Source organism: Hypanus sabinus (assembly GCF_030144855.1).
Source record: "Hypanus sabinus isolate sHypSab1 chromosome 31 unlocalized genomic scaffold, sHypSab1.hap1 SUPER_31_unloc_4, whole genome shotgun sequence".
NCBI classification, from domain to species: domain Eukaryota; kingdom Metazoa; phylum Chordata; class Chondrichthyes; order Myliobatiformes; family Dasyatidae; genus Hypanus; species Hypanus sabinus.
The window spans coordinates 110,823-181,871 of record NW_026778956.1 but is presented as its reverse complement, the minus strand read 5'-3'; the positions used below and the strand labels follow the sequence as shown (position 1 = coordinate 181,871).

The 71,049-nt window shown below is 58.3% G+C and overlaps 2 protein-coding genes across 2 annotated transcripts in view; one reads left to right on the top strand and one right to left on the bottom strand.

Moving 5' to 3' along the window:
* The window catches only part of LOC132385565 (trypsin inhibitor ClTI-1-like), a 23,598-nt gene extending 16,344 nt beyond the window's left edge, over window positions 1-7,254 (bottom strand). Inside the window, exon 1 of the mRNA XM_059957731.1 lies at window positions 7,040-7,254. Within this exon, the coding sequence (XP_059813714.1) occupies window positions 7,040-7,061 (22 nt within the window). The 5' untranslated portion in view covers window positions 7,062-7,254. The remainder of the gene's footprint in view (window positions 1-7,039) is intronic.
* An 18,421-nt stretch (window positions 7,255-25,675) lies between these two features.
* Window positions 25,676-52,178, top strand: LOC132385564 (uncharacterized). The gene is made up of 6 exons (XM_059957730.1): window positions 25,676-25,779; window positions 32,279-32,517; window positions 44,746-44,799; window positions 47,119-47,156; window positions 49,389-49,501; window positions 51,405-52,178. The coding sequence occupies exons 1-6, from the start codon at window positions 25,676-25,678 to the stop codon at window positions 51,496-51,498; spliced, it is 642 nt and encodes a 213-aa protein (XP_059813713.1). The 3' UTR covers window positions 51,499-52,178.
* Window positions 52,179-71,049: the final 18,871 nt, after the last annotated feature.

The window sequence follows — 71,049 nt, the reverse complement described above, 5'->3', positions numbered from 1 at the left end:
ACCAGGTGAGGGGGAAGGTGGGTGGGTGGGGGAGAGGGGGGGATGAAGTGAGTCACTGGGAGGTGATAGGTGAGACCAGGTGAGGGGGAAGGTGGGTGGGTGGGGGAGAGGGGGGGATGAAGTGAGACACTGGGAGGTGATGGGTGAGACCAGGTGAGGGGGAAGGTGGGTGGGTGGGGGAGAGGGGGGGATGAAGTGAGACACTGAGAGGTGAAAGGTGAGACCAGGTGAGGGGGAAGGTGGGTGGGTGGGGGAGAGGGGGGGATGAAGTGAGACACTGAGAGGTGAAGGTGAGACCAGGTGAGGGGGAAGGTGGGTGGGTGGGGGGAGAGGGGGGATGAAGTGAGACACTGGGACGTGATGGGTGAGACCAGGTGAGGGGGAAGGTGGGTGGGTGGGGGGAGAGTGGGAATGAAGTGAGACAGTGGGAGGTGATGGGTGAGACCGGGTGAGGGGGAAGGTGGGTGGGGGAGAGGGTGTAATGAAGTGAGACACTGGGAGGTGATGGGTGAGACCAGGTGAGGGGGAAGGTGGGTGGGTGGGGGAGGGAGGGATGAAGTGAGACAGTGGGAGGTGATGGGTGAGACCGGGTGAGGGGGAAGGTGGGTGGGGGAGAGGGTGTGATGAAGTGAGACACTGGGAGGTGATGGGTGAGACCAGGTGAGGGGGAAGGTGGGTGGGTGGGGGAGGGAGGGATGAAGTGAGACACTGGGAGGTGATGGGTGAGATCAGTTGAGAGGGAAGGTGGGTGGGTGGGGGAGAACAGTGCAGGCCTTTCAGCCCACAAAGTTTAAACCGACTCCAAGATCAATCTGACCCTTCACTCCCAAATACCCCTCCATTTCTCTATCATCCCTCTCCCTACTTAAGGATCTCGTAAGTGTCCCTAATGTATCTGCCTGCACCACCACTCCCGGTAGCATACTCCACACACCCACCACTCTCTTTGTTTAAACCATTATACTTGCCTCCAAGCACCTTAAAATCACGCCCCCTCATATTAGCGATTTCCACCCGGGGGAAAAGTCTCCGTCTGTCCAACTCGATCTATGCCTCTTATTATCTTGTACACCTCTATCAAGTCACCTCTCATCCTCCTTCACTCCAGAGAGAAAAGCCCCAGCTCACTCAACCTCCCCTCACACGACCTGCCCTCTAATTCTCCTCTGCACCATCTCTAAAGATTCCAATCAAATCAAAATCAAGTTTATTTATCATGTCGTACAGATGCAGCTGAATGAAACAGCGTTTCCTCCGGGGCCAAGGTGCAAAACACGTACGGCGCCGTTCAAAATAGCGAGAGAAAAATACATAGTCATGCCAAAAAATAGGCGAGTCTAGTCCCAGACCCTGAGCGGTACGCGCTGCAAATTGACAGGTGCAGTTCCCGACAATCCAGCCTGTAACTCCACCGATTGAACACCGGAGGGCGTCACTGACAGGAGCGGACAGCACCTGCCCCCCACCCCACAAACCGAGCACGGACACCACGCTACTCTGCCCTAGCGACTCCTCACCTCGGCTCGAGGCCAGTCCTTGCTACAACGGAGGCTACACAGCTCCCCCTCACCAAGCAAGGCGCCCTACATCGTCACTGTCCAACAGGGTGTCGCAATCGCAAGGCAGCCGTCCTAGAAAATTCCACGTCCCCTCCCGTAGCGGGGCGACCAGAGCTGACCCCGCGGGGTACTCCGCTGCGGCCTAATCTGCGGCCAGCGGCGCTCGAGTCCCACAAGGGAGCGAATACGGATCCGGGCTTGGCGACATGCAAATGGGAGATCACCGATTACTGGTTCGAAGCTGACGGTGGTTATGAGAATATTGTTATTCAGTGACTTATTGAGGCCGTCTTACAGGGACATTCAGGATCTCAAAGTCAGGCAGTATCCAGCAAAAGGATGTGATGTGGCAGACCCGTCTCAGAACTTCACTCATACACCTGATCCTTGCCATGAAGGCGGATGGACTCTTTCCACTTCTCGGCCTTCTTCTGCTTGGTGGAGTATCAATTCTCATTCCATAGTTGTGGAATAAATTAGCCTTGGAAGAGTTGGTGGAGTGTGGGGGGGGGGTGTGGAAGTCATTTTAGACCTGTGTGTTAAATCGGAGTTTAACGGTTAGCTTTATTTGCCAATGTTCGACGAGACACACAGTGAAATGCGTCGGGGATGTTGAAGGCTCGAGACCCCCTCTACTGGGGCCGGAGGGCTGTGCCAGCGACCGGCCGGTCAGGGCTTCATTTCCGACACTGCCCGTGACGAGTTGGTACATTTGTACAGAAGTTAGCCCAGTAAGGAGCTGGCAGCGGTTAGGGCTGATGCGTTACCGATCGGGGTTCGATTCCCACCGCTGTCTGTGAGGAGTTTGTACGGTCCCTCCCCATGACCGCGTGGGTTTCCTCCGGGTGCTCCGGTTTCCTCCCGCAGTCCAGGCTTGTACGGATTAGAGTTGCGGGCATGCTACGGGGCTGCGGGCCAAAGGAGTCCTGGAGTTGGAGGACTGTGTTTGTGTGGGTGGGAGGGAGGGAGGGACGGGGGGCTCGTTTTGCCCCCAAAGCACTCCGATGAGTGACTAGGACGGCTCAGCTCATCGTTGTGCGTGTTGCTTTGGATCTCCGACAGCTGCAGATTTTCTCGTGTTTGCAATAACGTTAGTGCGGCTAGTTAGGACGGACTTGCCTGTAGCTCTGGCTGTTCTGGGGTGGTTCAGTAGTTACTTGGGAATGGTATCTACATTGAGGCGTGATCTGCTCCATTAACTGACTTTCCACATTCCCCCCTTTCTCTCTCTGACTCTCCCTCTCTCTCTCTCTCTGCCTCTCTCTCTCTCTCCCCGCTCTCTCTCCCTCTCTCAGGTGGATTATTACCAGCAGCGAAGATGGCTCGTACTATGGTGAGGATTTTGGCCCCACTCTGCGCCTGTTCCTTCCCTCTCCTGCCCTCCCCTCTGACCGCATGAAACCCCCTCACAGCTTCTGGGCCGGCGTAGGGTGAGTGGGCTGGGGGCTTTTCTCTTCGGAGCGAAGGAGGGGCGAGGGGTGACCTGCTACAGAGAGAGGTGGGTGCCTGGGGTTCCGGTGTTCCACAACCCCTTCCTGTAATCCACACCCTCTCATCTCACTCTCCCGAATTATGAGTGAGTCCGAGCCTGGCCATCGGGATTTCGGAATGCTCGTAGAACATTGATCAGTATAGCACAGTCCAGGCCCTTCGGCCCACAATGTTGTGCCTGACCTTTTAACCCACTCTAACCAATCCTTCCACAAGGCCCCTCATTTTTCCTTCATCCACGTGCCTACCTAAGATTTTCTTGAACGTCCCTAATGTGTCTGCCTCTACCACCACCCCACTGTATATTAAAAAATATATTACCTCTGACATCCCCCCCACTACGTTCCTCCAATCACCTTAAGATTCTACTCCATCACAGGAGCCATTTTCACCCCGGGGAAAAAGTCTTTCGCAGTCCAATCGACCTATGTGGAATGGATGGCGAAGAAAGCTTTTGGTATGCTGGCCTTTATAAATCAGAGCACTGACGAGAGGAGTTGGGACGTAATGTTAAAATTGTACAAGGCATTGGTGAGGCCAAATTTGGAATATTGTGTACAGTTCTGGTCACCGAATTATAGGAAAGATGTCAACAAAATAGAGAGAGTTCAGAGGAGATTTACTAGAATGTTACCTGGGTTTCAGCACCTAAGTTACAGAGAAAGGTTGAACAAGTTAGGTCTTTATTCTTTGGAGCGTAGAAGGTTGAGGGGGGATTTGATAGAGGTATTTAAAATTATGAGGGGGATAGATAGAGTTGACGTGGATAGGGTTTTTCCATTGAGAGTAGGGGAATTCAAACAAGAGGACATGAGTTGAGAGTTAAGGGGCAAAAGTTTAAGGGTAAAACGAGGGGGAATTTCTTCACTCAGAGAGTGGTAGCTGTGTGGAATGAGCTTCCAGTAGAAGTGGTAGAGGCAGGTTTGATATTGTTATTTAAAGTAAAGTTGGATAGGTATATGGACAGGAACGGAATGGAGGGTTATGGGCTGAGTGCAGGTCGGTGGGACTAGGTGAGAGTAAGCGTTCGGCACGGACTAGAAGGGCCGAGATGGCCTGTTTCCGTGCTGTAATCGTTATATGGTTATATGGGCCAGTGGGACTAGGTGAGAGTAAGCGTTCGGCACGGACTAGAAGGGCCGAGTTGGCCTGTTTCCGTGCTGTAATTGTTATATGGGTATATGGGCCAGTGGGACTAGGTGAGAGTAAGCGTTCGGCACGGACTAGAAGGGCCGAGTTGGCCTGTTTCCGTGCTGTAATTGTTATATGGGCCAGTGGGACTAGGTGAGAGTAAGCGTTCAGCATGGACTAGAAGGGCCGAGATGGCCTGTTTCTGTTCTGTAATCGTGATATGGTTATATGGGTCAGTGGGACTAGGTGAGAGTAAGCGTTCGACACGGACTAGAAGGGCCGAGATGGCCTGTTTCCGTGCTGTAATCGTGATATGGTTATATGGGTCAGTGGGACTAGGTGAGAGTAAGCGTTCGGCACGGACTAGAAGGTCCGAGATGGCCTGTTTCCGTGCTGTAATCGTTATATGGTTATATGGGTCAGTGGGACTAGGTGAGAGTAAGCGTTCGGCACGGACTAGAAGGGCCGAGATGGCCTGTTTCCATTCTGTAATCGTTATATGGTTATATGGGTCAGTGGGACTAGGTGAGAGTAAGCGTTGGGCACGGACTAGAAGGGCCGAGATGGCCTGTTTCCGTTCTGTAATTGTTATATGGGTCAGTGGGACTAGGTGAGAGTAAGCGTTGGGCACGGACTAGAAGGGCTGAGATGGCCTGTTTCCGTTCTGTAATTGTTATATGGGTCAGTGGGACTAGGTGAGAGTAAGCGTTGGGCACGGACTAGAAGGGCCGAGATGGCCTGTTTCCGTTCTGTAATTGTTATATGGGTCAGTGGGACTAGGTGAGAGTAAGCGTTGGGCACGGACTAGAAGGGCCGAGATGGCCTGTTTCCGTTCTGTAATCGTGATATGGTTATATGGGTCGGTGGGACTAGGTGAGAGTAAGCGTTCGGCACGGACTAGAAGGGCTGAGATGGCCTGCTTCCGTGCTGTAATTGTTATATGGTTATATGATCCTTATCAGCATGTACGCCTCTGTCAAGCCACCTCTACGTCGTCTCGAGCCAGTTACGAGGTGATTAGTAACTGGTGCCAGAACATTCTGTATTTCAGAACCGCTGCGGTGACATCCTCAGCTTCCCCGTGTGCCCGCTGGAGATCCCGAAGCTCTGCACTCCGCAAGGCCCGAGTTACGGGTACCGCTGCGTTCTCTGTCTCCTGAGCTGGTGAGTGACAATGGCAGAGGCAGGTCCGCGGGCTGGGGAGCTCAGGCCGGGGGGGGGCAGAGAGGTGCATTTCCGCCAGGCGAGGAGTGAGAATCGCACAGCTGGGCAGGGTCGCAAAGAAAGATTTTGGCGCACTGGCCTTTACAAGTCAGTGTATTGAGCACAGGAGAGGGGATGTTGTGTTGAAGTTGTACTAGGTGAGGCCTCATTTGGAGTATTGTGGGCATTTTTGGTCACAGACCGACAGGAGAGATGTACACTGCAATGGCCTTAGAGTGCTCCTGCGCCTTATGGCAAGGTGAAAGGGAGGACTCCACATGCGACCAGGTGCAATGAAAAACAAGCTTGCAGAGGCGTCACAGGCGCAGAGCCGCGGATAACGGCCTTCAGATGAAGGGACTCGCGGGGTCCCACCGCAGTGCGAAGTGGTCACGGCGCGGCTGTACTGAGGGAGTGACGAGGACGGTGGGCGCCGTTTGGAGTCAAAGACAAGCGCAGTGCAGAAGCAGGACCTTTGGCCTGTCTAGTCCGTGCTGGGCCCACTTGAGCTGCCTGCTCCCGTTGACCCGCACCGGGTCCACAGCCCTCCGTGCCCCTCCCATCCACGTCGCTGTCCAAAACTTCTCTTCAATGCTGGAGTCGAGCCCACAGGCACCACTTGCGCGGGCAGCTCGATCCACACTCTCACCACCCTCCGAGTGAAGGAGTTTCCCCTCGTGTTCACCTTTCACCCTTAACCCATGACCCACCCAACCTCAGTGGAAAAAGCCTGCTTGCATTTACCCTCTCAATATTTTACATTCGAAGGAGTAGGTTCTGACCTATTCAATCTTTCCCTGTAACATCCTTTAAATGTTCTCCGTACTCTTTCAAACTTGTTTACATCTTTCCTGTGGGTGGGTGAACAAAACTGCACACAATACTCCAAACGAGGATTCAGCAACGTGTTGTACAACTTCGACGTAACATCCCAGCTCCTGCGCTCAGTACGTGGATGTACGAAGGTGCCCGAGGTTCTCGTTACGACCCTATCTAGCTGTGACGCACTTGAAACCCCGCTGGTTTCCTCGGCTGCGTGAGTCGAGGGCAGACACTCTCCGGTCCCGCCAAGCCCATGAGATTGAGGTGGCCCGTCCCACTCCAAAGCCCGGTTTGTGTGGGTGCCACCCTGTTCCAAATTAGTTCCACAAAACGACAGACAGCACTCTGCGTACGATTAAGGGACTTATCTTTATGAATCTAAGCTAAAGGGTAAGCAAGGACAAACAAATCAGAAAGCCCAGTTATAATTAAACAGCCCAATGCTGTTGGAGCTCACCACCCTCCGTCAATCTCGGCACCCGGCTCCATCGAATCACGGTCCCGCTCCGGGCCGGATCCTGGGACCGGTTCTCCCCAGAGCCTTCCCTCTGCATCTCCCCCCCGAACACACAAAAAAAACCCCAAGACCAGCCTTAGTGTCCGTCACAGAAGCTCTGCCCCCCCCCCCCCCAGCGTTCTCTCAAACCTTCTCCCAGTTGGATGGCACACATTCCTGCAGCACAGCATTAAAAATGTGAGCCAGGGAGTCACCCACTTTAAGGGATTGTGGACCTGTATTCCCAGATCCCCCTGTTCTACCACACTCCTCAGTGCCCGGCCGTTCACCGTGTAAGACCCACCCTGGCTGGGCCTGCCGACGTGCAAATACTCACACTTGTCTGTATTAAATTCCATCCGCCATTTTCCAGCCCGTTTTCCCAGCTGCTCCAGGGCCTGCTGTAAGGCAAAGTACTTATCCTCGCTCCCAGCTTCACCCTCCAGTCCACAAATTTACTGATCCAGTTAACCACGTTGTCATCCGGGTCTCTTTACGACCCCATCCACCTATAATGGCGGATGGACTCTTCGCAGTCTGCCCCTTTGTCGCCCTTGCGCCGTACTGCCCGCCCGCACGGCGCTTTCTCTGCAACCGCGCCGCTTCAATCTCCACCCCTTTTCTGTAGCACGACCTCGGAATGATCTGTCGGGGAGGGGCACGCAGCTCAAAGCTGCTCACTGTGTCTCGGAGCGGTCGACAGTAAAATGCACCAGGTTTGATCCTTCAACAGGTTGAAGCGGACCGACCCTTTACCGCTGCTCTCCCGGGCCTGCCGGCGACTCTAGACCTGGCGGCATGCCGTAAACGCCGCGTCCCTCGATGGAGCGTCATCGAAGAGATGAAAATGAAAGTCAAAGTTAAATTTATTATCAAAAATACCATGTTCTAGATTGAGAGTCGTGAGCCCTGCAGGCCGCCGAGGTTTGCTGTAGAGCGTCGGGCTTTTAGATCTCTCAAGCTCCCACAGTTACTCATTCTTGTCTTAACTAGAGTCATTAATCCCTTATACTTTCTGTTTAATCTTGTCAAGTTAATTGTGACTGTCACGGGTTTTCCTGTGTGCCTTGAATACTTAAAGTGGACTCCTGATTAGTGCTTATCGTGGGCTCCTTGCTTTGAGAATGATCGTCTCACAGCGTCGCTCGGTTGTGGCACCGACGTTCCGTTGGAATTGCTGTGTATAAACTCTCGTTTCTGCCCCCCCCCCATCGTTCCTCACACCTGGGTTCAGCCATCGCCAGCGCTCACCGTGACACTTGAGGGGTTAATTTTACCGCAGACCTTTACAAGAAAATAGAGAGATACAATAGAACTCACCAATAAACGACCAGCGTGCAAAAGAGACGAAGTGTGCAAATAAAAGAAAAACTGAGGACACGAGTTCTGAAAGGTTCTTGAGAAAGAGTCTATAGGTGTGCATAAAGTTTGAAGGGTCGGTTTTGTTGACCGTATACATTTGGCTGGGTTGAGTTGTCTCTGATCTTGGCAATTTACACGCAAACATTTTGTTCCCAAGCGAGGAGACATTGTCAGTGTGCGCGCTGAATGCTTGGCCCTTCAATACTTATCATTCAGCTGTTTGGGCGCCATTACAGAAACTCAGTTGCGATGTGAGGAGGAGGTGACATGGCTGATGTCTCTGAAGTGACGGGCCAGGCTGCTCCGAGTTCGGCTGGGCACAAGCCAACAGCCACGTTGAGGAGCTGACTCTGCAGAGCAAACAAACCAAGCTAATGGACCAGAGCAATCTGCTCCACGAAACCCAGCGTGGGGACTGTGGCAAATATTACGTCGGCCAAGCCAGGAGGAAACGTTTCACTAGGAGCCGTGAAGTGACGTGACCGACTCTCCCTGGTCTCGACCGAGAGGGGCACGGATTCGACTGGGTATCAGCGAAAACCATGGCACGAACCAACACCTGGCATGCAGGAGCGTGCCACAAAGCAGACGTGAAGACCTCGGCCCCGCTTATGAGCCGATGCGGGCACAGTTCCAGACCCGCAATGCGCAGCGCTCGCCCCGGCAACCAGTCAGCAAGGAGAGCCCCCACCTCCCCGCGTCACAACCGGGTTTCAGCGGGAGTATTCAGAGGACACGCCACGATCAACGGCGCACCCGTTGGCATCTCTCCACGCGGCAAAGAAACTTTTGCAAGCAGCTTGCCGAGCTCGGACAGCGGCTCGACCCTCCCCCCCAGGGACTCGACCCCCCACCAGTGACTCGACCCCGATCACCAGGGACTCGACCCCCCCACCAGCGACTCGACCCCCCACCAGCGACTCGACCACCCACCAGTGACTCGACCCCCCACCAGTGACTCGACCCCTCACCAGCGACTCGACCCCCCACCAGCGACTCGACCCCTCACCAGGGACTCGACCCCCCACCAGCGACTCGACCCCCCACCAGGGACTCGACCCCCCACCAGCGACTCGACCCCCCACCAGTGACTCGACCCCCCACCAATGACTCGACCCCTCACCAGCGACTCGACCCCCCACCAGCGACTCGACCCCCCACCAGGGACTCGACCCCCCACCAGGGACTCGACCCGATCACCAGGGACTCGACCCCCCACCAGCGACTCGACCCCCCACCAGGGACTCGACCCCCCACCAGCGACTCGACCCCCCACCAGTGACTCGACCCCCCACCAATGACTCGACCCCTCACCAGCGACTCGACCCCCCACCAGCGACTCGACCCCCCACCAGGGACTCGACCCCCCACCAGGGACTCGACCCGATCACCAGGGACTCGACCCCTCACCAGTGACTCAACACCAATCACCAGGGACTCGACCCCCCCACCAGCGACTCGACCCCCCACCAGCGACTCGACCCCCCACCAGTGACTCGACCCCGATCACCAGGGACGACCCCCCAACCAGCGACTCGACCCCCCACCAGTGACTCGACCCCCCACCAGTGACTCGACCCCCCACCAGTGACACGACCCCGATCACCAGGGACTCGACCCCCCACCAGTGACTCGACCCCCCACCAGTGACTCGACCCCGATCACCAGGGACGACCCCCCCACCAGCGACTCGACCCCCCACCAGTGACACGACCCCCCACCAGTGACTCGACCCCTCACCAGTGACTCGACCCCCCACCAGCGACTCGAACCCCCACCAGCGACTCGACCCCCCACCAGTGACTCGACCTCTCACCAGCGACTCGACCCCCCACCAGCGACTCGACCCCCCACCAGTGACTCGACCCCCCACCAGCGACTCGACCCCCCCCCAGGGACTCGACCCCCCACCAGTGACTCGACCCCGATCACCAGGGACTCGACCCCCCCACCAGCGACTCGACCCCCCACCAGCGACTCGACCACCCACCAGTGACTCGACCCCCCACCAGTGACTCGACCCCTCACCAGCGACTCGACCCCCCACCAGCGACTCGACCCCTCACCAGGGACTCGACCCCCCACCAGCGACTCGACCCCCCACCAGGGACTCGACCCCCCACCAGCGACTCGACCCCCCACCAGTGACTCGACCCCCCACCAATGACTCGACCCCTCACCAGCGACTCGACCCCCCACCAGCGACTCGACCCCCCACCAGGGACTCGACCCCCCACCAGGGACTCGACCCGATCACCAGGGACTCGACCCCCCACCAGGGACTCGACCCGATCACCAGGGACTCGACCCCTCACCAGTGACTCAACACCAATCACCAGGGACTCGACCCCCCCACCAGCGACTCGACCCCCCACCAGCGACTCGACCCCCCACCAGTGACTCGACCCCGATCACCAGGGACGACCCCCCAACCAGCGACTCGACCCCCCACCAGTGACTCGACCCCCCACCAGTGACTCGACCCCCCACCAGTGACACGACCCCGATCACCAGGGACTCGACCCCCCACCAGTGACTCGACCCCCCACCAGTGACTCGACCCCCCACCAGTGACTCGACCCCGATCACCAGGGACGACCCCCCCACCAGCGACTCGACCCCCCACCAGTGACACGACCCCCCACCAGTGACTCGACCCCTCACCAGTGACTCGACCCCCCACCAGCGACTCGAACCCCCACCAGCGACTCGACCCCCCACCAGTGACTCGACCTCTCACCAGCGACTCGACCCCCCACCAGCGACTCGACCCCCCACCAGTGACTCGACCCCCCACCAGCGACTCGACCCCCCACCAGTGACTCGACCCCTCACCAGCGACTTGACCCGATCACCAGCGACTCGACCCGATCACCAGGGACTCGACCCCCCACCAGTGACTCGACCCCCCACCAGCGACTCGACCCCCCACCAGGGACTCGACCCCCCACCAGTGACTCGACCCCCTACCAGCGACTCGACCCCCCACCAGTGACTCGACCCCTCACCAGCGACTCGACCCCCCACCAGGGACTCGACCCCCCACCAGGGACTCGACCCCTCACCAGTGACTCGACCCCCCACCAGGGACTCGACCCGATCACCGGGGACTCGACCCCCCACCAGGGACTCGACCCCCCACCAGCCACTCGACCCCCCACCAGCGACTCGACCCCCCACCAGGGACTCGACCCCCCACCAGCCACTCGACCCCCCACCAGCGACTCGACCACCCACCAGGGACTCGACCCCCCATCAGCGACTCGACCCCCCACCAGGGACTCGACCCCCCACCAGCCACTCGACCCCCCACCAGCGACTCGACCACCCACCAGGGACTCGACCCCCCATCAGCGACTCGACCCCCCACCAGTGACTCGACCCCCCACCAGGGACTTGACCCCCAATCAGCGACTCGAACCCCCACCAGTGACTCGACCTCTCACCAGTGACTCGACCCCCCACGAGGGACTCGACCCCCCATCAGCGACTCGACCACCCACCGGTGACTCGACCCCCCACCAGGGACTCGACCCCCCATCAGCGACTCGACCCCCCACCAGGGACTCGACCCCCCATCAGTGACTCGACCCCCCACCAGGGACTCGACCCCCCATCAGTGACTCGACCCCCCACCAGGGACTCGACCCCCCATCAGCGACTCGACCCCCCACCAGTGACTCGACCCCCCACCAGTGACTCGACCCCTCACCAGCGACTCGACCCCTCACCAGCGACTCGACCCCCCACCAGTGACTCGACCTCTCACCAGCGACTCGACCCCTCACCAGCGACTCGACCCCCCACCAGCGACTCGACCCCTCACCAGAGACTCGACCCCCCCACCAGCGACTCGACCCCCCTCCAGCGACTCGACCCCCCACCAGTGACTCGACCCCCCCACCAGCGACTCGACCCCCCACCAGCGACTCTACCCGATCACCAGCGACTCGACCCCCCACCAGGGACTCGACCCCTCACCAGCGACTCGACCCCCCACCAGCGACTCGACCCCTCACCAGCGACTCGACCCCCCACCAGTGACTCGACCCCTCACCAGTGACTCGACCCCCCACCAGCGACTCGACCCCTCACCAGGGACTCGACCCCCCACCAGGGACTCGACCCCTCACCAGTGACTCGACCCCTCACCAGTGATTCGACCCCCCACCACAGTTGACTCGACCCCTCACCAGGGACTCGACCCCCCACCAGGGACTCGACCCCTCACCAGCGACTCGACCCCCCACCAGGGACTCGACCCCCCACCAGGGACTCGACCCCTCACCAGGGACTCGACCCCTCACCAGCGACTCGACCCCTCACCAGTGACTAGACCCCCCACCAGGGACTCGACCCCCCACCAGGGACTCGACCCCTCACCAGGGACTCGACCCCTCACCAGCGACTCGACCCCCCACCAGGGACACGACCCCTCACCAGCGACTGGACCCCCCACCAGCGACTCGACCCCCCACCAGTGACTCGACCCCTCACCAGCGACTTGACCCGATCACCAGCGACTCGACCCGATCACCAGGGACTCGACCCCCCACCAGCGACTCGACCCCCCACCAGGGACTCGACCCGATCACCAGCGACTCGACCCGATCACCAGCGACTCGACCCCCCACCAGCGACTCGACCCCCCACCAGCGACTCGACCCCTCACCAGCGACTCGACCCCCCACCAGCGACTCGACCCCCCATCAGCGACTCGACACCTCACCAGCCACTCGACCCCCCACCAGCCACTCGACCCCCCACCAGCGACTCGACCCCCCACCAGTGACTCGACCCCCCACGAGGGACTCGACCCCCCACCAGTGACTCGACCCCCCACCAGGGACTCGACCCCCCATCAGTGACTCGACCCCCCACCAGGGACTCGACCCCCCATCAGCGACTCGACCCCCCACCAGTGACTCGACCCCCCACCAGGGACTCGACCCCCCATCAGCGACTCGACCACCCACCGGTGACTCGACCCCCCACCAGGGACTCGACCCCCCATCAGCGACTCGACCCCCCACCAGGGACTCGACCCCCCATCAGTGACTCGACCCCCCACCAGGGACTCGACCCCCCATCAGTGACTCGACCCCCCACCAGGGACTCGACCCCCCATCAGCGACTCGACCCCCCACCAGTGACTCGACCCCCCACCAGTGACTCGACCCCTCACCAGCGACTCGACCCCCCACCAGCGACTCGACCCCCCACCAGTGACTCGACCTCTCACCAGCGACTCGACCCCTCACCAGCGACTCGACCCCCCACCAGCGACTCGACCACTCACCAGAGACTCGACCCCCCCACCAGCGACTCGACCCCCCTCCAGCGACTCGACCCCCCACCAGTGACTCGACCCCCCCACCAGCGACTCGACCCCCCACCAGCGACTCTACCCGATCACCAGTGACTCGACCCCCCACCAGGGACTCGACCCCTCACCAGCGACTCGACCCCCCACCAGCGACTCGACCCCTCACCAGCGACTCGACCCCCCACCAGTGACTCGACCCCTCACCAGTGACTCGACCCCCCACCAGCGACTCGACCCCTCACCAGGGACTCGACCCCCCACCAGGGACTCGACCCCTCACCAGTGACTCGACCCCTCACCAGTGATTCGACCCCCCACCACAGTTGACTCGACCCCTCACCAGCGACTCGACCCCCCACCAGCGACTCGACCCCTCACCAGCGACTCGACCCCCCACCAGTGACTCGACCCCTCACCAGTGACTCGACCCCTCACCAGCGACTCGACCCCCCACCAGCGACTCGACCCGATCACCAGTGACTCGACTCCTCACCAGCGACTCGACCCCTCACCAGCGACTCGACCCCCCACCAGGGACTCGACCCCTCACCAGTGACTAGACCCCTCACCAGCGACTCGACCCCCCACCAGGGACTCGACCCCCCACCAGGGACTCGGCCCCTCACCAGGGACTCGACCCCTCACCAGCGACTCGACCCCTCACCAGTGACTCGACCCCCCACCAGGGACTCGACCCCCCACCAGGGACTCGACCCCTCACCAGGGACTCGACCCCTCACCAGCGACTCGACCCCTCACCAGTGACTCGACCCCCCACCAGGGACTCGACCCCTCACCAGGGACTAGACTCCTCACCAGCGACTCGACCCCCCACCAGGGACTCGACCCCCCACCAGGGACTCGACCCCTCACCAGCGACTCGACCCCCCACCAGCGACTCGACCCCCCACCAGTGACTCGACCCCTCACCAGCGACTCGACCCCCCACCAGGGACTCGACCCCCCACCAGCGACTCGACCCCTCACCAGCGACTCGACCCCCCACCAATGACTCGACCCCCCACCAGTGACTCGACCCGATCTCCAGCGACTCGACCCCTCACCAGTGACTCGACCCCCACCAGCGACTCGACCCCCACCAGCGACTCGACCCCTCACCAGCGACTCGACCCCTCACCAGGGACTCGACCCCTCACCAGTGACTCGACCCGATCACCAGCGACTCGACCCCTCACCAGCGACTCGACTCCACACCAGCGACTCGACCCCTCACCAGGGACTCGACCCCCCACCAGCGACTCGACCCCCCACCAGGGACTCGACCCCCCACCAGCGACTCGACCCCTCACCAGTGACTCGACCCCTCACCAGCGACTCGACCCCCCACCAGCGACTCGACCCCCCACCAGGGACTCGACCCCTCACCAGGGACTCGACCCCCCACCAGCGACTCGACCCCCCACCAGGGACTCGACCCCTCACCAGCGACTCGACCCCTCACCAGCGACTCGACCCCCCACCAGTGACTCGACCCCCCACCAGGGACTCGACCCCCAATCAGCGACTCGACCCCCCACCAGGGACTCGACCCCCCATCAGTGACTCGACCCCCCAACAGGGACTCGACCCCCCATCAGCGACTCGACCCCCCACCAGTGACTCGACCCCCCACCAGTGACTCGACCCCTCACCAGCGACTCGACCCCTCACCAGCGACTCGACCCCCCACCAGCGACTCGACCCCTCACCAGCGACTCTACCCCCCCACCAGCGACTCGACCCCTCACCAGCGACTCGACCCCCACCAGCGACTCGACCCCCCACCAATGACTCGACCCCCCACCAGTGACTGGACCCGATCACCAGCGACTCGACCCCCCACCAGCGACTCGACCACCCACCAGTGACTCGACCCCTCACCAGCGACTCGACCCCTCACCAGCGACTCGACCCCCACCAGCGACTCGACCCCCCTCCAGCGACTCGACCCCCACCAGCGACTCGACCCCCCACCAGCGACTCGACCCGATCACCAGCGACTCGACCCCTCACCAGCGACTCGACCCCCCACCAGCGACTCGACCCCTCACCAGCGACTCGACCCCCCACCAGCGACTCGACCCCCAATCAGCGACTCGACACCTCACCAGACACTCGACCCCCCACCAGCCACTCGACCCCCTACCAGCGACTCGACCCCCCACCAGCCACTCGACCCCCCACCAGCGACTCGACCCCCCACCAGTGACTCGACCCCCCACCAGGGACTCGACCCCCCCATCAGCGACTCGACCACCCACCGGTGACTCGACCCCCCACCAGGGACTCGACCCCCCATCAGCGACTCGACCCCCCACCAGGGACTCGACCCCCCATCAGTGACTCGACCCCCCACCAGGGACTCGACCCCCCATCAGCGACTCGACCCCCCACCAGTGACTCGACCCCCCACCAGTGACTCGACCCCTCACCAGCGACTCGACCCCCCACCAGCGACTCGACCCCCCACCAGTGACTCGACCCCTCACCAGCGACTCGACCCCCCACCAGGGACTCGACCCCCCACCAGCGACTCGACCCCTCACCAGCGACTCGACCCCCCACCAATGACTCGACCCCCCACCAGTGACTCGACCCGATCTCCAGCGACTCGACCCCTCACCAGTGACTCGACCCCCACCAGCGACTCGACCCCCACCAGCGACTCGACCCCTCACCAGCGACTCGACCCCTCACCAGGGACTCGACCCCTCACCAGTGACTCGACCCGATCACCAGCGACTCGACCCCTCACCAGCGACTCGACTCCCCACCAGCGACTCGACCCCTCACCAGGGACTCGACCCCCCACCAGCGACTCGACCCCCCACCAGGGACTCGACCCCCCACCAGCGACTCGACCCCTCACCAGTGACTCGACCCCTCACCAGCGACTCGACCCCCCACCAGCGACTCGACCCCCCACCAGGGACTCGACCCCTCACCAGGGACTCGACCCCCCACCAGCGACTCGACCCCCCACCAGGGACTCGACCCCTCACCAGCGACTCGACCCCTCACCAGCGACTCGACCCCCCACCAGTGACTCGACCCCCCACCAGGGACTCGACCCCCAATCAGCGACTCGACCCCCCACCAGGGACTCGACCCCCCATCAGTGACTCGACCCCCCAACAGGGACTCGACCCCCCATCAGCGACTCGACCCCCCACCAGTGACTCGACCCCCCACCAGTGACTCGACCCCTCACCAGCGACTCGACCCCTCACCAGCGACTCGACCCCCCACCAGCGACTCGACCCCTCACCAGCGACTCTACCCCCCCACCAGCGACTCGACCCCTCACCAGCGACTCGACCCCCACCAGCGACTCGACCCCCCACCAATGACTCGACCCCCCACCAGTGACTGGACCCGATCACCAGCGACTCGACCCCCCACCAGCGACTCGACCACCCACCAGTGACTCGACCCCTCACCAGCGACTCGACCCCTCACCAGCGACTCGACCCCCACCAGCGACTCGACCCCCCTCCAGCGACTCGACCCCCACCAGCGACTCGACCCCCCACCAGCGACTCGACCCGATCACCAGCGACTCGACCCCTCACCAGCGACTCGACCCCCCACCAGCGACTCGACCCCTCACCAGCGACTCGACCCCCCACCAGCGACTCGACCCCCAATCAGCGACTCGACACCTCACCAGACACTCGACCCCCCACCAGCCACTCGACCCCCTACCAGCGACTCGACCCCCCACCAGCCACTCGACCCCCCACCAGCGACTCGACCCCCCACCAGTGACTCGACCCCCCACCAGGGACTCGACCCCCCCATCAGCGACTCGACCACCCACCGGTGACTCGACCCCCCACCAGGGACTCGACCCCCCATCAGCGACTCGACCCCCCACCAGGGACTCGACCCCCCATCAGTGACTCGACCCCCCACCAGGGACTCGACCCCCCATCAGCGACTCGACCCCCCACCAGTGACTCGACCCCCCACCAGTGACTCGACCCCTCACCAGCGACTCGACCCCCCATCAGCGACTCGACCCCCCACCAGTGACTCGACCCCTCACCAGCGACTCGACCCCTCACCAGCGACTCTACCCGATCTCCAGCGACTCGACCCCCCACCAGTGACTCGACCTCTCACCAGAGACTCGACCCCCCACCAGTGACTCGACCTCTCACCAGAGACTCGACCCCCCACCAGTGACTCGACCTCTCACCAGAGACTCGACCCCCCACCAGTGACTCGACCCCTCACCAGCGACTCGACCCCCCACCAGTGACTCGACCTCTCACCAGCGACTCGACCCCTCACCAGCGACTCGACCCCCCACCAGCGACTCGACCCCCCACCAGTGACTCGACCTCTCACCAGCGACTCGACCCCTCACCAGCGACTCGACCCCCCACCAGCGACTCGACCTCTCACCAGAGACTCGACCCCCCCTCCAGCGACTCGACCCCCCTCCAGCGACTCGACCCCCCACCAGTGACTCGACCCCCCCACCAGCGACTCGACCCCCCCACCAGCGACTCTACCCGATCACCAGCGACTCGACCCCCCACCAGGGACTCGACCCCTCACCAGCGACTCGACCCCCCACCAGCGACTCGACCCCTCACCAGCGACTCGACCCCCCACCAGTGACTCGACCCCTCACCAGTGACTCGACCCCCCACCAGCGACTCGACCCCTCACCAGGGACTCGACCCCACCACAGTTGACTCGACCCCTCACCAGGGACTCGACCCCCCACCAGGGACTCGACCCCTCACCAGCGACTCGACCCCCCACCAGGGACACGACCCCCCACCAGGGACTCGACCCCTCACCAGGGACTCGACCCCTCACCAGCGACTCGACCCCTCACCAGTGACTCGACCCCCCACCAGGGACTCGACCCCCCACCAGGGACTCGACCCCTCACCAGGGACTCGACCCCTCACCAGCGACTCGACCCCTCACCAGCGACTCGACCCCCCACCAGTGACTCGATCCCTCACCAGCGACTCGACCCGATCACCAGCGACTCGACCCGATCACCAGGGACTCGACCCCCCACCAGGTACTCGACCCCCCACCAGTGACTCGACCCCCTACCAGCGACTCGACCCCCCACCAGCGACTCGACCCCCCACCAGTGACTCGACCCCCTACCAGCGACTCGACCCCCCACCAGGGACTCGACCCGATCACCAGGGACTCGACCCCTCACCAGTGACTCGACCCCTCACCAGCGACTCGACCCCCCACCAGTGACTCGACCCCTCACCAGCGACTCGACCCCTCACCAGCGACTCGACACCCCACCAGGGACTCGACCCCCCACCAGCGACTCGACCCCCCACCAGCGACTCGACCCCTCACCAGCGACTCGACCCCCCACCAGTGACTCGACCCCCCTACCAGTGACTCGACCCCCCACCAATGACTCGACCCCCCACCAGTGACTCGACCCGATCTCCAGCGACTCGACCCCCCACCAGTGACTCGACCCCTCACCAGTGACTCGACCCCCCACCAGCGACTCGACCCCTCACCAGGGACTCGACCCCCCACCAGGGACTCGACCCCTCACCAGTGACTCGACCCCTCACCAGTGATTCGACCCCCCACCACAGTTGACTCGACCCCTCACCAGGGACTCGACCCCCCACCAGGGACTCGACCCCTCACCAGCGACTCGACCCCCCACCAGGGACTCGACCCCCCACCAGGGACTCGACCCCTCACCAGGGACTCGACCCCTCACCAGCGACTCGACCCCTCACCAGTGACTAGACCCCCCACCAGGGACTCGACCCCCCACCAGGGACTCGACCCCTCACCAGGGACTCGACCCCTCACCAGCGACTCGACCCCCCACCAGGGACACGACCCCTCACCAGCGACTGGACCCCCCACCAGCGACTCGACCCCCCACCAGTGACTCGACCCCTCACCAGCGACTTGACCCGATCACCAGCGACTCGACCCGATCACCAGGGACTCGACCCCCCACCAGCGACTCGACCCCCCACCAGGGACTCGACCCGATCACCAGCGACTCGACCCGATCACCAGCGACTCGACCCCCCACCAGCGACTCGACCCCCCACCAGCGACTCGACCCCTCACCAGCGACTCGACCCCCCACCAGCGACTCGACCCCCCATCAGCGACTCGACACCTCACCAGCCACTCGACCCCCCACCAGCCACTCGACCCCCCACCAGCGACTCGACCCCCCACCAGTGACTCGACCCCCCACGAGGGACTCGACCCCCCACCAGTGACTCGACCCCCCACCAGGGACTCGACCCCCCATCAGTGACTCGACCCCCCACCAGGGACTCGACCCCCCATCAGCGACTCGACCCCCCACCAGTGACTCGACCCCCCACCAGGGACTCGACCCCCCATCAGCGACTCGACCACCCACCGGTGACTCGACCCCCCACCAGGGACTCGACCCCCCATCAGCGACTCGACCCCCCACCAGGGACTCGACCCCCCATCAGTGACTCGACCCCCCACCAGGGACTCGACCCCCCATCAGTGACTCGACCCCCCACCAGGGACTCGACCCCCCATCAGCGACTCGACCCCCCACCAGTGACTCGACCCCCCACCAGTGACTCGACCCCCCACCAGCGACTCGACCCCCCACCAGTGACTCGACCTCTCACCAGCGACTCGACCCCTCACCAGCGACTCGACCCCCCACCAGCGACTCGACCCCTCACCAGAGACTCGACCCCCCCACCAGCGACTCGACCCCCCTCCAGCGACTCGACCCCCCACCAGTGACTCGACCCCCCCACCAGCGACTCGACCCCCCACCAGCGACTCTACCCGATCACCAGTGACTCGACCCCCCACCAGGGACTCGACCCCTCACCAGCGACTCGACCCCCCACCAGCGACTCGACCCCTCACCAGCGACTCGACCCCCCACCAGTGACTCGACCCCTCACCAGTGACTCGACCCCCCACCAGCGACTCGACCCCTCACCAGGGACTCGACCCCCCACCAGGGACTCGACCCCTCACCAGTGACTCGACCCCTCACCAGTGATTCGACCCCCCACCACAGTTGACTCGACCCCTCACCAGCGACTCGACCCCCCACCAGCGACTCGACCCCTCACCAGCGACTCGACCCCCCACCAGTGACTCGACCCCTCACCAGTGACTCGACCCCTCACCAGCGACTCGACCCCCCACCAGCGACTCGACCCGATCACCAGTGACTCGACTCCTCACCAGCGACTCGACCCCTCACCAGCGACTCGACCCCCCACCAGGGACTCGACCCCTCACCAGTGACTCGACCCCTCACCAGCGACTCGACCCCCCACCAGGGACTCGACCCCCCACCAGGGACTCGGCCCCTCACCAGGGACTCGACCCCTCACCAGCGACTCGACCCCTCACCAGTGACTCGACCCCCCACCAGGGACTCGACCCCCCACCAGGGACTCGACCCCTCACCAGGGACTCGACCCCTCACCAGCGACTCGACCCCTCACCAGTGACTCGACCCCCCACCAGGGACTCGACCCCCCACCAGGGACTCGACCCCTCACCAGGGACTAGACTCCTCACCAGCGACTCGACCCCCCACCAGGGACTCGACCCCCCACCAGGGACTCGACCCCTCACCAGCGACTCGACCCCCCACCAGCGACTCGACCCCCCACCAGTGACTCGACCCCTCACCAGCGACTCGACCCCCCACCAGGGACTCGAGCCCCCACCAGCGACTCGACCCCTCACCAGCGACTCGACCCCCCACCAGTGACTCGACCCCCCTACCAGTGACTCGACCCCCCACCAGTGACTCGACCCGATCACCAGCGACTCGACCCCCCACCAGCGACTCGACCCCCCCACCAGGGACTTGACCCCAAACCAGTGACTCGACCCCCCCACCAGCGACTCGACCCCCCCCACCAGGGACTTGACCCCACACCAGTGACTCGACCCCCCCACCAGCGACTCGACCCCCCACCAGCGACTCGACCCCCCCCAGTGACTCGACCCTTCACCAGCGACTCGACCCCCCACCAGTGACTCGACCCCCCACCAGTGACTCGACCCCCCACCAGTGACTCGACCCCCCACCAATGACTCGACCCCCCACCAGTGACTCGACCCGATCTCCAGCGACTCGACCCCTCACCAGTGACTCGACCCCCACCAGCGACTCGACCCCCACCAGCGACTCGACCCCTCACCAGCGACTCGACCCCTCACCAGGGACTCGACCCCTCACCAGTGACTCGACCCGATCACCAGCGACTCGACCCCTCACCAGCGACTCGACTCCCCACCAGCGACTCGACCCCTCACCAGGGACTCGACCCCCCACCAGCGACTCGACCCCCCACCAGGGACTCGACCCCCCACCAGCGACTCGAACCCTCACCAGTGACTCGACCCCTCACCAGCGACTCGACCCCCCACCAGCGACTCGACCCCCCACCAGGGACTCGACCCCTCACCAGGGACTCGACCCCCCACCAGCGACTCGACCCCCCACCAGGGACTCGACCCCTCACCAGCGACTCGACCCCTCACCAGCGACTCGACCCCCCACCAGTGACTCGACCCCCCACCAGGGACTCGACCCCCAATCAGCGACTCGACCCCCCACCAGGGACTCGACCCCCCATCAGTGACTCGACCCCCCAACAGGGACTCGACCCCCCATCAGCGACTCGACCCCCCACCAGTGACTCGACCCCCCACCAGTGACTCGACCCCTCACCAGCGACTCGACCCCTCACCAGCGACTCGACCCCCCACCAGCGACTCGACCCCTCACCAGCGACTCTACCCCCCCACCAGCGACTCGACCCCTCACCAGCGACTCGACCCCCACCAGCGACTCGACCCCCCACCAATGACTCGACCCCCCACCAGCGACTCGACCCCCCACCAGTGACTCGACCCCCCACCAGGGACTCGACCCCCCCATCAGCGACTCGACCACCCACCGGTGACTCGACCCCCCACCAGGGACTCGACCCCCCATCAGCGACTCGACCCCCCACCAGGGACTCGACCCCCCATCAGTGACTCGACCCCCCACCAGGGACTCGACCCCCCATCAGCGACTCGACCCCCCACCAGTGACTCGACCCCCCACCAGTGACTCGACCCCTCACCAGCGACTCGACCCCCCATCAGCGACTCGACCCCCCACCAGTGACTCGACCCCTCACCAGCGACTCGACCCCTCACCAGCGACTCTACCCGATCTCCAGCGACTCGACCCCCCACCAGTGACTCGACCTCTCACCAGAGACTCGACCCCCCACCAGTGACTCGACCTCTCACCAGAGACTCGACCCCCCACCAGTGACTCGACCTCTCACCAGAGACTCGACCCCCCACCAGTGACTCGACCCCTCACCAGCGACTCGACCCCCCACCAGTGACTCGACCTCTCACCAGCGACTCGACCCCTCACCAGCGACTCGACCCCCCACCAGCGACTCGACCCCCCACCAGTGACTCGACCTCTCACCAGCGACTCGACCCCTCACCAGCGACTCGACCCCCCACCAGCGACTCGACCTCTCACCAGAGACTCGACCCCCCCTCCAGCGACTCGACCCCCCTCCAGCGACTCGACCCCCCACCAGTGACTCGACCCCCCCACCAGCGACTCGACCCCCCACCAGCGACTCTACCCGATCACCAGCGACTCGACCCCCCACCAGGGACTCGACCCCTCACCAGCGACTCGACCCCCCACCAGCGACTCGACCCCTCACCAGCGACTCGACCCCCCACCAGTGACTCGACCCCTCACCAGTGACTCGACCCCCCACCAGCGACTCGACCCCTCACCAGGGACTCGACCCCCCACCAGGGACCCGACCCCTCACCAGTGACTCGACCCCTCACCAGTGATTCGACCCCACCACAGTTGACTCGACCCCTCACCAGGGACTCGACCCCTCACCAGTGACTCGACCCGATCACCAGGGACTCGACCCCTCACCAGTGACTCGACCCGATCACCAGCGACTCGACCCCCACCAGCGACTCGACCCGATCACCAGCGACTCGACCCCCACCAGCGACTCGACCCCCCACCAGCGACTCGACCCGATCACCAGCGACTCGACCCCCCACCAGCGACTCGACCCCCCACCAGCGACTCGACCCCTCACCAGCGACTCGACCCCCCACCAGCGACTCGACCCCTCACCAGCGACTCGACCCCCCATCAGCGACTCGGCACCTCACCAGCCACTCGACCCCCCACCAGCCACTCGACCCCCCACAGCGACTCGACCACCCACCAGTGACTCGACCCCCCACCAGGGACTCGACCCCCCATCAGCGACTCGACCACCCACCAGTGACTCGACCCCCCACCAGGGACTCGACCCCCAATCAGCGACTCGACCCCCCACCAGGGACTCGACCCCCCATCAGTGACTCGACCCCCCACCAGGGACTCGACCCCCCATCAGCGACTCGACCCCCCACCAGTGACTCGACCCCCCACCAGTGACTCGACCCCTCACCAGCGACTCGACCCCCCACCAGCGACTCGACCCCCCACCAGTGACTCGACCTCTCACCAGCGACTCGACCCCTCACCAGCGTCTCGACCCCCCACCAGCGACTCGACCCCCACCTGCGACTCGACCCCCCACCAGCGACTCGACCCGATCACCAGCGACTCGACCCGATCACCAGCGACTCGACCCCTCACCAGCGACTCGACCCCACACCAGCGACTCGACTCCCCACCAGCGACTCGACCCCTCACCAGCGACTCGACCCCCCACCAGCGACTCGACCCCCCATCAGCGACTCGACACCTCACCAGCCACTCGACCCCCCACCAGCCACTCGACCCCCCACCAGCGACTCGACCCCCCACCAGTGACTCGACCCCCCACCAGGGACTCGACCCCCCATCAGCGACTCGACCACCCACCGGTGACTCGACCCCCCACCAGGGACTCGACCCCCCATCAGCGACTCGACCCCCCACCAGGGACTCGACCCCCCACCAGGGACTCGACCCCCCATCAGCGACTCGACCCCCCACCAGTGACTCGACCCCCCACCAGTGACTCGACCCCTCACCAGCGACTCGACCCCCCACCAGCGACTCGACCCCCCACCAGCGACTCGACCTCTCACCAGCGACTCGACCCCTCACCAGCGACTCGACCCCCCACCAGCGACTCGACCCCTCACCAGCGACTCGACCCCTCACCAGTGACTCGACCCCCCACCAGTGACTCGACCCCTCACCAGTGACTCGACCCCCCACCAGCGACTCGACCCCTCACCAGGGACTCGACCCCCCACCAGGGACTCGACCCCTCACCAGTGACTCGACCCCTCACCAGTGATTCGACCCCCCACCACAGTTGACTCGACCCCTCACCAGGGACTCGACCCCCCACCAGGGACTCGACCCCTCACCAGCGACTCGACCCCCCACCAGGGACTCGACCCCTCACCAGCGACTCGACCCCTCACCAGTGACTCGACCCCCCACCAGGGACTCGACCCCCCACCAGGGACTCGACCCCTCACCAGGGACTCGACCCCCCACCAGGGACTCGACCCCTCACCAGCGACTCGACCCCCCACCAGTGACTCGACCCCTCACCAGCGACTCGACCCCCCACCAGCCACTCGACCCCCCCCAGTGACTCGACCCCTCACCAGCGACTCGACCCCCCCCAGTGACTCGACCCGATCACCAGCGACTCGACCCCTCACCAGTGACTCGACCCCCCACCAGCGACTCAAGCCGCACACTTTCCAAACAATTTCCAATGCTTACGTGCATTGGGAATTTGCCGTGGGGTGTCAGTCAGGCTGTGACATGCAACAACGTTTAACAATGATAAATAATAAATAATTATTTAAAAATAAAAATAGGGGTTAAACTGGAATAAACTGTGCATAAATACATCAATCCCAACGTGAATTTACAATGTCAACAACATTATAAGAAATGGTTTGAATTCTTTACTGAGGTGATAGAGGGGGTTGGGGAGGAAGATTAATGGTTGATCAGATTAACTGCCCGGGGGAAGAAACTTCTATAAGATTTTGTTTTAAAAGCCCTGTAGAGCTTTTGGGAAAGGTGGTTTGCTGGGTGTGGGTCAGAATCATTTGTCCTGCCCACGTCTTCGCCCCGGACACAGAGCAGCCAGACCGCGGCCAGACGCCTTTCCGCCAAGGTGATGGTCCGCTACGGTTCTCACGTGTTGTGAGAGGGGTACCAGACAGTAAGGGCTGACGTGAGGACGCTCTCCCTAGACTTGCTCCGGTATGCTCGGAGAACCTCACCAAGTGCCTCCTCAGTCACACGAGTTCTCGTTCTCGGAGAGCGAGGGATCCTCCTCCCTCCAGCTCCTCCGGTGCTCGGCAGAAATGTTGGCCGAATCCCAGAGATCTCTCTCCTCCTGCCCGCTCCGTTAACGCTCACCAGTCTTCAGTACCAGCGGGCAAGTTCCAGTCCGGGGTCTTTCCCCAATGTACACACCTCCGAGAGGACCACCACCCTGTCGTAGGGTTCGGAGGCTCGCCTGCCTCAGTGACCCGGAGAGCGACGTTGGCTGGAGTCGGGGCTTTGGCCCTTGGTGGGGTCACCCATGCCAAACAGGGTCAAAGGGCAGAGGTCAGACAGAGAGTGGTCCACCGGCCCTCCAGGTTCAGGGCTAACAACGGAAACAGCAGCGGAGAATCCTTCTAATGTCCATCGTATCCAGCAGTGACAGGAAGCCAGTGCGGGAGGGCTTTTAAAGTGGAACAGTTCCACTCTGTCAATCTCGGAAGCCCATCACCCATGTGCCCAAGTGTCTCTAAATTGTCCCTAATGTATCCACCTCTCCCACCAGGGGATTCCACACACCCACCACCCTCAGTGTGAAAAAAACTACCCCTGACATCCCCCCACCCCCAGACTTTCCTCCAATCACCTAACAATCACGCTCCCTCGTATGAGCCACTTCCACCCGGGGGAAAAGTCTCCGACTGTCCACTCGATCTGTGCCTCTTACCATCTTGTACCCCTCTATCAAGCCACCTCTCATCCTCATTCACTCCCGAGAGAAAAGCCCCAGCTCGCTCAAACTCTCCTCGTGAGACGTGCTCTCAATTTCTCCATCATCCATGTACCCTTTGAAGAGTCTTCTAAATGCCCCCAAAGGGTGGTAGAGTACTCTGGTGGTCAGTACAACGCTTTACGGTACAGACAACCCAGGTTTGATTCCCACTGCCGCCTGTGAGGAGATTGTACGATCTCCCCATGACCGTGTAGATACTCCCCCCTCCACCCCGGTGCTCCGGTTTCCTCCCACAGTCCGAAGACGTACTGGTTGGCAGGTTAATTGCTCATTGTAAATTATTGCCCGTGATTAGTCCACGGTTGCTGGGCAACGCTGCCTGGAGGGCCGGAAATCCCTGTTCTGCACTGTACCCCAATAAATAAATAATTTCTGCCTCTACCTCGGCCCCTGGCAGAGCTCCTCCGGGGTGGAGTGGGGACGTCGGAGGAGGAGGAATCGGCCCATCGATAGCGCACCAGCCGATGATTCTCCCCACACTCCCATCAACTGCCCTCCACATATCTACCCCTCTCTCTCTTTCTCACACACATCCACACTCACTCACACTCACTCACACTCACATCTACACTCACTCACACTCACATCCACGCTCACTCACACACACACTCACATCCACACTCACTCACACTCACATCCACACTCTCTCACACTCACATCTACACTCACTCGCACTCACATCCACGCTCTCTCACACACACATCCACATACACACTCACTCACATCCACACTCACTCACACTCACATCTACACTCACTCACACTCACATCCACGCTCACTCACACACACATCCACACACACACTCACATCTACACTCACTCACACTAACATCCACACTCACTCACACACACACATCCACGCTCATTCACACTCACACACATCCACGCTCACTCTCACACACATCCACACTCACTCACACATACATCCACGCTCACTCTCACACACATCCACACTCACTCTCACACACATCCACACTCACTCACACTCACATCCATGCTCACTCACACACACATCCACACTCACACTCACATCCACACTCACTCACACTCACATCTACACTCACTCACACACACACATCCACGCTCACTCTCACACACATCCACATTCACTCTCACACACATCCACACTCACTCACACTCACATCCACGCTCACTCACACACACATCCACACTCACACTCACATCCACACTCACTCTCACTCACATCCACACTCACTCACACTCACATCCACACTCACACACACACATCCACACTCACACTCACATCCTCGCTCACATCCACGTTCACTCACACACACATCCACACTCACTCACACTCACATCCACACTCACTGACACACACATCCACACTCACACTCACATCCTCGCTCACATCCACGTTCACTCACACACACATCCACACTCACTCACACTCACATCCACACTCACTGACACTCACATCCACACTCACTCACACACATCCACATTCACTCACACTCACATCCACACTCACTCACACACATCCACACTCACTCACACTCACATCTACACTCACTCACACACACATCCACGCTCACTCACACACACATCCACACTCACACACACATCCACGCTCACTCACACTCTCACTCACACACACATCCACGCTCACTCACACACACATCCACGCTCACTCACACTCACATCCACGCTCACTCTCACTCACATCCACACTCACTCACACACACATCCACGCTCACTCACACTCACATCCACGCTTCTCACACACATCCACACTCACATCCACGTTCACTCTCACACACATCCACGTTCACTCACACACATCCACACTCACACTCACATCCACACTCACTGTCACTCACATCCACACTCACTCACACACACATCCACGCTCACTCACACTCACATCCACGTTCACTCTCACACACATCCACGTTCACTCACACACATCCACAGTCACACACACACATCCACACTCACTCTCACACACATCCACACACACTCACACACATCCACACTCGCTCACACTCACATCCACACTCACTCACACACACATCCACGCTCACTCACACTCACATCCACGCTCACTCTCACACACATCTGCACTCACTCACTCTCACATCTACACTCACTCACACTCACATCCACGCTCACTCACACACACATCCACACACACACTCACATCTACACTCACTCACACTCACATCTACACTCACTCACACTAACATCCACACTCACTCACACACACATCCACGCTCACTCACACTCACATCCACACTCACTCTCACACACATCCACGCTCACTCTCACACACATCCACACTCACTCACACACACATCCACGCTCACTCTCACACACATCCACACTCACTCACACACATCCACACTCACATCCACGCTCACTCTCACACACATCCACGCTCACTCTCTCTCACACACACACACACACACACACACACACACACACACACACACACACACACACACACACACGCACACTCTTCTGACCGGTGGGCAATTTACTACAGCCAATTAACCTACTGACTCCACACATCTTTGGGACCAAGTTGATGGCTGGCGAGTAGGTACAGAGGAGATGTCAGGGGTAAGTTTTTTACGCAGAGAGTGGTGAGTGTGTGGACTGGGCTGCTGGTGACGGTGGTGGGGACGGATACAATAAGAGACTCCTGGACGGGTACATGGAGCTTAGAAAAATAGAGGGCTATGGGCAAGCATAGGTAATTTCTAAACTAAGGACTTGTTCAGCATAGCATTGTGGGCCGAAAGGCCTGTTTTATGCTGTAGGTTTTCCATGTTTTTAAGCATCCTCGTCTAACTCTGTGGCCTAGAAAGTTCACCAATACTTCCGCAGGTGGAAAAAGATTTTCAGCACATCCCCATCTCCAAGATTTATCAACGCACCGTCCCATCCCGGCTCTGTACCGGAACGGTTCTGCCCGTGACCGCGGGAAACCACGGAGAGCCGTGGGCACGGCTCAGCTCATCACGGAAACCAGCCTCCTCTCCGCGGGCTCGGTCTGCTCTTCCCGCTGCCTCGGGAAATCAGCCTGCTTGCATTTACCCTATCTATACCCCTCATCATTTTATATACCTATATCATGAGGTAACGTTGCAGCTCTGTAAAACCCTGGTCAGACCATACTTAGACAATAGACAACAGACAGTAGGTGCAGGAGTAGGCCATTCGGCCCTTCTAGCCAGAACCACCATTCACTGTGATCATGGCTGATCATACACAATCAGTACCCCGTTCCTGCCCTCTCCCCATATCCCTTGACCCCGCTATCTATAAGAGCTCTATCTAACTCTCTCTTGAATGCATCCAGAGACTTGGCCTCCACTGCCTTCTGGGGCAGAGCATTCCACAGATCCACCACTCTCTGGGTGGAAAAGTTTTTCCGCATCTCAGTTCTAAATGGCCTACCCCTTATTCTTAAACTGTGGCCTCTAGTTCTGGACTCACCCATCAGCAGGAACTTGCTTCCTGCCTCCAGTGTGTCCAATCCCTTAATAATCTGATATGTTTCAATCAGATCTCCTCTCATCCTTCTAAATTACAGTGTATACAAGCCCAGTCGCACCAATCTTTCAACATATGACAGTCCCGCCATTCTGGGAATTAACCTTGTGAGCCTGCGCTGCCCTCCCTCAATAGCAAGAATGTCCTTCCTCAAATTTGGAGAATTGTGTTCAGTTCTGGTCACCTCATTATAGGAAGAATGTGGAGGCTTTAGAGAGGATGCAGAGGAGATTTACCAGGATCAGAAACAGGTTTAATATATCATGAAATTCACTTTGCATCGGCAGTACAATGCAATGCATGATAAATATAGAAGAACTGAATTACACTATACATACATACATACAAGGTTGGCAGAGGAGAAGAAGCTGTTCCTGAATCGCTGAGTGTGTGTCTTCAGGCTCCTGTACCTCCTCCCTGATGGCAGAGGGGAAGAAGCTGTTCCTGAATCGTTGACTGTGTGTCTTCAGGCTCCTGTACCCCCGCCCTGATGGCAGAGGGGAAGAAGCTGTTCCTGAATCGTTGAGTGTGTGTCTTCAGGCTCCTGTACCTCCTCCCTGACGGCAGAGGGGAAGGGGCTGTTCCTGAATCGTCGAGTGTGTGTCTTCAGGCTCCTGTACCTCCTCCCTGATGGCAGAGGGGAAGAAGCTGTTCCTGAATCGTTGAGTGTGTGTCTTCAGGCTCCTGTACCTCCTCCCTGATGGTAACAATGAGAAGAGGGCATGTCCTGGGTGATGGGGGTCCTTAATGATGGACGCTGCCTTTCTGAGGCATCGCTCCTTGAAGATGCCCTGGATACGACGGCTGCTGCCCGTGATGGAGCTGACTGAGTTTACAACTCCCTACGGTTTATTCCCATCCTGTGCAGTAGCCCCCATCCCCCCATACCAGACGGTGATGCAGCCAGTCAGAATGCTCCCCAAGTTACATCTGTGGAAGTTTTTGTGTGTTTTAAGTGACAGAACAAATCTCCCCAAACTCTAAACGGGATATAGCCACAGTCGGGCCTGCTTTCTGTCTGCATGGATGTGTTGGGACCAGGTTAGATCTTCAGAGATCTTGACACCCAGGAACTTGAAGCTGCTCACTCTCTCCACCTCTGATCCCTCGGTGAGGACTGGCGTGTGCTCCCTCGTCTCACCCTTCCTGAAGCCCACCATCAGCTCTTCGGTCTCACTGACGCTGAGTGCCGGGTCGTTGCTGTCTCGATTGATCCTGAAGTTGGTTAAAAGGACGGCACGACATTGTGGGCCGAAGGGCCTGTACTTTAGTGCTCTCTGTTCTGTGAGAAGTCAAGGCCCCTTCAAAATAAGAACATAAGGAACAGGAGCGGGAGGCGGGCATCCGGCCCGTCGAGCCTGGCCGCCATTCAATAAGATCACGGCTGATCTGGCCGTGGACTCGTCTCCACCGACCTGCCTTTCCCCCATATTCCTTAATTCCCCCATATCCCTTAATTCCCCCATAACCCTTAATTCCCACATAACCCTTAATTCCCCCATAACTCTTAATTCCCCCATATCCCTTAATTCCCCCACAACTCAATTCCCCCAGAACTCTTAATTCCCCATAACCCTTAATTCCCCCACAATTAATTCCCCCATAACTCTTAATTCCCCCATAACTCTTAATTCCCCCATAACCCTTAATTCCCCCATAACTTAATTCCCCCATAACCCTTACTTCCCCCATAACTCTTAATTCCCTCATAACCCTTAATTCCCCCATAACTCTTAATTCCCCCATATCCCTTAATTCCCCCACAACTCTTAATTCCGCCACAACTCTTAATTCCCCCATAACCCTTAATTCCCCCACAATTAATTCCCCCCATAACTCTTAATTCCCGCATAACCCTTAATTCCCGCATAACCCTTAATTCCCGCATAACCCTTAATTCCCCCATATCCCTTAATTCCCGCATAACCCTTAATTCCCCCATATCCCTTAATTCCCCCATAACTCTTAATTCCCCCATATCCCTTAATTCCCCCATATCCCTTAATTCCCCCACTGTGCAAAAATCCAAACTGCTTCATTGGGCAGAGAATTCCACAGATTCGCCACCCTCTGGGAAAAGCTGTTCCTCTTCATCTCCATCCTAAATCTACTCCCCCCCACCCCCGACTCTCAACGACCAGCGGAAACGACGTTCCTGCCTCTATCTTATCTACCCACTTCATGATTCTATATGTTTCTAGAAGATCTATAAATAAAATTTGACCATGAGAAATTTGATTTTACAGAACAATGATCTCCCTGTTTCGGCCCCACCCCCCCCCCCCCAGCCCCCACGTCCAGCCGGCGTCCTTCAGCCGCGGTGAAACGTCAGTGCGGACGCCCGGAGCCGCCTGTATCTTTTTCTGTTCCCGACACCAAGACAGGTTTGCTCCTGCCGACATCTCGGAGACGTCCACGCTGGGGGTGAGCTCGCCGGCCGTCCCGCAGGTCAGTTCCCGCGGTCGGTCTCGGGACGGGACCCCGCTCTGTGTCCTCCCGGATTCCACAGACCCGCCCACGGAGCTCGGTACGGAAAGAGGTCGCGGACTCCAGGGCCGGAGAATCCCTCCCGGTGAGGGAGGTCACGGTCGGATCGACGGGGGTGGGGGTGGGGGACTGTCGTGTGCTGGGGAGAGGGGGTGTCCTGTGCTGGGGAGAGGGGGTGTCGTGTGCTGGAGAGAGGGGGTGTCGTGTGCTGGAGAGAGGGGGTGTCGTGTGCTGGGGAGAGGGGGTGTCGTGTGCTGGAGAGAGGGGGTGTCGTGTGCTGGGGAGAGGGGGTGTCGTGTGCTGGAGAGAGGGGATGTCGTGTGCTGGGGAGAGGGGGTGTCGTGTGCTGGAGAGAGGGGGTGTCGTGTGCTGGAGAGAGGGGGTGTCGTGTGCTGGAGAGAGGGGGGTGTCGTGTGCTGGGGAGAGGGGGTGTCGTGTGCTGGAGAGAGGGGGGTGTCGTGTGCTGGAGAGAGGGGGTGTCGTGTGCTGGGGAGAGGGGGGTGTCGTGTGCTGGGGAGAGGGGGTGTCGTGTGCTGGAGAGAGGGGGTGTCGTGTGCTGGGGAGAGGGGGTGTCGTGTGCTGGAGAGAGGGGGTGTCGTGTGCTGGAGAGAGGGGGGTGTCGTGTGCTGGAGAGAGGGGGTGTCGTGTGCTGGGGAGAGGGGGTGTCGTGTGCTGGAGAGAGGGGGTGTCGTGTGCTGGAGAGAGGGGGTGTCGTGTGCTGGGGAGAGGGGGTGTCGTGTGCTGGGGAGAGGGGGTGTCGTGTACTGGAGAGATGGGGTGTCGTGTACTGGGGAGAGGGGGTGTCGTGTGCTGGAGAGAGGGGGTGTCGTGTGCTGGAGAGAGGGGGTGTCGTGTGCTGGGGAGAGGGGGTGTCGTGTGCTGGGGAGAGCGGGTGTCGTGTACTGGAGAGATGGGGTGTCGTGTACTGGGGAGAGGGGGTGTCGCGTGCTGGAGAGAGGAGATGTCGTGTGCTGGAGAGGGGGTGTCGTGTACTGGGGAGAGGGGATGTAGTGTGCTGGAGAGAGGGGGTGTCGTGTGCTGGGGAGAGGGGGTGTCGCGTGCTGGAGAGAGGAGATGTCGTGTGCTGGAGAGGGGGTGTCGTGTACTGGGGAGAGGGGATGTAGTGTGCTGGAGAGAGGGGGTGTCGTGTGCTGGAGAGAGTGGGTGTCGTGTTCTGGAGAGAGGGGATGTAGTGTGCTGGGGAGAGGGGGTGTCGTGTGCTGGAGAGAGGGGGTGTCGTGTGCTGGAGAGAGGGGGTGTCGTGTGCTGGGGAGAGGGGGTGTCGTGTGCTGGGGAGAGGGGGTGTCGTGTACTGGAGAGATGGGGTGTCGTGTACTGGGGAGAGGGGGTGTCGTGTGCTGGAGAGAGGGGGTGTCGTGTGCTGGAGAGAGGGGGTGTCGTGTGCTGGGGAGAGGGGGTGTCGTGTGCTGGGGAGAGGGGGTGTCGTGTGCTGGAGAGAGGGGGTGTCGTGTGCTGGAGAGAGGGGGTGTCGTGTGCTGGGGAGAGGGGGTGTCGTGTGCTGGGGAGAGGGGGTGTCGTGTACTGGAGAGATGGGGTGTCGTGTACTGGGGAGAGGGGGTGTCGTGTGCTGGAGAGAGGGGGTGTCGTGTGCTGGAGAGAGGGGGTGTCGTGTGCTGGGGAGAGGGGGTGTCGTGTGCTGGGGAGAGGGGGTGTCGTGTACTGGAGAGATGGGGTGTCGTGTACTGGGGAGAGGGGGTGTCGCGTGCTGGAGAGAGGAGATGTCGTGTGCTGGAGAGGGGGTGTCGTGTACTGGGGAGAGGGGATGTAGTGTGCTGGAGAGAGGGGGTGTCGTGTGCTGGGGAGAGGGGGTGTCGCGTGCTGGAGAGAGGAGATGTCGTGTGCTGGAGAGGGGGTGTCGTGTACTGGGGAGAGGGGATGTAGTGTGCTGGAGAGAGGGGGTGTCGTGTGCTGGAGAGAGTGGGTGTCGTGTTCTGGAGAGAGGGGATGTAGTGTGCTGGGGAGAGGGGGTGTCGTGTGCTGGAGAGAGGGGGTGTCGTGTGCTGGAGAGAGGGGGTGTCGTGTACTGGGGAGAGTGGGTGTCGTGTTCTGGAGAGAGGGGATGTAGTGTGCTGGGGAGAGGGGGTGTCGTGTGCTGGGGAGAGGGGGTGTCGTGTACTGGAGAGATGGGGTGTCGTGTACTGGGGAGAGGGGGTGTCGTGTGCTGGAGAGAGGGGGTGTCGTGTGCTGGAGAGAGGGGGTGTCGTGTGCTGGAGAGATGGGGTGTCGTGTACTGGGGAGAGGGGGTGTCGTGTGCTGGAGAGAGGGGGTGTCGTGTGCTGGAGAGAGGGGGTGTCGTGTGCTGGGGAGAGGGGGTGTCGTGTACTGGAGAGAGGGGGTGCCGTGCACTGGAGAGAGGGGGTGTCGTGTGCTGGAGAGAGTGGGTGTCGTGTGCTGGAGAGAGTGGGTGTCGTGTGCTGGAGAGAGTGGGTGTCGTGTGCTGGAGAGAGGGGATGTAGTGTGCTGGAGAGAGGGGATGTCGTGTGCTGGAGAGAGGGGTTGTCGTGTGCTGGAGAGAGGGGGATGTCGTGTGCTGGAGAGAGGGGGTGTCGTGTGCTGGAGAGAGGGGATGTCTTTTGCTGGAGAGAGGGGATGTCTTTTGCTGGGGAGAGGGGATGTCGTGTGCTGGAGTGAGGGGGTGTCGTGTGCTGGAGAGGGGGGTGCCGTGTGCTGGAGAGTGGGGGTGTCGTGTGCTGGAGAGAGGGGATGTCGTGTTCTGGAGAGAGGGTGTGTCGTGTGCTGGAGAGAGGGGGTGTCGTGTGCTGCAGAGAGGGGATGTCTTTTGCTGGAGAGAAGGGATGTCGTGTTCTGGAGAGAGGGTGTGTCGTGTGCTGGAGAGAGGGGGTGTCGTGTGCTGGGGAGAGGGGATGTCGGTTGCTGGGGAGAGGGGGTGTCGTGTGCTGGAGAGAGGGGATGTCGTGTTCTGGAGAGAGGGGGTGTCGTGTACTGGGGAGAGGGGATGTCGTGTGCTGGGGATTGGGGGTGTCGTGTGCTGGGGAGAGGGGGTGTCGTGTGCTGGAGAGGGGTGTGTCGTGTGCTGGGGATAGGGGGTGTCGTGTGCTGGGGAGAGGGGGATGTCGTGTGCTGGGGAGAGGAGGTGTCGGGTGCCGGGGAGAGGGTGTGTCTTGTGCTGGAGAGAGGGGGTGTCGTGTGCTGGGGAGAGGGGGTATCGTGTGCTGTAGAGAGTGGATGTCGTGTGCTGGGGAGAGGGGGTGTCGTGTGCTGGAGAGAGTGTATGTCGTGTGCTGGGGAGAGGGGGTGTCGTGTGCTGGAGAGAGGTGGTGTCGTGTGCTGGGGAAAGGGGATGTCGTGTGCTGGGGAGAGGGGGTGTCGTGTGCTGGAGAGAGTGGATGTCGTGTACTGGAGAGATGGGGTGTCGTGTACTGGGGAGAGGGGGGTGTCGTGTGCTGGAGAGAGGGGGTGTCGTGTGCTGTAGAGAGTGGATGTCGTGTGCTGGAGAGAGGGGGTGTCGTGCACTGGAGAGAGGGGGTGTCGTGTACTGGAGAGAGGGGGTGTCGTGTCCTGGGGAGAGGGGGTGTCGTGTGCCTGGGAGTGGGGTTGTCGTGCGCTGGAGAAAGGATGTCGTGCGCTGGGGAGAGGGCGTGTTTGTGCTGGAGAGAGGGGGTGTCGTGTGCTAGGGAGAGGGGATGTCGTGTGCTAGGGAGAGGGGGTGTCGTGTGCTGGGGAGAGGGGATGTCGTGTGCTGGGGAGAGGGGATGTCGTGTGCTGGAGAGAGGGGATGTCGTGTGCTAGGGAGAGGGGATGTCGTGTGCTGGGGAGAGGGGATGTCGTGTGCTAGGGAGAGGGGATGTCGTGTGCTGGGGAGAGGGGGTGTCGTGTGCTGGGGAGAGGGGGTGTCGTGTGCTGGAGAGAGGGGATGTCGTGTGCTGGGGAGAGGGGGTGTCGTGTGCTGGGGAGAGGGGGTGTCGTGTGCTGGAGAGAGGGGGTGTCGTGTGCTGGGGAGAGGGGGTGTCGTGTGCTGGGGAGAGGGGGTGTCGTGTGCTGGAGAGAGGGGGTGTCGTGTGCTGGGGAGAGGGGGTGTCGTGTGCTGGGGAGAGGGGGTGTCGTGTACTGGAGAGATGGGGTGTCGTGTACTGGGGAGAGGGGGTGTCGTGTGCTGGAGAGAGGGGGTGTCGTGTGCTGGAGAGAGGGGGTGTCGTGTGCTGGGGAGAGGGGGTGTCGTGTGCTGGGGAGAGGGGGTGTCGTGTACTGGAGAGATGGGGTGTCGTGTACTGGGGAGAGGGGGTGTCGCGTGCTGGAGAGAGGAGATGTCGTGTGCTGGAGAGGGGGTGTCGTGTACTGGGGAGAGGGGATGTAGTGTGCTGGAGAGAGGGGGTGTCGTGTGCTGGGGAGAGGGGGTGTCGCGTGCTGGAGAGAGGAGATGTCGTGTGCTGGAGAGAGTGGGTGTCGTGTGCTGGAGAGGGGGTGTCGTGTACTGGGGAGAGGGGATGTAGTGTGCTGGAGAGAGGGGGTGTCGTGTGCTGGAGAGAGTGGGTGTCGTGTTCTGGAGAGAGGGGATGTAGTGTGCTGGGGAGAGGGGGTGTCGTGTGCTGGAGAGAGGGGGTGTCGTGTGCTGGAGAGAGGGGGTGTCGTGTACTGGGGAGAGTGGGTGTCGTGTTCTGGAGAGAGGGGATGTAGTGTGCTGGGGAGAGGGGGTGTCGTGTGCTGGGGAGAGGGGGTGTCGTGTACTGGAGAGATGGGGTGTCGTGTACTGGGGAGAGGGGGTGTCGTGTGCTGGAGAGAGGGGGTGTCGTGTGCTGGAGAGAGGGGGTGTCGTGTGCTGGAGAGATGGGGTGTCGTGTACTGGGGAGAGGGGGTGTCGTGTGCTGGAGAGAGGGGGTGTCGTGTGCTGGAGAGAGGGGGTGTCGTGTGCTGGGGAGAGGGGGTGTCGTGTACTGGAGAGAGGGGGTGCCGTGCACTGGAGAGAGGGGGTGTCGTGTGCTGGAGAGAGTGGGTGTCGTGTGCTGGAGAGAGTGGGTGTCGTGTGCTGGAGAGAGTGGGTGTCGTGTGCTGGAGAGAGGGGATGTAGTGTGCTGGAGAGAGGGGATGTCGTGTGCTGGAGAGAGGGGTTGTCGTGTGCTGGAGAGAGGGGGATGTCGTGTGCTGGAGAGAGGGGGTGTCGTGTGCTGGAGAGAGGGGATGTCTTTTGCTGGAGAGAGGGGATGTCTTTTGCTGGGGAGAGGGGATGTCGTGTGCTGGAGTGAGGGGGTGTCGTGTGCTGGAGAGGGGGGTGCCGTGTGCTGGAGAGTGGGGGTGTCGTGTGCTGGAGAGAGGGGATGTCGTGTTCTGGAGAGAGGGTGTGTCGTGTGCTGGAGAGAGGGGGTGTCGTGTGCTGCAGAGAGGGGATGTCTTTTGCTGGAGAGAAGGGATGTCGTGTTCTGGAGAGAGGGTGTGTCGTGTGCTGGAGAGAGGGGGTGTCGTGTGCTGGGGAGAGGGGATGTCGGTTGCTGGGGAGAGGGGGTGTCGTGTGCTGGAGAGAGGGGATGTCGTGTTCTGGAGAGAGGGGGTGTCGTGTACTGGGGAGAGGGGATGTCGTGTGCTGGGGATTGGGGGTGTCGTGTGCTGGGGAGAGGGGGTGTCGTGTGCTGGAGAGGGGTGTGTCGTGTGCTGGGGATAGGGGGTGTCGTGTGCTGGGGAGAGGGGGATGTCGTGTGCTGGGGAGAGGAGGTGTCGGGTGCCGGGGAGAGGGTGTGTCTTGTGCTGGAGAGAGGGGGTGTCGTGTGCTGGGGAGAGGGGGTATCGTGTGCTGTAGAGAGTGGATGTCGTGTGCTGGGGAGAGGGGGTGTCGTGTGCTGGAGAGAGTGTATGTCGTGTGCTGGGGAGAGGGGGTGTCGTGTGCTGGAGAGAGGTGGTGTCGTGTGCTGGGGAAAGGGGATGTCGTGTGCTGGGGAGAGGGGGTGTCGTGTGCTGGAGAGAGTGGATGTCGTGTACTGGAGAGATGGGGTGTCGTGTACTGGGGAGAGGGGGGTGTCGTGTGCTGGAGAGAGGGGGTGTCGTGTGCTGTAGAGAGTGGATGTCGTGTGCTGGAGAGAGGGGGTGTCGTGTACTGGAAAGAGGGGGTGCCGTGCACTGGAGAGAGGGGGTGTCGTGTACTGGAGAGAGGGGGTGTCGTGTCCTGGGGAGAGGGGGTGTCGTGTGCCTGGGAGTGGGGTTGTCGTGCGCTGGAGAAAGGATGTCGTGCGCTGGGGAGAGGGCGTGTTTGTGCTGGAGAGAGGGGGTGTCGTGTGCTAGGGAGAGGGGATGTCGTGTGCTAGGGAGAGGGGGTGTCGTGTGCTGGGGAGAGGGGATGTCGTGTGCTGGGGAGAGGGGATGTCGTGTGCTGGAGAGAGGGGATGTCGTGTGCTAGGGAGAGGGGATGTCGTGTGCTGGGGAGAGGGGATGTCGTGTGCTAGGGAGAGGGGATGTCGTGTGCTGGGGAGAGGGGGTGTCGTGTGCTGGGGAGAGGGGGTGTCGTGTGCTGGAGAGAGGGGATGTCGTGTGCTGGGGAGAGGGGGTGTCGTGTGCTGGGGAGAGGGGGTGTCGTGTGCTGGAGAGAGGGGGTGTCGTGTGCTGGGGAGAGGGGGTGTCGTGTGCTGGGGAGAGGGGGTGTCGTGTGCTGGAGAGAGGGGGTGTCGTGTGCTGGAGAGAGGGGGTGTCGTGTGCTGGGGAGAGGGGGTGTCGTGTGCTGGGGAGAGGGGGTGTCGTGTACTGGAGAGATGGGGTGTCGTGTACTGGGGAGAGGGGGTGTCGTGTGCTGGAGAGAGGGGGTGTCGTGTGCTGGAGAGAGGGGGTGTCGTGTGCTGGGGAGAGGGGGTGTCGTGTGCTGGGGAGAGGGGGTGTCGTGTACTGGAGAGATGGGGTGTCGTGTACTGGGGAGAGGGGGTGTCGCGTGCTGGAGAGAGGAGATGTCGTGTGCTGGAGAGGGGGTGTCGTGTACTGGGGAGAGGGGATGTAGTGTGCTGGAGAGAGGGGGTGTCGTGTGCTGGGGAGAGGGGGTGTCGCGTGCTGGAGAGAGGAGATGTCGTGTGCTGGAGAGAGTGGGTGTCGTGTGCTGGAGAGGGGGTGTCGTGTACTGGGGAGAGGGGATGTAGTGTGCTGGAGAGAGGGGGTGTCGTGTGCTGGAGAGAGTGGGTGTCGTGTTCTGGAGAGAGGGGATGTAGTGTGCTGGGGAGAGGGGGTGTCGTGTGCTGGAGAGAGGGGGTGTCGTGTGCTGGAGAGAGGGGGTGTCGTGTACTGGGGAGAGTGGGTGTCGTGTTCTGGAGAGAGGGGATGTAGTGTGCTGGGGAGAGGGGGTGTCGTGTGCTGGGGAGAGGGGGTGTCGTGTACTGGAGAGATGGGGTGTCGTGTACTGGGGAGAGGGGGTGTCGTGTGCTGGAGAGAGGGGGTGTCGTGTGCTGGAGAGAGGGGGTGTCGTGTGCTGGAGAGATGGGGTGTCGTGTACTGGGGAGAGGGGGTGTCGTGTGCTGGAGAGAGGGGGTGTCGTGTGCTGGAGAGAGGGGGTGTCGTGTGCTGGGGAGAGGGGGTGTCGTGTACTGGAGAGAGGGGGTGCCGTGCACTGGAGAGAGGGGGTGTCGTGTGCTGGAGAGAGTGGGTGTCGTGTGCTGGAGAGAGTGGGTGTCGTGTGCTGGAGAGAGTGGGTGTCGTGTGCTGGAGAGAGGGGATGTAGTGTGCTGGAGAGAGGGGATGTCGTGTGCTGGAGAGAGGGGTTGTCGTGTGCTGGAGAGAGGGGGATGTCGTGTGCTGGAGAGAGGGGGTGTCGTGTGCTGGAGAGAGGGGATGTCTTTTGCTGGAGAGAGGGGATGTCTTTTGCTGGGGAGAGGGGATGTCGTGTGCTGGAGTGAGGGGGTGTCGTGTGCTGGAGAGGGGGGTGCCGTGTGCTGGAGAGTGGGGGTGTCGTGTGCTGGAGAGAGGGGATGTCGTGTTCTGGAGAGAGGGTGTGTCGTGTGCTGGAGAGAGGGGGTGTCGTGTGCTGCAGAGAGGGGATGTCTTTTGCTGGAGAGAAGGGATGTCGTGTTCTGGAGAGAGGGTGTGTCGTGTGCTGGAGAGAGGGGGTGTCGTGTGCTGGGGAGAGGGGATGTCGGTTGCTGGGGAGAGGGGGTGTCGTGTGCTGGAGAGAGGGGATGTCGTGTTCTGGAGAGAGGGGGTGTCGTGTACTGGGGAGAGGGGATGTCGTGTGCTGGGGATTGGGGGTGTCGTGTGCTGGGGAGAGGGGGTGTCGTGTGCTGGAGAGGGGTGTGTCGTGTGCTGGGGATAGGGGGTGTCGTGTGCTGGGGAGAGGGGGATGTCGTGTGCTGGGGAGAGGAGGTGTCGGGTGCCGGGGAGAGGGTGTGTCTTGTGCTGGAGAGAGGGGGTGTCGTGTGCTGGGGAGAGGGGGTATCGTGTGCTGTAGAGAGTGGATGTCGTGTGCTGGGGAGAGGGGGTGTCGTGTGCTGGAGAGAGTGTATGTCGTGTGCTGGGGAGAGGGGGTGTCGTGTGCTGGAGAGAGGTGGTGTCGTGTGCTGGGGAAAGGGGATGTCGTGTGCTGGGGAGAGGGGGTGTCGTGTGCTGGAGAGAGTGGATGTCGTGTACTGGAGAGATGGGGTGTCGTGTACTGGGGAGAGGGGGGTGTCGTGTGCTGGAGAGAGGGGGTGTCGTGTGCTGTAGAGAGTGGATGTCGTGTGCTGGAGAGAGGGGGTGTCGTGTACTGGAAAGAGGGGGTGCCGTGCACTGGAGAGAGGGGGTGTCGTGTACTGGAGAGAGGGGGTGTCGTGTCCTGGGGAGAGGGGGTGTCGTGTGCCTGGGAGTGGGGTTGTCGTGCGCTGGAGAAAGGATGTCGTGCGCTGGGGAGAGGGCGTGTTTGTGCTGGAGAGAGGGGGTGTCGTGTGCTAGGGAGAGGGGATGTCGTGTGCTAGGGAGAGGGGGTGTCGTGTGCTGGGGAGAGGGGATGTCGTGTGCTGGGGAGAGGGGATGTCGTGTGCTGGAGAGAGGGGATGTCGTGTGCTAGGGAGAGGGGATGTCGTGTGCTGGGGAGAGGGGATGTCGTGTGCTAGGGAGAGGGGATGTCGTGTGCTGGGGAGAGGGGGTGTCGTGTGCTGGGGAGAGGGGGTGTCGTGTGCTGGAGAGAGGGGATGTCGTGTGCTGGGGAGAGGGGGTGTCGTGTGCTGGGGAGAGGGGGTGTCGTGTGCTGGAGAGAGGGGGTGTCGTGTGCTGGAGAGAGGGGATGTCGTGTGCTAGGGAGAGGGGGTGTCGTGTGCTGGGGAGAGGGGATGTCGTGTGCTAGGGAGAGGGGATGTCGTGTGCTGGGGAGAGGGGGTGTCGTGTGCTGGGGAGAGGGGGTGTCGTGTGCTGAAGAGAGGGGATGTCGTGTGCTGGGGAGAGGGCGTGTCTTGTGCTGGAGAGGGGATGTCGTGTGCTGGAGAGAGGGGATGTCGTGTGCTAGGGAGAGGGGGTGTCGTGTGCTGCGGAGAGGGGGTGTCGTGTGCTGGAGAGAGGGGATGTCGTGTGCTGGGGAGAGGGCGTGTCTTGTGCTGGAGAGGGGGATGTCGTGTGCTGGAGAAGGGATGTCGTGTGCTGGGGAGAGGGCGTGTCGTGTGCTAGGGAGAGGGGGTGTCGTGTGCTGGGGAGAGGGCGTGTCTTGTGCTGGAGAGGGGGATGTCGTGTGCTGGAGAAGGGATGTCGTGTGCTGGGGAGAGGGCGTGTCGTGTGCTAGGGAGAGGGGGTGTCGTGTACTGGAGAGATGGGGTGTCGTGTACTGGGGAGAGGGGGTGTCGTGTGCTGGAGAGAGGGGGTGTCGTGTGCTGGAGAGAGGGGGTGTCGTGTGCTGGGGAGAGGGGGTGTCGTGTGCTGGGGAGAGGGGGTGTCGTGTACTGGAGAGATGGGGTGTCGTGTACTGGGGAGAGGGGGTGTCGCGTGCTGGAGAGAGGAGATGTCGTGTGCTGGAGAGGGGGTGTCGTGTACTGGGGAGAGGGGATGTAGTGTGCTGGAGAGAGGGGGTGTCGTGTGCTGGGGAGAGGGGGTGTCGCGTGCTGGAGAGAGGAGATGTCGTGTGCTGGAGAGGGGGTGTCGTGTACTGGGGAGAGGGGATGTAGTGTGCTGGAGAGAGGGGGTGTCGTGTGCTGGAGAGAGTGGGTGTCGTGTTCTGGAGAGAGGGGATGTAGTGTGCTGGGGAGAGGGGGTGTCGTGTGCTGGAGAGAGGGGGTGTCGTGTGCTGGAGAGAGGGGGTGTCGTGTGCTGGGGAGAGGGGGTGTCGTGTACTGGAGAGATGGGGTGTCGTGTACTGGGGAGAGGGGGTGTCGTGTGCTGGAGAGAGGGGGTGTCGTGTGCTGGAGAGAGGGGGTGTCGTGTGCTGGAGAGATGGGGTGTCGTGTACTGGGGAGAGGGGGTGTCGTGTGCTGGAGAGAGGGGGTGTCGTGTGCTGGAGAGAGGGGGTGTCGTGTGCTGGGGAGAGGGGGTGTCGTGTACTGGAGAGAGGGGGTGCCGTGCACTGGAGAGAGGGGGTGTCGTGTGCTGGAGAGAGTGGGTGTCGTGTGCTGGAGAGAGTGGGTGTCGTGTGCTGGAGAGAGGGGATGTAGTGTGCTGGAGAGAGGGGATGTCGTGTGCTGGAGAGAGGGGTTGTCGTGTGCTGGAGAGAGGGGGATGTCGTGTGCTGGAGAGAGGGGGTGTCGTGTGCTGGAGAGAGGGGATGTCTTTTGCTGGAGAGAGGGGATGTCTTTTGCTGGGGAGAGGGGATGTCGTGTGCTGGAGTGAGGGGGTGTCGTGTGCTGGAGAGGGGGGTGCCGTGTGCTGGAGAGTGGGGGTGTCGTGTGCTGGAGAGAGGGGATGTCGTGTTCTGGAGAGAGGGTGTGTCGTGTGCTGGAGAGAGGGGGTGTCGTGTGCTGCAGAGAGGGGATGTCTTTTGCTGGAGAGAAGGGATGTCGTGTTCTGGAGAGAGGGTGTGTCGTGTGCTGGAGAGAGGGGGTGTCGTGTGCTGGGGAGAGGGGATGTCGGTTGCTGGGGAGAGGGGGTGTCGTGTGCTGGAGAGAGGGGATGTCGTGTTCTGGAGAGAGGGGGTGTCGTGTACTGGGGAGAGGGGATGTCGTGTGCTGGGGATTGGGGGTGTCGTGTGCTGGGGAGAGGGGGTGTCGTGTGCTGGAGAGGTGTGTGTCGTGTGCTGGGGATAGGGGGTGTCGTGTGCTGGGGAGAGGGGGATGTCGTGTGCTGGGGAGAGGAGGTGTCGGGTGCCGGGGAGAGGGTGTGTCTTGTGCTGGAGAGAGGGGGTGTCGTGTGCTGGGGAGAGGGGGTATCGTGTGCTGTAGAGAGTGGATGTCGTGTGCTGGGGAGAGGGGGTGTCGTGTGCTGGAGAGAGTGTATGTCGTGTGCTGGGGAGAGGGGGTGTCGTGTGCTGGAGAGAGGTGGTGTCGTGTGCTGGGGAAAGGGGATGTCGTGTGCTGGGGAGAGGGGGTGTCGTGTGCTGGAGAGAGTGGATGTCGTGTACTGGAGAGATGGGGTGTCGTGTACTGGGGAGAGGGGGTGTCGTGTGCTGGGGAGAGGGGGTGTCGTGTGCTGAAGAGAGGGGATGTCGTGTGCTGGGGAGAGGGCGTGTCTTGTGCTGGAGAGGGGATGTCGTGTGCTGGAGAGAGGGGATGTCGTGTGCTAGGGAGAGGGGGTGTCGTGTGCTGCGGAGAGGGGGTGTCGTGTGCTGGAGAGAGGGGATGTCGTGTGCTGGGGAGAGGGCGTGTCTTGTGCTGGAGAGGGGGATGTCGTGTGCTGGAGAAGGGATGTCGTGTGCTGGGGAGAGGGCGTGTCGTGTGCTAGGGAGAGGGGGTGTCGTGTGCTGGGGAGAGGGCGTGTCTTGTGCTGGAGAGGGGGATGTCGTGTGCTGGAGAAGGGATGTCGTGTGCTGGGGAGAGGGCGTGTCGTGTGCTAGGGAGAGGGGGTGTCGTGTGCTGCGGAGAGGGCGTGTCTTGTGCTGGAGAGAGTGGATGTCGTGTGCTGGAGAAGGGATGTCGTGTACTGGAGAGATGGGGTGTCGTGTGCTGGAGAGAGGGGGTGTCGAGTGCTGGGGAGAGGGGGGTGTCGTGTGCTAGGGAGAGGGGGTGTCGTGTGCTGCGGAGAGGGGGTGTCGTGTGCTGTCTCCACCACCGGCTACGGTACTGAGGGCATTGCCTGGAATTTGCTCCAGTCATTTGTCTCGGCCACGTCTGTTAGACAAGGGTAGGACCGAACCAGCTGTCGGGGCAGGTATTCGGGGAGGGACGGTGTGGGGGAATCTCTATATAAACCAACTTTCTGACGTTATGTCAATTCCTTTCAGGGTTCAACATGAAGATGTGGCTCGGTCTCGCCCTCCTGCTCTACCCTGGTCCCGGTGAGTGGGTCCTCCGAGCGGGCAGGGCGGGGCGCGTGGAGTAGGTGTGGGGCAGCGGGAGGTCCTGGGGAAGAGATGAGAGCAAAGACGCAGCCTGGCCGTTCAGCAGAGGACAGGTGGAATGCAGCTCTGCGGGAGGGGCGGGGAGGAAGCTGACTGTGGAGGTGGTGAGGAGGGAGCACTGCGGGATGGGCGGGGAGGAAGGTGACTATGGAGGTGGTGAGGAGGCAGCACTGCGGGAGGGGCGGGGAGGAAGATGACTGTGGAGGTGGTGAGGAGGGAGCACTGCGGGAGGGGCGGGGAGGAAGGTGACTGTGGAGGTGGTGAGGAGGGAGCACTGCGGGAGGGGCGGGGAGGAAGGTGACTATGGAGGTGGTGAGGAGGCAGCACTGCGGGAGGGGCGGGGAGGAAGATGACTGTGGAGGTGGTGAGGAGGGAGCACTGCGGGAGGGCCGGGGAGGAAGATGACTGTGGAGGTGGTGAGGAGGGAGCACTGCGGGAGGGGCGGGGAGGAAGATGACTGTGGAGGTGGTGAGGAGGGAGCACTGCGGGAGGGGCGGGGAGGAAGATGACTGTGGAGGTGGTGAGGAGGGAGCACTGCGGGAGGGCCGGGGAGGAAGATGACTGTGGAGGTGGTGAGGAGGGAGCACTGCGGGAGGGGCGGGGAGGAAAATGACTGTGGAGGTGGTGAGGAGGGAGCACTGCGGGAGGGGCGGGGAGGAAGATGACTATGGAGGTGGTGAGGAGGGAGCACTGCGGGAGGGGCGGGGAGGAAGATGACTGTGGAGGTGGTTTTAAAATATAAAGACCATAAGACATAGGAGCAGCATCGGTCCATTCGGCCCATCGATCCTTCTCCACCGTCTGATTTACTATCCCTCTGAACCCCATTCTTCTGCCTTCTCCCCGTAATCTTTGATGCCCTCTCCAATGTCGGTATATCCTTTCTAAAATAAGGAGCCCAAAACTGCACACAACACAACTGTGGCCTCACGAGTGTCTTATAGAGCCTCAACATCACATCCCTGCTCTCATATTCTATACTACTAGAAATGAATGCCAACATTGCATTTGTCTTCTTCACCACCGACTCAACATGCAGGTTAACCTTTGTAGCATCTTGCAGAAGGACTCCAAAATCCCTTTGCATCTCTGCGGTTTGAATTCCCTCCCCATCTAAATAATAGTCTGTCCGTTTATTTCTTCCACCAAAGTGCATGACCGTACACTTTCCAACATTGGATTTCACTTCCCACTTCTTTGCCCTATCCAAGTCTCTCTACAGGCTCTCTGTTTCCTCAACATCACCCGCTCCTCCACCTATCTTCGTATAATCGGCAAATTTAGCCACAGATCTATTAATCCCATCGTCCAAATCATTCACATACATCGTAAAAAGCAGTGGTCCCAACACTGGCCCCTGTGGAACTCCACTGGTAACCGGCAGCCAGTCTGAATCGGATCCCTTTATTCCCACTCTCTGTTTTTTGACGACCAGCCAATGCTTCACCCATGCTGGTAACTTCCCTGGGCTGTGCAGCCTCATGTGTGGCAGCTTGTCAAAGGCCATCTGAAAATCCAAGTACACCACATCTACTGCATCTCCTTTTTCTACCCTGCTTGTAATTTCCTCAAAAATTTGCAGTAGGTTAGTCAGGCAGGATTTTCCTTTCAGGAAACCATGCTGGCTTTGGCCTATCTTGTCATGTGCCTCCAGGTACTCCGTAATCTCATCCCTAACAATCGACGCCAACAACTTCCCAACCACTGATGTCAGGCTAACAGATCTATAGTTTCCTTTCTGCCGCCTCCCACCTTTTCAAATAGCGGAGTAACAATTGCAATTTTCCAGTCATCTGGTACAACGCCAGAATCTATCGACTCTTGAAAGATCATTGTTGATGCCTCCGCAATCTCTCCAGCAACTTCCTTCAGAACCCAAGGGTGCATTCCATCAGGTCCAGGAGATTTATCCACCCTCAGAAGATTAATCTTCCTGAGCACCTTCTCAGTTGTCATTTTCACTGCACATACTTCACTTCCCTGACACTCTTGAACATCCAGTGTACTGTAGGTGTCTTCCACTGTGAAGACTGATGCAAAATACACATTCAGTTCCTCTGCCATCTCTGCATCTCTCATTGCAACATCTCCAGCGTCATTTTCTATTGGTCCTAGATCTACCCTCAACTCTCCTTTACCTTTCATATACTTAAAAAAGCTTTTAGTATCATCTTTGAAAATCAATCTCAGGGTGGTATATGGTGACGTGCAGGTCCGTCGATAATACATTCATTTTGCACCTGATCTGTGTTTCAGAACTGTTTAGAACCACGCTGGCATCGCCTGGCATCGAGGTATTCCCGTCTTGGCATCTCCCTCTCCGCGCGCGTCGTCTGCCCTGTCCCCACCTGCACCCTGTCAGAATCGTGGGAGCCGTTCGGCCCATCGAGTCCGTGCAGTGTGGCAGCACAGCAGTCCAGTCCCGTCTCCGTTCCGCAGTCTCAATCCAGTTCCTTTTGGGAAACCATGATCCGGATTCTACCCCACCCACAGGAGAGACTGCAGAGACTCCAGTCCCAAACACACCTTTTAAACTCACAGGGATCCCGCATTCTACCCTCGTTCAACCAGCCGGGAGCCCGTCTCCCGCTACCGTTCACCCTCCGGGACCCTGTCTCCCGCTCCCGTTCACCCTCCGGGACCCTGTCTCCCGGTCCCGTTCACCCTCCGGGACCCTGTCTCCCGCTCCCGTTCACCCTCCGGGACCCTGTCTCCCGCTCCCGTTCACCCTCCGGGACCCTGTCTCCCGCTCCCGTTCACCCTCCGGGACCCTGTCTCCCGCTCCCGTTCACCCTCCGGGACACTGTCTCCCCCTCCCGTTCACCCTCCGGGACCCTGTCTCCTGCTCCCGTTCACCCTCTGGGACCCTGTCTCCCCCTCCCGTTCACCCGCCGGGACCCTGTCTCCCGCTCCCGTTCACCCTCCGGGACCCTCTCTCCCCCTCACGTTCACCCTCCGGGACACTGTCTCCCGCTCCCGTTCACCCTCCGGGACCCTGTCTCCCGCTCCCGTTCACACGCCGGGACCCTGTCTCCCGCTCCCGTTCACCCTCCGGGACCCTGTCTCCCCCTCCCGTTCACCCTCCGGGACCCTGTCTCCCGCTTCCGTTCAACCAGCCGGGACCCTGTCTCCCGCTCCCGTTCACCCTCCGGGACCCTGTCTCCCGCTCCCGTTCACCCTCCGGGACCCTGTCTCCCCCTCCCGTTCACCCTCCGGGACCCTGTCTCCCGCTCCTGTTCACCCTCCGGGACCCTGTCTCCCGCTCCCGTTCACCCTCCCGGACCCTGTCTCCCGCTCCCGTTCACCCTCCGGGACCCTGTCTGCCGCTCCCGTTCACCCTCTGGGACCCTGTCTCCCCCTTCCGTTCACCCTCCGGGACCCTGTCTCCCGCTCCCGTTCACCCTCCGGGACCCTGTCTCCCGCTCCCGTTCACCCTCCGGGACCCTGTCTCCCGCTCCCGTTCACCCTCGGGGACCCTGTCTCCCGCTCCCGTTCACCCTCCGGGACCCTGTCTCCCGCTCCCGCTCCCGTTCACCCACCGGGACCCTGTCTCCCGCTCCCGTTCACCCTCCGGGACCCTGTCTCCCGCTCCCGTTCACCCTCCGGGACACTGTCTCCCGCTTCCGTTCACACGCCGGGAGTCCGTCTCCCTCTCCCGTTCACCCTCCGGGACCCTGTCTCCCGCTCCCGTTCACCCTCCGGGACCCTGTCTCCCGCTCCCGTTCACCCGCCGGGACCCTGTCTCCCGCTCCCGTTCACCCGCCGGGACCCTGTCTCCCGCTCCCGTTCACCCTCCGGGACCCTGTCTCCCGCTCCCGTTCACCCGCCGGGACCCTGTCTCCCGCTCCCGTTCACCCGCCTGGACCCTGTCTCCCGCTCCCGTTCACCCTCCGGGACCCTCTCTCCCCCTCACGTTCACCCTCCGGGACACTGTCTCCCGCTCCCGTTCACCCTCCGGGACCCTGTCTCCCGCTCCCGTTCACACGCCGGGACCCTGTCTCCCGCTCCCGTTCAACCAGCCGGGACCCTGTCTCCCGCTCCCGTTCACCCTCCGGGACCCTGTCTCCCGCTCCCGTTCACCCTCCGGGACCCTGTCTCCCGCTCCCGTTCACCCTCCGGGACCCTGTCTCCCGCTCCCGTTCACCCTCCGGGACCCTGTCTCCCCCTCCCGTTCACCCTCCGGGACCCTGTCTCCCGCTCCCGTTCAACCAGCCGGGACCCTGTCTCCCGCTCCCGTTCAACCAGCCGGGACCCTGTCTCCCGCTCCCGTTCACCATCCGGGACCCTCTCTCCCGCTCCCGTTCACCCGCCGGGACCCTCTCTCCCGCTCCAGTTCACCTTCCGGGACCCTCTCTCCCGCTCCCGTTCACCCTCACACGCTGTACAAACTCCGCAGTTAAATGAAGGTTAGTTAATGTCCTATGCACGGCGTGTAACGTTGGTGAATGAGACAGTAGCTCGGAAAGTCTCCCTACTCTGCCCCAGTGCTGTCTGTAACCGTGACCGTTTCTCGGTGTTTCTCGCAGCCGAGGTGTGAAGCTTTCTCCTATCACCCTGTCTGTCCGATGGTTCTACAACCCCTGTGTGGCAGCAACGGGGTCACGTTCACCAGCCTCTGCAACCTGTGTCTGTATAACTGGTAAATTACCCGGGTGCTGGGCGGGGGAGGGAGGCCGGGGCTTGCTTTCGCTCTCGCGTCCTGTGTGTTCTGTGTTCTTCTGCCGAGCTTCGTGGGTATGGGGTGTGTGTGTGTGTGTGTGTGTGTGTGTGTGTGTGTGTGTGTGTGTGTGTGTGTGTGTGTCCCGAGGCTGCGTGGGTTGTTCGCGCAAAACTCGCGTTTCACTGCGTGTTCCGACGCGTGTGTGATCGTTAAATCTGAGGCAGAGGGAGAGGGGGAGGCGGAGGTAGGGGAGATAGGCGATGGGGAGGGGCTGGTGAGGGGAGGGGAGAGGGAGACTGAGAGGGGAGAGAGGAGGGGGGCGGCAAGAGGAGAGAGGGGAGAAAGAGGAGAGGGAGGGAGATGGAAGAGGGGGAGAGGGAGAGGGAGAGGCAGAAGGGGAGAGAGAGGAGAGGCAGTGGGGAGAGGGGAGAGGGAGGGAAGTGGGGACAGGGAGAGAAGGGGAGAGGCTGTAGGAGGCGGAGAGGGAGATGGAAGTGAGGGCAGGGAGGGGGGGAGAGGCTGTGGGAGGCGGAGAGGGAGATGGAAGTGGGGACAAGGAGAGAGGAAGGGGAGAGGCTGTGGGGAGAATGGAGGTGGAGAGGGACGGGGAGAGGGAGAGAGAGAGGGGAGTTGGAAGAGGGAGAGTGATATGGGAAATGGAAGTGGAGAGGGAGAGGCTGGAGAGGGAGAGAGGGGGGAGTTGGAAGAGGGAGAGTGATGGGAAATGGAAGGTGGAGGGGAGAGGGGGATGTGAGGTGGAGAGGGAGAGGGAGGTGGAGAGGGAGATGGAAGTGGGGACAGGGAGAGAGGAAGGGGAGAGGCTGTGGGGAGAATGGAGGTGGAGAGGGACGGGGAGAGGGAGAGAGAGAGAGGGGAGTTGGAAGAGGGAGAGTGATATGGGAAATGGAAGTCGAGAGGGAGAGGGAGATGTGAGGTGGAGAGGGAGAGGGGAGGTGGAGAGGGAGAGAGGGGGGAGTTGGAAGAGGTGAGATGGGAAATGGAAAGGGGAGAGGAGAGGGAGGTGGAGAGGGGAGATGGAGAGGGAGAGGGGGATTTGGAAGAGGGTGATGGGAAATGGAACAGGGGAGATGGGAGGGAGAGGGGAGGGGGGAAAGGGGAGAGGAGAGGGAGAGAGGGGCAGATGGAAGAGTGGAGGGAGAGGGGAGGGGGAAAGGGGAGGAGAGGGAGAGACAGAGGGGAATTGGAAGAGTGGAGGGAGAGGGGAGGGGGAAAGGGGAGGAGAGGGAGAGACAGAGGGGAATTGGAAGAGTGGAGGGAGAGGGGAGGGGGGGAAAGGGGAGAGGAGAGGGAGAGAGAGAGGGTTGGAAGAGTGGAGGGAGAGGGGAGGGGAAAGGGGAGAGAAGAGGGAGAGAGAGAGGGGAGTTGGAAGAGTGGAGGGAGAGGGGAGGGGGAAAGGGGAGAGGAGAGGGAGAGAGAGAGAGGAATTGGAAGAGTGGAGGGAGAGGGGAGGGGGGGAAAGGGGAGGAGAGGGAGAGACAGAGGGGAATTGGAAGAGTGGAGGGAGAGGGGAGGGGGGGAAAGGGGAGAGGAGAGGGAGAGAGAGAGGGTTGGAAGAGTGGAGGGAGAGGGGAGGGGGAAAGGGGAGAGAAGAGGGAGAGAGAGAGGGGAGTTGGAAGAGTGGAGGGAGAGGGGAGGGGGAAAGGGGAGAGGAGAGGGAGAGAGAGAGAGGAGTTGGAAGAGTGGAGGGAGAGGGGAGGGGGAAAGGGGAGAGGAGAGGGAGAGAGAGAGAGGGTTGGAAGAGTGGAGGGGGGAAGGGGAGAGGAGAGGGAGAGAGAGAGGGGGAGTTGGAAGAGTGGAGGGGGGGGGAGGGGAGAGGAGAGGCTGTATAAATTGTCAGTGAATAGCTTCCGTTGTGTTGCAGGGGAACCGGCTTCAGGATTAAAATCCTACACGAGGGGCCGTGCGGTTCGTTGGCCGCCCCCACACAATTCAAAATAAAGCGATCAAATGCATAGAAGCGGAGCAGCCTGGGGACGTCCCACGGCAGGAATTGAAGTGCTATGTCGACCCGACCCTTAGCCCGGGCGGGGACAAGCTTACTGGCGTCTGCGATATTGAACCCACCAGGATCTATCTTCTCGACCTCGAATCACCTCAGCGACCGGGCACCAGGGGAGAGTCACGGAATCACAGAACAGAACCAGGCCCTTCAGCCCATCTAGTCCATGCTGCACCATTCGACCCGCCCTCCACAACCCCACCTATGCTTGCACCGCCCTCCGAGTGAAGTTTCGCCCCACGTTCCCCTTAAGCATTTCACCTTCCACCCTTAGCCCGTGTCCTCCAGTTCCAGTGTCGCCGGCCTCAGCGGAAGAGCTGATCCGTCTACCAGCCTCGGGAGGGGCCCCCTTGGATTCGGTCCACCCCCTCATTCCTCCCAACCGGAGAAGCTGATCCCCACCCCTGACTGTCCCACACAGTCACAAAGGGATTCTGCAGAGGCTGGAAAGGCCGGAGGGACTCGGAGCGTCTGTGGAGGGGGACGTTTCGGGCCGAGACCCTTTCAGCGGGGCGGGCAAAGCGCCACGCAGGCAAAAGCTCCTCAAAATCAGGTTCTGATCCGGGCAGAGGTCGTAAAACTTGCCCGTTTTGCAGCAGCGGAACACTGCAACCCGTGAGATGCCGTTAGTTAAAATAAAAGCACATAAATAATAAAATAAATTTAAGTGACTTGTATCTGTGATTTAACGCGAACAGATGGGCGGCGGGCTGGAGACAGTGCGCGTCTCTACCAAAGGAGGTGTCAGATGCTCCGTCCCTGCGCTGAACCTGCGGGTCACCCTGGGGCGAGGTGTGGCACCGGCGTAGCCCCCGATCGGGGTCACGTGGACCCCTGGGGGCAGGTCGCACGAGCAGCCGGTGCAGATCGCAAGTCCTGGTTCTGTGACCACCGACGCCAGGCAGACGGTCTCTGAGGGGGTATTGATAACGGGTGGGTGGGGGACACCGGACTGGTAACCACCCTCCCCAGAAGGCGGCAATGGCCAACCACTTGTGTCGGAAACAGTCTGCCAGGAGGAACTATGGTCACGGAAAGACCGTGATCACCCACGTCATAGGACGCGGCGCGGAAAGTGAGGTGGTGTTCGTGGGCTCGACGTCCATTCAGAAATCCGATGGCAGAGGGGAAGAAGCTGTTCCTGAATCGTTGAGTGTGTGTCTCAGGCTCCTGTACCTCCTCCCTGATGGCAGAGGGGAAGAAGCTGTTCCTGAATCACTGAGTGTGTGTCTTCAGGCTCCTGAACCCCCTCCCTGATGGCAGAGGGGAAGAAGCTGTTCCTGAATCGCTGAGTGTGTGTCTTCAGGCTCCTGTACCCACTCCCTGATGGCAGAGGGGGTGAAACTGTTCCTGAATCACTGAGTGTGTGTCTTCAGGCTCCCCTCCTCCCTGATGGCAGAGGGAAGAAGCTGTTCCTGAATCACTGAGTGTGTGTCTTCAGGCTCCTGTACCCCCTCCCTGAGGGCAGAGGGGAAGAAGCTGTTCCTGAATCGCTGGAGTGTGTGTCCTTCAGGCTCCTGTACCTCCTCCCTGATGGCAGAGGGGAAGAAGCTGTTCCTGAATCGCTGAGTGTGTGTCTTCAGGCTCCTGTACCTCCTCCCTGATGGCAGAGGGGAAGAAGCTGTTCCTGAATCGCTGAGTGTGTGTCTTCAGGCTCCTGTACCTCCTCCCTGATGGCAGAGGGGAAGAAGCTGTTCCTGAATCGCTGAGTGTGTGTCTTCAGGCTCCTGTACCTCCTCCCTGATGGCAGAGGGGAAGAAGCTGTTCCTGAATTTGATACAGACTTGCTATCACTGACCTATGTCCTGAATTTACATTCCGAAACGGAAAAAAATACTGCAAGTTACATTAAACCACACAAACCCACACACCTGCCGCTGCATCCCCCTCTCCCCCCTCACACACTCACAACCCTCTCCCCTCTGTCACCACTACCTTCCTCTTCCTCCGACTGTCCATCACTCCCCCTCACCTGGATCCACCCATCCCCTCCCAGTGTCTGTCACTATTCCCACTCTCCCTCCTCCGTCTGTCCATCACTCCCCCTCACCTCCCCACCCATCCCCTCCCAGTCTCTGTCACTATTCCCACTCTCCTCCTCCGTCTGTCCATCAGTCCCCCTCACCTCCCCACCCATCCCCTCCCAGTCTCTGTCACTATTCCCACTCTCCCTCCTCCGTCTGTCCATCACTCCCCCTCACCTCCCCACCCACCCCCTCCCAGTGTCTGTCACTATTCCACTCTCCCTCCTCCGTCTGTCCATCACTCCCCCTCACCTCCCCACCCATCCCCCTCCCAGTCTCTGTCACTATTCCCACTCTCCTCCTCCGTCTGTCCATCACTCCCCCTCACCTCCCCACCCATCCCCTCCCAGTCTCTGTCACTATTCCCACTCTCCCTCCTCCGGTCTGTCCATCACTCCCCCTCACCTCCCCCACCCATCCCCTCCCAGTCTCTGTCACTATTCCACTCTCCTCCTCCGTCTGTCCATCACTCCCCCTCACCTTCCCCACCCATCCCCTCCCAGTCTCTGTCACTATTCCCACTCTCCCTCCTCCGTCTGTCCATCACTCCCCCCTCACCTCCCCACCCATCCCCCTCCCAGTCTCTGTCTCTATTCCACTCTCCCTCCCTCCTGACTGTCCGTCACTCCCCTCACCTCCCCACCCACCCCCTCCCAGTCTCTGTCACTATTCCCACTCCCCCCCACCGTCTGTCCATCACTCCCCCTCACCTCCTCACCCATCCCCTCCCAGTCTCTGTCACTATTCCCACTCTCCCTCCTCCGACTGTCCATCACTCCCCCTCACCTGGATCCACCCATCCCCTCCCAGTCTCTGTCACTATTCCCACTCTCCCTCCTCCGTCTGTCCATCACTCCCCCTCACCTCCACACCCATCCCCTCCCAGTCTCTGTCACTATTCCCACTCCCCACCTCCTCCGGACTGTCCGTCACCCCCCCTCACCTCCCCACCCACCCCCTCCCAGTCTCTGTCACTATTCCCACTCTCCCTCCTCCGATTGTCCATCACTCCCCACCTGGATCCACCCATCCCCTCCCAGTCTCTGTCACTATTCCCACTCTCCCTCCTCCGTCTGTCCATCACTCCCCCTCACCTCCACACCCATCCCCTCCCAGTCTCTGTCACTATTCCCACTCCCCACCTCCTCCGACTGTCCGTCACCCCCCCCTCACCTCCCCACCCACCCCCTCCCAGTCTCTGTCACTATTCCCACTCTCCCTCCTCCGATTGTCCATCACTCCCCACCTGGATCCACCCATCCCCTCCCAGTCTCTGTCACTATTCCCACTCTCCCTCCTCCGACTGTCCGTCACTCCCCCTCACCTCCCCACCCACCCCCTCCCAGTCTCTGTCACTATTCCCACTCTCCCTCCTCCGACTGTCCATCACTCCCCCTCACCTGGATCCACCCATCCCTCTTCATAATGGCCCTATCTTTCAGTCCGGCTCCTAAATGCCTGAGCCCCCGACACGGAATGCAGCATTCCTGGAGCGGTCAGCTCCCGGAGATCCTGTGACGAGGAACTCAGCCCACCCACACAGCAGGGGGTCCGGGGCGTTAGTCCATGAACACAGCGCCCGGACGGTCAGCCCTGTCTCAGGTGCGTCGGGAGGAGCGACGTGCCCCAGCGTCGCCAGCGCCAACCTGTGGGAGGCGGGAGAAGCCCGGGGAGAGCCTGGAGGCTGATCGGGGGCCCGCGACAAAGCCCGAAGGCCAGCGGGATGTCCGGGAGTCGGGGCCGAGAGTCCCTGCGAGTCCGCTGGGGAAGCCGAATGCCCCATGTCCGCGAATCCGCGAGGCGGGGAGGCGACCTGCCCGGGGTGGGGGTGGGGGGCTGCAGATGTGTGCGGGAGGGGTCTCCTTCGTCACTCGCTGTGCCCTGCGTTGTCCTGCAGAGCGTCGTGGGAATGCAGGCTGCCCTGAGCCCCTCCTTGTGTCGCGCTGGATGTTAACGCCAGCGGCGCGTTTTACTTGGGGGACCTGAATCTGACAGAAGCAAGTAGCGTACGCGAGGCCGTGTGCTCCAGTCGCCTTACGCCTATCCGCTCCGATGCCACGCTGCGGGCCGAAAACGGGATACGGGGGGGGGGGATTGAAAACCTGGCCGAGTGGTTCCACAACAACAAGCTCTCTCTCAGCGACAACGAGACCCGGGAGCTGATTGTGGACTTCAGGAGCGCGAAACCAGAGGTCCACGAGCCAGCCCTCATCGCGGGATCAGAGCTGGAGAGGGTGAGCGACTTTAAATCCTTGGGTGTTAAAAACCACATAACCATATAACAATTACAGCACGGAAAGAGGCCATCTCGGCCCTTCTAGTCCGTGCCGAACGCTTACTCTCACCTAGTCCCACTGGCCCATATAACCATATCACGATTACAGCACGGAAACAGGCCATCTCGGCCCTTCTAGTCCGTGCCGAACGCTTACTCTCACCTAGTCCCACTGACCCATATAACCATATCACGATTACAGCACGGAAACAGGCCATTCGGCCCTTCTAGTCCATGCCCAACGCTTACTCTCACCTAGTCCCACTGGCCCATATAACCATATAACGATTACAGCACGGAAACAGGCCATCTCGGACCTTCTAGTCCGTGCCGAACGCTTACTCTCACCTAGTCCCACTGGCCCATATAACCATATCACGATTACAGCACGGAAACAGGCCATTCGGCCCTTCTAGTCCGTGCCGAACGCTTACTCTCACCTAGTCCCACTGACCCATATCACAATTACAGCACGGAAACAGGCCATCTCGGACCTTCTAGTCCGTGCCCAACGCTTACTCTCACCTAGTCCCACTGACCCATATAACCATATCACACTTACAGCACGGAAACAGGCCATTCGGCCCTTCTAGTCCGTGCCGAACGCTTACTCTCACCTAGTCCCACTGACCCATATAACAATTACAGCACGGAAACAGGCCATTCGGCCCTTCTAGTCCGTGCCGAACGCTTACTCTCACCTAGTCCCACTGACCCATATAACCATATCACACTTACAGCACGGAAACAGGCCATCTCGGCCCTTCTAGTCCGTGTCGAACGCTTACTCTCACCTAGTCCCACCGACCTGCACTCAGCCCATAACCCTCCATTCCTTTCCTGTCCATATACCTATCCAATTTTACTTTAAATGACAATACCGAACCTGCCTCTACCACTTCTACTGGATGCTCGTTCCACACAGCTACCAATCTCTGAGTAAAGAAATTCCCCCTGGTGTTACCCCTAAACTTTTGCCCCCTAACTCTCAACTCATGTCCTCTCGTCTGAATCTCCCCTATTCTCAATGGAAAAGGCCTATCCACGTCAACTCTATCTATCCCCCTCATAATTTTAAATACCTCTATCAAGTCCTCCCTCAACCTTCTACGCTCCAAAGAATAAAGACCTAACTTGTTCAACCTTTCTCTGTAACTTAAGTGCTGAAACCCAGGTAAGTTAATATTTCACAGGGCCCGGTAGGAAATGGCAGCGCCTCTACTTCCTCGGGAGTCTGCAAAGATTCAGCGTGACGTCTGGAACTTCGACAAACTTCCCTCCATGTGTGGTGGACAGTGTATTGATTGGCTGCATCACAGGCTGGTGTGGGAATGCCCAATGCCCTTGATGGGGAATCCTAGAAAAGGTAGCGGGTTCGGCCCAGTCCATCGCGGGTAAAGCCCTCCGTACCAAAGAGCACATCGGCAGAGGAAATGCTGCGTAGGAAAGCGACATCCATCATCAGGGACCCCCACCACCCAGGCCCAGCTCTTTTCTTTCTGCTGTGCCATCAGGAAGGAGGTACAGGAGCCTCAGGACTCGCAACACCAGGTTCAGGAACAGTTACTACCCCTCAACCATCAGGCCCCACACCACCAGGTTCAGGAACAGTTATTAGCCCTCAACCATCAGGTAGAAGGTACAGGAGCCTCAGGACTCGCAACACCAGGTTCAGGAACAGTTATTACCCCTCAACCATCAGGTAGGAGGTACAGGAGCCTCAGGACTCGCAACACCAGGTTCAGGAACAGTTACTACCCCTCAACCATCAGGTAGGAGGTACAGGAGCCTCAGGACTCACACCACCAGGATCAGGGACAGTTACTACCCCTCAAACATCAGGCTCTTGGACAAAAGGGGATAACTTCACTCACTTGCCCATCCATTGAGATGCTCCCACAACCAATGATCTCACTTTAACGACTCTTTATCTCACGCTCTCGTTATTTATTGATATTTATTTATATTTGCACTGGCACAGTTTGTTGTCTTCTGCCCTCTGATGCTGTTTACAGTTGCTATTCTATAGATTTGCTGAGGATGCCCGCAGGGAAATTAACCTCAGGGGTTGTGTGTGGTGATGTGTGCGTGCTCTGGTGATGAAATTTACTCTGAACGCAGAACTTAAATCAGGGCTTTGGAAAGGACGAGCGCACGGCAAAGGGTCTGATTTGAAATGCGCGCACAGACCCAGAACCATCAAGCGCTCCCCTTTCGCGTTAACCCTTTCGTGCCCGGGAGCCCTCCTCATCTCACGAGCGCGTAGCGCGGATGAAACGGGGTCACAGCGAAGGTAAATCACAATCAGGTTTAACGTCACGGGCATGTGATGTTAATATAGGAACAGCGCGAAATTAGAAATTAAAAAAATAGTGCTGTGGTGTTCATGGGTTCAATGTCCATTCAGAAATCAGATGGCAGAGGGGAAGAAGCTGTTCCTGAATCGTTGAGTGTGTGCCTTCAGGCTCCTGTACCTCCTCCCTGATGGCAGAGGGGAAGAAGCTGTTCCTGAATCGCTGAGTGTGTGTCTTCAGGCTCCTGTACCTCCTCCCTGATGGCAGAGGGGAAGAAGCTGTTCCTGAATCGCTGAGTGTGTGTCTTCAGGCTCCTGTACCTCCTCCCTGATGGCAGAGGGGAAGAAGCTGTTCCTGAATCGCTGAGTGTGTGTCTTCAGGCTCCTGTACCTCTTCCCTGATGGCAGAGGGGAAGAAGCTGTTCCTTTATCGTTGAGTGTGTGTCTCCAGGCTCCTGTACCTCCTCCCTGATGGCAGAGGGGAAGAAGCTGTTCCTGAATCGCTGAGTGTGTGTCTTCAGGCTCCTGTACCTCCTCTCGATGGCAGAGGGGAAGAAGCTGCTCCTGAATCGTTGAGTGTGTGTCTTCAGGCTCCTGTACCTCCTCCCTGATGGCAGAGGGGAAGAAGCTGTTCCTGAATCACTGAGTGAGTGTCTTCAGACTCCTGTACCTCCTCCCTGATGGCAGAGGGGAAGAAGCCGTTCCTGAATCGTTGAGTGTGTGTCTTCAGGCTCCTGTACCTCCTCCCTGATGGCGGAGGGGAAGAAGCTGTTCCTGAATCGCTGAGTGTGTGTCTTCAGGCTCCTGTACCTCCTCCCTGATGGCAGAGGGGAAGAAGCTGTTCCTGAATCACTGAGTGAGTGTCTTCAGGCTCCTGTACCTCCTCCCTGATGGCAGAGGGGAAGAAGCTGCTCCTGAATCACTGAGTGTGTGTCTTCAGGCTCCTGTACCTCCTCCCTGATGGCAGAGGGGAAGAAGCCGTTCCTGAATCGCTGAGTGTGTGTCTTCAGGCTCCTGTACCTCCTCCCTGATGGCAGAGGGGAAGAAGCTGTTCCTGAATCACTGAGTGAGTGTCTTCAGACTCCTGTACCTCCTCCCTGATGGCAGAGGGGAAGAAGCCGTTCCTGAATCGCTGAGCGTGGGCCTTCAGGTACCTGACGGTAACCGTGAGAACGGGGCATGTCCTGGGTGCTGGATATCGCCTGTTGCTACTTTCCAGACGCCGCGAGTCGGGAAGTGCGCGTTCACTCTCAACGAGGCGCGCACGTGGCGCCTCTGAGCTTGTATTTTTTAAAAATTTTTTAACTTGATATGTTCAAATGTAACCCGTCACGAATTGTTTCAAACGAATGCTCAATCGACCAAAATGTACAGAAGATCACTCAAACACGATTGAAATAATGAATACACAACATGGCCTCTTTCAGTCATCGCCCCTGGAGGCTAGTGCCCGTCATGAGGCTCTCTGCAGGTTATTCCAATCTTGTCCAGTAGCCCCCCCCCCCCCACCCATACCAGACGGTGATGCAGCCGGTCAGAAAGCTCCCCACGGTACATCTGTAGAAATTTGCCAGTGGTTTTGGTGACGAACCAAATCTCTTCAAACTCCTAATGAAATGTGGCCTCCGTCGTGTCTCCTTTGTAGCTGCACCGACACGTCGGGTCCTCTGAGGGACTCTCAGAGATATTGACACCGGGAAAGTTGAAATTGCTCCCTCGCTGGAGTTTGGAAGAATGGAGGTGGGGGGGGGGTGGGGAATCTCGTTGAAAATTGTGGAATATTGGAAGGTCCAGATAGCCTAGATATTGAGAGGATGAGTGAGTGAGTGTAGGACGGGGGGGGGGGGGGGGGGGCACTGCCTCAGATCAGAGCCGAGGAGGAAATTCTTTAGCCAGAGGGAGGTGAATCTGTGGAATTCGTTGCCAGAGGCGGCGGTGGAGGCCGGGTCGTTGAGTGTATTTGAAACGTAGGTTGACAAATTCTTGATTAGTCGGGGCTCAAAGGTTACGGGGAGAAGAATTTGGCCGAGAGGGATAGTAGATCAGCCGCGATGGAATTCTGGAGCAGACTCGATGGGCTGAACGGCCTCATTTTGCTTCTCTGTCTTATGGCCTTACATTATCAATATTTTATGATAGGAGGCAATAGCTGCCAGGAGAGGCTGGACAAACCTGGGCTGTTTTCTCTGGAGTGTCGGAGGGCGAGGGGTGATCTGATGGAGGTTTATAAGATTATGAGAGGTAGAGACAGAGTGGACAGGGAGTATCTGATTCCCCGGGGTTGAAATGTCCAACACCAGAGGGCACGCATCGAAGGTGAGAGGGGGTCGTTTCAAAGGGGTACGTTTTTGACTCAGAGAGGGGTGGATGCCTGGGGTGGTGGCGGAGGCAAATACATAAGAGGCTTTTAAGAGACGTTTGGATCAGCACATGGATGTGAGGAGGATGGAGGGATATGGACATGGCGTAGGAATGAGGGAATAGTTGTGACTTTTAGTTAGTTACTTTTAATAGTTAGTTAGTTAGTTAGTTAGTTTAATAGTTAGTTACTTTTTAGCTGGTTTGACACAACATTGCGGGCATGTTCTGTGTTCAATAGGCTGGACAGCCAGCGCCTCCTTTTCCCGGTGTAAATGGCCGACACGAGGGGATATGGAGTGACTGGAGCAAAGCATGGATGGGAGGAGGGTGGGGGGGGGGGGCATGCGCTCTTCTGTTTTACAAAGCAATCTGTTTAATTCGGGGATTTGGTTTAACTTGGCGTGACGGCCGCACACTGCGGTTCGCTGACCGGCGAATTCGCCGCTGAGTGGCTGCTGTCTCTCCTCCTGCGGGCTGGGGGGGAGGAGTGGCGGCCGAGGTTTAAAATCACAGCTGCCGATGACCCGGCCCGCGGGGGATAACTGCACACACCGCTGACGCCACAGAAATTCACTTCTTTTTTTTAAAAAAAAGAACCTCCGGTTTATTCACAGTCTGGCTCCGAGCAACAATCTGTGATTATCTCGCAGCCCTGACGAATACGTTAATTTTCAGCGGCTGGAGTCCGTCGATTTCAAGATGCCGCCCAACGCTTCAACATTTCCCGTGACTTTTGATGTCGATGTCCCGGCCAGATTTCCTGGGGGAGGGGGGGGGGGAACAGCCGAGAGAGTTTAACGAGTTGCGTTCTTAAACCCTTGTCCACGTCTCTCCCCCAGCCCCGCCCGTTCCCGTGCGTCCTTCCAGACCGGGATGTCAACAGCCAAGATGCTTTCTGCAGAGCATCTGTCGAAGTTCGTTGAACGGCAGGGACAAAGGACACAGGAAGATTACAGGCGCAGTTGCAGGCCCTTCAGCCCACAATGTCGTGCTGACCCTTTAACCTACTCCAAGATCAAATCTAACCCTTCCCTCCCATATCGCCCTCCATTTTTCTACAACCCATGTGCTTATCCAAGGGCCCCTTACATACCCCTAATGTATTTGCCTCGACCACCACCCTTGGCAGGGTGGTCCACACACCCACCACTCTCTGTGTAAAGCCCTACCTCTGACATCCCCTAGACGCCCGTCCAATCACCTTAAAGTCACGCCCCCTCGTATGAGCCATTTCCACCCGGGGGAAAAGTCTCCGACTGTCCACTCGATCCGTGCCTCTTATCATCTTGTACACCTCTGTCAACTCAACTCTCATCCTCATTCACTCCAGACAGAAAAGCCCCAGCTCGCTCAAACTATCCTCACAAGAACTCCTCTCTAATCCAGGCAGCACCCTGGTGAATCTCCTCTGCACCCTCTCTAATCCAGGCAGCACCCTGGTGAATCTCCTCTGCACCCTCTCTAATCCAGGCAGAAACCTGGTGAATCTCCTCTGCACCCTCTCTAATCCAGGCAGCGTCCTGGTGAATCTCCTCTGCTCCCTCTCTAATCCAGGCAGCACCCTGGTGAATCTCCTCTGCACCCTCTCTAATCCAGGCAGCATCCTGGTGAATCTCCACTGCACCCTCTCTAATCCAGGCAGCATCCTGGTGAATCTCCTCAGCACCCTCTCTAATCCAGGCAGCATCCTGGTGAATCTCCACTGCACCCTCTCTAATCCAGGCAGCATCCTGGTGAATCTCCACTGCACACTCTCTAATCCAGGCAGCACCCTGGTGAATCTCCTCAGCACCCTCTCTAATCCAGGCAGCATCCTGGTGAATCTCCACTGCACCCTCTCTAATCCAGGCAGCACCCTGGTGAATCTTCTCTGCACCCTCTCTAATCCAGGCAGCACCCTGGTGAATCTCCTCTGCACCCTCTCTAATCCAGGCAGAAACCTGGTGAATCCCCTCTGCACCCTCTCTAATCCAGGCAGCGTCCTGGTGAATCTCCTCTGCTCCCTCTCTAATCCAGGCAGCATGCTGGTGAATCTCCTCTGCACCCTCTCTAATCCAGGCAGCACCCTGGTGAATCTCCACTGCTCTCTCTCTAATCCAGGCAGCATCCTGGTGAACCTCCTCTGCACACTCTCTAACCCAGGCAGCATCCTGGTGAATTTCCTCTGCACCCTCTCTAATCCAGGCAGCATACTGTAAATCTCCTCTGCACCTTCTCTAATCCAGGCAGCGTCCTGGTGAATCTCCTCTGCACCGTCTCTAATCCAGGCAGCATACTGTAAATCTCCTCTGCACCTTCTCTAATCCAGGCAGCGTCCTGGTGAATCTCCTCTGCACCCTCTCTAATCCAGGCAGCACCCTGGTGAATCTCCTCTGCACCCTCTCTAATCCAGGCAGCATCCTGGTGAATCTCCTCTGCACCCTCTCTAATCCAGGCAGCACCCTTGTGAATCTCCTCTGCACCTTCTCTAATCCAGGCAGCGTCCTGGTGAATCTCCTCTGCACCCTCTCTAATCCAGGCAGCGTCCTGGTGAATCTCCTCTGCACCCTCTCTAATCCAGGCAGCATCCTGGTGAATCTCCTCTGCACCCTCTCTAATCCAGGCAGCGTCCTGGTGAATCACCTGTGCACCCTCTCTAATCCAGGCAGCACCCTTGTGAATCTCCTCTGCCCTTCTCTAATCCTGGCAGCGTCCTGGTGAATCTCCTCTGCACCCTCTCTAATCCAGGCAGCGTCCTGGTGAATCACCTGTGCACCCTCTCTAATCCAGGCAGCGTCCTGGTGAATCTCCTCTGCACCCTCTCTAATCCAGGCAGCACCCTGGTGAATCTCCTCTTCACCCTCTCTAATCCAGGCAGCATCCTGGTAAATCTCCTCTGCACCCTCTCTAATCCAGGCAGCATCCTGGTGAATCTCCTCTGCACCCTCTCTAATCCAGGCAGCAGCCTGGTAAATCTCCTCTGCACCCTCTCTAATCGAGGCAGCATCCTGGTGAATCTCCTCTGCACCCACTCTAATCCAGGCAGCATCCTGGTGAATCTCCTCTGCTCCCTTTCTAATCCGGGCAGCATCCTGGTGAATCTCATCTGCACCCCCTCGAAATCCTCTTCATCCCTCCTAATAATGAGGCGACCAGAACTGAACACGATACCAAGTGTGATGGAACCAGAGTTTTGTCGAGCTGCAACACTATCTCACGGCTCTCAAACTCAATCCCCTGACTGATGAAGGCACCTTCTTGACAATTCCTTGTGCGGCAACCCTGGGGGTTCTGCAGACGTACAGCCCAAGGTCCCTCTGTTGTTTTAGAATGTAGCACGGAGAGCAGCACAGGCCCTACGGCCCACGATGGTGTGTGATCCTTTAACCTACACTAAGGGAACACATCCGCCCCTCCTACATAGGCCTCCATTTTTATACTACCTATATGCCTATCTAAGAGACTCTTACATGCCCTGAATGTATCTGCCTCCACCAACACCCCTTTGGCACTGTGTTCCTCGCACCCACCACTCTGTGTAAAAGAACTACCTCTGACATCGCCCTTCCCCCCTCGTACTTCCGTCTAATCCCCGTAAAATCACGCCCTAATATTAGCCTCTTCCACCCGGGGTAAAGGGTGCTGGCCTCTGGCTTTGGGGCCGGCGCAGCGCTGGTGAGTAATGGGAAAGATTCGAGCCTGACTGTTCGAGAGCGTCTCACCGTCACAACCAGTTACAGAGGGTCCCGCCTGTCTGCAGGAGAACACACTAGATAATAGGGCCATTCGGCAACTCAAATCTGCCCCACAGTGTGCTAATGCACACTAAACCTCAACTCCCGAATCAGATCGGCACAGCCCTAAATTCTCCTAACTGCAAAATATTTAGTTAGGGGTGCAGGGTGGTAATATTTAGTTAAGGACTCAGGGTGGTACTGTTTTGTTAGGGATGCAGTGTGGTAATATTTAGTTATGGAGGGATGCAGTGTGGTCATATTTAGTTATGGAGGGATGCAGTGTGGTCATATTTAGTTAGGGATGCAGGTTGGTAATGTTTAGTTAGGGATGCAGGGTGGTAATATTTAGTTAGGGAATCAGTGTGGTAATATTTAGTTAGGGAGGCAGTGTGGTAATATTTAGTTAGGGAATCAGTGTGGTAATATTTAGTTAGGGAGGCAGTGTGGTAATATTTAGTTAGGGAGGCAGGGTGGTAATATTTAGTTAGGGAGGCAGTGTGGTAATATTTAGTTAGGGATGCAGGGTGGTAATATTTAGTTAGGGAATCAGTGTGTTAATCCTTAGTTAGGGATGCAGGGTGGTAATATTTAGTTAGGGAGGCAGTGTGGTAATATTTAGTTAGGGACGCAGGGTTGTAATATTTAGTTAGGGAGGCAGTGTGGTAATATTTAGGGATGAATGGTGGTAATATTTAGTTAGGGAGGCAGGGTGGTAATGTTTAGTTAGGGACGCAGGGTTGTAATATTTAGTTAGGGATGCAGGGTGGTAACATTTAGTTAGGGGGGCAGTGTGGTAATATTTAGGCATGCAGGGTGGTAATACTTAGTTAGTGATGCAGGGTGGTAATATTTATTTAGGGATACAGGGTGTTAATATTTAGTTAGGGAGTCATGGTGGTCATATTTAATTAGGGAGGCAGTGTGGTAATATTTAGTTAGGGATGCAGTGTGGTCATATTTAGTTAGGGATGCAGGTTGGTAATATTTAGTTAGGGATGCAGGGTGGCCATATTTAGTTAGGGAGGCAGTGTGGTAATATTTATTTAGGGATGCAGTGTCCTAATATTTAGTTAAGGAGACAGTGTGGTAATATTTATTTACGGAGGCAGGGTGGTAATATTTAGGGAGGCAGGGTGGTAATATTTAGTTAGGGATGCAGGGTGGTAATATTTAGGGATGCAGGGTAGTAATATTTAGTTAGGGATGCAGGGTGGTAATATTTAATTAGCGAGGCAGTGTGGTAATACTTAGGGTTGCAGGGAGGCAATATTTAGTTAGGGAGGCAGTGTGGTAATATTTAGTTACGGTCTCAGGGTGGTAATATTTAGTTAGGGAGGCAGGGTGGTAATATTTAGTTAGGGACACAGGGAGGTAATATTTAGTTAGGGATGCAGGGCGGTAATAATTAGTTAGGGAGGCAGGATGGTAATATTTAGTTAGGGAGGCGGTGTGGTAATATTTAGTGATGCAGGGTGGTAATATTTATTTAGAGATACAGGGTGGTAATATTTAGTTATGGAGTCATGGTGGTAATATTTAATCAGGGAGGCAGTGTGGTAATATTTGGTTAGTGAGGCAGTGTGGAAATATTTAGGGATGCAGGGTGGTAATATTTAGTTAAGGAGGCAGTGTGGTAATATTTAGTTAGGGAGGCCGGGTGGTAATATTTAGGGAGGCAGGGTGGTAATATTTAGTTAGGGATGCAGGGTGGTAATATTTAATTAGGGAGGCACTGTGGTAATATTTAGGGTTGCAGGGTGGTAATATTTAGTTAGGGAGGCAGGGTGGTAATGTTTAGTTAGGTACGCAGGGTTGTAATATTTATTTAGGGATGCAGGGTGGTAACATTTAGTTAGGGACGCAAGGTGGTCATGTTTCGTTAGGGAGGCAGTGTGGTAATATTTAGTTAGGGATGCAGGTTGGTAATGATTAGTAAGGGATGCAGGGTGGCAATATTTAGTTAGGGTGGCAGTGTGGTAATATTTATTTAGGGATGCAGGGTCCTAATATTTAGTTAAGGAGACAGTGTGGTAATATTTAGAGAGGCAGGGTGGTAATATTTAGTTAGGGATGCAGGGTGGTAATATTTAGGGATGCAGGGTAGTAATATTTAGTTAGGGATGCAGGGTGGTAATATTTAATTAGGGAGGCAGTGTGGTAATATTTAGGGTTGCAGGGAGGCAATATTTAGTTAGGGAGGCAGTGTGGTAATATTTAGTTACGGTCGCAGGGTGGTAATATTTAGTTAGGGAGGCAGGGTGGTAATATTTAGTTCGGGACTCAGGGTGGTAATATTTAGTTAGGGATGCAGTGTGGTAATATTTAGTTAGGGATGCCGGGTGGTAATATTTAGTTAGGGATGTAGGGTTGTAATATTTAGTTAGGGATGCAGGGTGGTAATATTTAGTTAGGGATGCCAGGTGGTAATATTTAGGGATGCAGGGTGGTAATATTTAGTAGGGGAGGCAGTGTGGTAATATTTAGGGATGAAGGGTGGTAATATTTAGTTAGCGACGCAGTGAGGTAATATTTAGTTAGGGACGCAGGGAGGTAATATTTAGTTAGGGAGCCAGGGTGGTAATATTTATTTAGGGACGCCGTGTCGTAATATTTATTTACGGATGCTGTGAGGTAATATTTAGTTAGGGTGGCAGGGTGGTAATGTTTAGTTAGGGAAACAGGGTTGTAATATTTAGTTAGGGATGCAGGGTGGTAATATTTAGTTAGGGACACAGGGAGGTAATATTTAGTTGGGGATGCAGGGCGGTAATAATTAGTTAGGGAGGCAGGATGGTAATATTTAGTTAGGGAGGCGGTGTGGTAATATTTAGTGATGCAGGGTGGTAATATTTATTTAGAGATACAGGGTGGTAATATTTAGTTATGGAGTCATGGTGGTAATATTTAATCAGGGAGGCAGTGTGGTAATATTTGGTTAGTGAGGCAGTGTGGAAATATTTAGGGATGCAGGGTGGTAATATTTAGTTAAGGAGGCAGTGTGGTAATATTTAGTTAGGGAGGCCGGGTGGTAATATTTAGGGAGGAAGGGTGGTAATATTTAGTTAGGGATGCAGTGTGGTAATATTTAGTTATGGAGGGATGCAGTGTGGTCATATTTAGTTAGGGATGCAGGTTGGTAAAGTTTAGTTAGGGATGTAGGGTGGTAATATTTAGTTAGGGAATCAGTGTGGTAATATTTAGTTAGGGAGGCAGTGTGGTAATATTTAGTTAGGGAATCAGTGTGGTAATATTTAGTTAGGGAGGCAGTGTGGTAATATTTAGTTAGGGAATCAGTGTGGTAATATTTAGTTAGGGATGCAGGTTGGTAATGTTTAGTTAGGGATGCAGGGTGGTAATATTTAGTTAGGGAATCAGTGTGGTAATATTTAGTTAGGGAGGCAGTGTGGTAATATTTAGTTGGGGAATCAGTGTGGTAATATTTAGTTAGGGAGGCAGTGTGGTAATATTTAGTTAGGGATGCAGGGTGGTAATATTTAGTTAGGGAATCAGTGTGTTAATACTTAGTTAGGGATGCAGGGTGGTAATATTTAGTTAGGGAGGCAGTGTGGTAATATTTAGTTAGGGACGCAGGGTTGTAATATTTAGTTAGGGAGGCAGTGTGGTAACATTTAGGGATGAATGGTGGTAATATTTAGTTAGGGAGGCAGGGTGGTAATGTTTAGTTAGGGACGCAGGGTTGTAATATTTAGTTAGGGATGCAGGGTGGTAACATTTAGTTAGGGGGACAGTGTGGTAATATTTAGGCATGCAGGGTGGTAATACTTAGTTAGTGATGCAGGGTGGTAATATTTATTTAGGGATACAGGGTGTTAATATTTAGTTAGGGAGTCATGGTGGTCATATTTAATTAGGGAGGCAGTGTGGTAATATTTATTTAGGGATGCAGTGTCCTAATATTTAGTTAAGGAGACAGTGTGGTAATATTTATTTACGGAGGCAGGGTGGTAATATTTAGGGAGGCAGGGTGGTAATATTTAGTTAGGGATGCAGGGTGGTAATATTTAGGGATGCAGGGTAGTAATATTTAGTTAGGGATGCAGGGTGGTAATATTTAATTAGCGAGGCAGTGTGGTAATACTTAGGGTTGCAGGGAGGCAATATTTAGTTAGGGAGGCAGTGTGGTAATATTTAGTTACGGTCTCAGGGTGGTAATATTTAGTTAGGGAGGCAGGGTGGTAATATTTAGTTAGGGACACAGGGAGGTAATATTTAGTTAGGGATGCAGGGCGGTAATAATTAGTTAGGGAGGCAGGATGGTAATATTTAGTTAGGGAGGCGGTGTGGTAATATTTAGTGATGCAGGGTGGTAATATTTATTTAGAGATACAGGGTGGTAATTAGTTATGGAGTCATGGTGGTAATATTTAATCAGGGAGGCAGTGTGGTAATATTTGGTTAGTGAGGCAGTGTGGAATTATTTAGGGATGCAGGGTGGTAATATTTAGTTAAGGAGGCAGTGTGGTAATATTTAGTTAGGGAGGCCGGGTGGTAATATTTAGGGAGGCAGGGTGGTAATATTTAGTTAGGGATGCAGGGTGGTAATATTTAATTAGGGAGGCACTGTGGTAATACTTAGGGTTGCAGGGTGGTAATATTTAGTTAGGGAGGCAGGGTGGTAATGTTTAGTTAGGTACGCAGGGTTGTAATATTTATTTAGGGATGCAGGGTGGTAACATTTAGTTAGGGACGCAAGGTGGTCATGTTTCGTTAGGGAGGCAGTGTGGTAATATTTAGTTAGGGATGCAGGTTGGTAATGATTAGTAAGGGATGCAGGGTGGCAATATTTAGTTAGGGTGGCAGTGTGGTAATATTTATTTAGGGATGCAGGGTCCTAATATTTAGTTAAGGAGACAGTGTGGTAATATTTAGAGAGGCAGGGTGGTAATATTTAGTTAGGGATGCAGGGTGGTAATATTTAGGGATGCAGGGTAGTAATATTTAGTTAGGGATGCAGGGTGGTAATATTTAATTAGCGAGGCAGTGTGGTAATACTTAGGGTTGCAGGGAGGCAATATTTAGTTAGGGAGGCAGTGTGGTAATATTTAGTTACGGTCTCAGGGTGGTAATATTTAGTTAGGGAGGCAGGGTGGTAATATTTAGTTCGGGACTCAGGGTGGTAATATTTAGTTAGGGATGCAGTGTGGTAATATTTAGTTAGGGATGCCGGGTGGTAATATTTAGTTAGGGATGTAGGGTTGTAATATTTAGTTAGGGATGCAGGGTGGTAATATTTAGTTAGGGATGCCAGGTGGTAATATTTAGGGATGCAGGGTGGTAATATTTAGTAGGGGAGGCAGTGTGGTAATATTTAGGGATGAAGGGTGGTAATATTTAGTTAGGGATGCAGGGTGGTAATATTTAGTTAGGGAATCAGTGTGTTAATACTTAGTTAGGGATGCAGGGTGGTAATATTTAGTTAGGGAGGCAGTGTGGTAATATTTAGTTAGGGACGCAGGGTTGTAATATTTAGTTAGGGAGGCAGTGTGGTAATATTTAGGGATGAATGGTGGTAATATTTAGTTAGGGAGGCAGGGTGGTAATGTTTAGTTAGGGACGCAGGGTTGTAATATTTAGTTAGGGATGCAGGGTGGTAACATTTAGTTAGGGGGACAGTGTGGTAATATTTAGGCATGCAGGGTGGTAATACTTAGTTAGTGATGCAGGGTGGTAATATTTATTTAGGGATACAGGGTGTTAATATTTAGTTAGGGAGTCATGGTGGTCATATTTAATTAGGGAGGCAGTGTGGTAATATTTAGTTAGGGATGCAGGGTGGCCATATTTAGTTAGGGAGGCAGTGTGGTAATATTTATTTAGGGATGCAGTGTCCTAATATTTAGTTAAGGAGACAGTGTGGTAATATTTATTTACGGAGGCAGGGTGGTAATATTTAGGGAGGCAGGGTGGTAATATTTAGTTAGGGATGCAGGGTGGTAATATTTAGGGATGCAGGGTAGTAATATTTAGTTAGGGATGCAGGGTGGTAATATTTAATTAGCGAGGCAGTGTGGTAATACTTAGGGTTGCAGGGAGGCAATATTTAGTTAGGGAGGCAGTGTGGTAATATTTAGTTAGGGATGCAGGTTGGTAATGTTTAGTTAGGGATGCAGGGTGGTAATATTTAGTTAGGGAATCAGTGTGGTAATATTTAGTTAGGGAGGCAGTGTGGTAATATTTAGTTAGGGAATCAGTGTGGTAATATTTAGTTAGGGATGCAGGTTGGTAATGTTTAGTTAGGGATGCAGGGTGGTAATATTTAGTTAGGGAATCAGTGTGGTAATATTTAGTTAGGGAGGCAGTGTGGTAATATTTAGTTAGGGAATCAGTGTGGTAATATTTAGTTAGGGAGGCAGTGTGGTAATATTTAGTTAGGGAATCAGTGTGGTAATATTTAGTTAGGGAGGCAGTGTGGTAATATTTAGTTAGGGATGCAGGGTGGTAATATTTAGTTAGGGAGGCAGGGTGGTAATGTTTAGTTAGGGACGCAGGGTTGTAATATTTAGTTAGGGATGCAGGGTGGTAACATTTAGTTAGGGGGGCAGTGTGGTAATATTTAGGCATGCAGGGTGGTAATACTTAGTGATGCAGGGTGGTAATATTTATTTAGGGATACAGGGTGTTAATATTTAGTTAGGGAGTCATGGTGGTCATATTTAATTAGGGAGGCAGTGTGGTAATATTTAGTTAGGGATGCAGGGTGGCCATATTTAGTTAGGGAGGCAGTGTGGTAATATTTATTTACGGAGGCAGGGTGGTAATATTTAGGGAGGCAGGGTGGTAATATTTAGTTAGGGATGCAGGGTGGTAATATTTAGGG

What these genes read in the sequence shown, in the direction of transcription:
- LOC132385564 (XM_059957730.1), top strand. Translation starts at nt 25,676, where the DNA reads ATGCTCGGAGAACCTCACCAAGTGCCTCCTCAGTCACACGAGTTCTCG. An exon ending in CCTGCTCTACCCTGGTCCCG is followed by an intron (nt 44,800 to 47,118) that starts GTGAGTGGGTCC and finishes TCTGTGTTTCAG; the next exon opens with AACTGTTTAGAACCACGCTG. An exon ending in TGGCATCGCCTGGCATCGAG is followed by an intron (nt 47,157 to 49,388) that starts GTATTCCCGTCT and finishes TGTTTCTCGCAG; the next exon opens with CCGAGGTGTGAAGCTTTCTC.